Source organism: Humulus lupulus, chromosome 2, assembly GCF_963169125.1.
Source record: "Humulus lupulus chromosome 2, drHumLupu1.1, whole genome shotgun sequence".
Taxonomy (NCBI): Eukaryota; Viridiplantae; Streptophyta; class Magnoliopsida; order Rosales; family Cannabaceae; genus Humulus; species Humulus lupulus.
Genome location: NC_084794.1, coordinates 141,263,914 through 141,336,002, shown reverse-complemented (window position 1 = coordinate 141,336,002; position 72,089 = coordinate 141,263,914). Strand labels below are relative to the sequence as shown.

The following is a 72,089-nucleotide window of genomic DNA, read 5'->3' as shown; positions in this document are numbered from 1 at the left end:
CCTAGACCAAAGCTTAAGTTTCCAAGCTTTCTTAGTGTTCTTGATGGTTGAAAATGGAGAGAAAACTTGAGAGATAATTTTTTAACAATATGAGAGTGATTTGAGAGACGGGGGGTCGGTTTTGGGGAGGTTGGAAGAGCTTAGACAACTCTAAAAAATATCTAAAACACTTAAGTGTTTTTACTTTATGTCACTTTGGGTCATTAACATTATTTTGATGTGATTAAAGCTTAAATCACTTTTCTATAACATTTTTCACTCTTATAAATTTTTTAAAAAACAAACTTAACACATAATAATTAAATTAAATGACTCTCATATTTAATTTAATTAATCACACAATACAATTTAACTTTGACCACTTGATGCCATTAACCCTAATTTAAATGGGGATTTAAAAGTAAAACAATTTGGTCCACCCAATTAATATCCTTCACATGGTCGGCCACTATTTCTTTTATTTATGTTATTATATATTTTTTTATTTTTTTATAATGGTTAATAAATATTTCCTAAGAAGAAAAATCCAAAACGACTTTCTATACCATTTTTCACTCATATAAAGTTTTTTTTTTAAAATAAAACTTAACACATAATAATTAAATTAAATGTTTCTCACATTTAATTTAATTAATCACACAATAAAATTTAACCTAAGGGCCATTCATGGAATAAAATTCTCCAATTCGGTAAAATTAAGCATTTTAACACAAAATGCCCTGAAATTTCCATTTCCTCTTTCGTTTATTATTTTTGACCAAACATTAATTTTTATGAATATATTTTATGCCCAAAATATATTTTCCATAGTTTTTCATTTTATTTTCTGAGATTTTTACCCGATTAGGGTTTTTGTGTCGATCCAAGACCGAAAGTCTTATCTTGAATTTTAATCATAAAATTCATAATTTGGCTAGAAATAACTCATGGAAATAAATTCCAAACAAATATAATATTATATAAAATAATATTCTTAACTTGAGGAAAAAATCCTGACCGGAGTCGTTTAAAGGTACCCGAAACGCAAGGCGTTACAATTATAATGTTGCAATGTATTATTTACGGATTAAGCCCAATAGTTTAGGCCCATGATTTAAATGTAAGCTTAAACTCCTCACTATAAATAGGAGGAGATAGGACAGAAATAGGGGGAGGCAATTCATAATGTCGAAACTCCATTATTGTATATCAAGTTTTTTATGTAATATCAAAGTGAAGGAGGACTGTAGAATAACCGACAACGTATGTTCGCCGGAAACTATGGTTCTTCAAGCTTGAATATCAAAAAAAGTGACTAAGTGGATGTAGGTCATCTTTTTGGGGCCAAACCACTATAAAATATAGTGTTATTTATTTTATCATATCTCTATTCTTGACTCCATGCTCTTATGTTCTTGTAAAACTATCAGAAAATCTGACTTGTGACTTATCAAACTTCTTTTTTGACTTCTCTCTAGGCACGCCTTTTATAGACTCAATTAGGCCATTTAATTTAATTAAAAAATCAATAAAATAAAAGCCATTTTGAAGCCCTAGGTCGAAATTATCATGGGTTATAGGCCCGTGAAATTTCCCATTTGGTTATAAGCTCATTGGACTTAAAATCAAGGCCTGTATTATTTTCTATTGATTTAATTAATTAAATAATTATTTAAATCTTTTATCTAATTAATTATTTATAATTTGAACCTTGATTTAAATTTATTTATTAATTTAGATACCAATTTATCTTAATTAATAAATTTGCCATAATTTCTCTTTTCTTCTCAAAATTACACAACTCTGTGAAACTATCCAAAATTAACCTGGTCAACTTTGATAATTCTAATTGATGATTAAATCAATTAATTGAGACTATCTAGATGATTTTATCCAAGGTACAATGGGGACCATGGGCCTATGAAATCAAGCTCCAATAAGTTATCATAAATCTAACAAATAAATTTACTAACTTATTAATTCCTCGTGACTCCACTATAGACTCGGAATTGCACTCTTGAATTCATAGAACGCTCTATAACAAATATAGATACGCTATTAATTATCCATTGTTACAACCATAATTTTCACTCAATCCTCTATAGACGGTCTACAATGAGATAGGACTAAAATACCGTTTTACCCCTCATTGTATTTTATCCTTAAAACACTTAGTTCCTTGTAAATGATATTTCAGTAAACTAATTTAATTACTGAAATGAGATCTCTATCATTTAACACCTTGAACCAAACTAAAAGGAAACCATCGTTTCACTTCTTCATCAGAAGCTATAGATGTTCATATCTATGATTAACACTCCCACTCAATTATACTACCGAGTTCCCAAGATGTAAGTATGGGCTAGTCCGTAGGGTAAGCTGGTAAGGAACAAGTCAAAGAACTCAAATAATATAATCAATTAGAATACTAACCACTCAGAATTGAGATTGAATTGACCTATGGTTAACTATATGATATGACTAGAATAGATAATAACAGTATGTTTACTTATCTTATTAACTGTCAATATCTGTCCAGTCCGATGTAACAAATACATCCGATCTTATCTACTTTTCTAATGTTCTGGAAAGAACATAACACTGTAATGTGTAAGTAGATCATATCGTAGATTGGCATGTCAGTGTAAATCCTATGCACTGACTGATCTTAGGACTAACTTATTTTGAACATATAATCATATTTATATTCCACTGTGATTACGTCACTATAAATAAGATTAGCTATATGCTTGGGATTTAATAGAAGTTTATATTAAACAAATAATCATGAAAATAAAACATGTGAGCAAAGTGATTAACCAAGTCAAAAAATGATTTCTATTCTTTTATTGATAATAAAATGAGATTACAAAGAATTTGAGTTTTAATTAGGGCATAAAACCCCAACACGCCTATGTGTATACACTAGGGGAGAACATAATCAAAACAATGGTCAAGTATAACCTTGTCACTCACGTATGCCTACAAGGAATGACCAGGATTCAAAATGAAGAAAATTAGCAAGAATCGACTTGTTTCAATGTTGTTTCAAGTTCTCACCCCAAGAGGAAACATGTTTGCTCATCTAGGCACATATAGTATGAACAAGAGTCATGTTGGCCCAGTGAAAAAAATGAATAGCTCAAAGGAACTCATGCAATTATGAGCTAACTTATACAAGTCGTCAAGGACATCAACTTGCAAGATTCATTACACCTAAGCTCAAATTCAAGCTCTCATAGCAAAGAGAGTCAATTTGTTTGTTTATGTGTCTTTAAAACAAGCAGGAATGAACAGAGCTTCAAACAATAAAGGATCTTGTTCACTCACATGTCTTTACAAAGGAGGAACAAGGATCGAGATTGTACTAGCAGGATTAAATGGAGCTTCATATAATATGGAACAAACAGCTCGCAATCATTGGTGACAATTCCAAGCAAATAAGAATCGCATGAGCAGTTTCTGGTATCCATACCCAAGCTGATCGCCACTCTATGCAAGTCATCCGAGCAGTATTTGGTATCCACACCCAAGCTGGTTGCCACTTTAGATGAGAATAACATCTTTGGTATCCATTCTTGAGTTGATCATCATAATTTATGAGTCATCTGAGCCATATCCAAAATTCATCTCCAAGTTGACCCATACATTTATATCTGAGTTGGATTCAAAGTTTGTCTCTGAGCTCGGCACAGTTGCTTGAGCCAAAAGCTTATGAATACAAGGAAGGATCTGCTCGTTTTTTCTTTGGATGAAACATGTTTGCCCATGCATTCATACATTGGGCGAACAGGACTAAATGAACACAACTCAAAAGATTTTCCTACTCGTTTGACCTTTGGATGAAGCCTGTTTGCCCATTCTTACATACATGGGGCAAATAGGACTAAATGAAGGCAGTTGGAAAGATTTGTCACGCTCAAGTTTCATTGATAAAGTTTCAAGCTGATCGAAACTCATTATACGTGCTAACCTACACTAGCCATCGAAGTTGTCAATATCTCATCTTCAAATTGATACTTGTCACCCGAGCTGACTTGAACAAGTCATTTTTGAACTGACTTACACTTGTCACCTAAGCTAACTTGAAACAGTCATCTCCAGACTAACTTGCACTTGTTACTTGAGCTGAATTGAACAAGTAATCTTCGAACTGACTTATGTTACCCATCTGAACCAAACTCTAGTGATGAATATGGCCAAGCAAAATTTGAGAAATTGTGATGAGATGGCAAAACAAATTTGTTCTCTCTTGCACTAATGCGTGGAATGAACAGAATGCAAAGAAGGATCAAAGGAGAAATTATTCTCCTATAGTGCATTGTATAAAACAAATAGTAAAATAAAGTATGATTAGAACTCCCCAAAGTTGCTACAAGAATTCTGGTCATCCACAAGCATTCATAGAGGCTAATTCAACTAATTTTCACCTGTTCGCTTACATCTGCACAAAGGAAACGAGTAGAATGAATTTCACTGTTCACCTCAGAGTCAGGATCACACTAACACAAAAACAAGTCTATTCGCTTGACTATATATATCATAAAGGAACAGACACATGGAAGTTAGAAACAAGCTTGTTCGGCCAACAATGTACATATAGAATGAATAGAAACGAAGAATAAGCCTGCTCGCTTATGGCATGAAGACATACTCTGCTTGACAACCATAAAAGAAGTATGTTCACTCGTATACCTTAGCAAGGAACTAACGGAATCAATCCAAGACTCTGTTCACTTACCCATGCAAACACGATGCTAGCAGGCTAATGGGGCAAGAGCAATAAAGGATCTGCTCACCTAAGGTTGCTTTGAACGTGCAAATAAGGATCAAAAGTGTCAAAGTATGTAAAGTCTCTTGAAAAACTCTATTAGTGTTATTTGTTCATCCTTTCATCTCCAATCTAACACCCTTCTCCAGCTCTAGATTCACCGAGCTAATCGCCTATCATGGGAACAAGGGAAGAGACGACCCCAAATTGGAAGGAGAATGAATGTAGATGTTCCTCTGAGATTAACTTAGGAGCTGAACCCCAAAGACAGGTCTTAAGGGGATGTTCTGGTTGCCAAAGGACATGCCCAGTATGATCAAACCTGATAGGGGTATAAACAAAGATCGCTTCACAGAGGGATCATTATTAAAGACTGCTTCATAAAGAGATCACGATCAGAAAAGAAGATAATCTCGAATTCTGAACTTAATTAGGAAAGAGGACAACTTCAAATTCTGAACATTATTTGAAAAGAAGATAACCTCAAATATTGGTATTAATTAGGAAGAGGACAACTTCAAATTCTGGTCATTATCAGAAAAGAAGATAACTCGAATTCTGATCTTAATTAGGAAAGGACAACTTTGAATTCTGATTGTTGTCAGAAAAGAAGATAACCTCAAATTCTTATTATAATCAAGAAAGAGGACAACTTCGAATTCTACATTATAAAACTAGCTTCAACTCGAACTAAAAATAGCCCAAGATTTATAACTTGGTTACTCAGGGGCATATAGGTGTCGGATATAACCATACCATAAGCTCGGCAAAAATCTACACTAACTTTTAAGAAAATTTTGTTTCAAACTTTAGAAAAAAAGTCAAAGTGTGGAGATAACTGAGCATCAAAAGGCACAATATTAATTTTTTTGTGCAACAAAATTTTAAGTAATATTTTAAGCCTACCATGCTTCTATAAATAAATGAGTGTGAGTTGCGAGCAGTTATAAGCTCATCATACTTATATAGTTAAATAAATATGCAAGGTTGTTGTGAGAGTTAATGAAACAAGTAGACATACTTGGAAGTTGAAATAACGCGATCAAACTTTGAAAAAAAATCAAGTTAGTATAAAAGTGAAGTTGGGAAATAAAAACTGAGCTAATGCAATAGCTCGATTATCAATATAATCCCTAATGAAACTTGAGAAACTAACATGAAAAATCAAAGCAATGAAATCCTGGTCCTAACCAGGTACAAGACCTGAATAATAATAGGTAAGCTATTAAACAATAAAAGCATGGTCCTTACTCGGTACACGACCTGAATACTATCATGTAGTTGTTAAGCAAAAAGTTAAACCTGGTTGAACTAGGCATGAATCGAATAGATAAAATCATCTCGAAAGCATCATAAGAAAAGAAGGCCACCTTGAATTTTGATTGAGGATAACTTCGAATTATGCTCGTTATGGGTAATGAAGATAACCTCAAAATTTGATCCCTGTTAAGAAAAGAGGACAACTTCTAAACTCTTATTGATCACCAGAAAAGAAGGAAAACCTTCATTTATGGTCGCCTACGAGTTGAAGGACCAACCTTTAATGGCTTGTTCGCCTATTACATGTGCAATGGTTTGTTCGCCCATAATGGGTATTAATCATGTTTCTGGAAAAAAGACACATGTTCGCCCATAATAGCCAATGTTAGGCGAACAGGAAAACAAAAGCATGCTCAGAGCCCTAAAAGCTGCTATGGGAATCCTTCTTGCTCATGGGCCTTCATGGAAAAGAAGACTCTTTTTGAACCTGTTCGCCAATTTGCATGTAGCTAAAACGAACAAGAAAAGAAGATCGAGAGCTCGGAAACCATGACAAGCAATCTTCTCACTTCTATGCCAAAAGAAGTACAAGAACATGTATCAAAATGGAACATGTTCGCCCATTACAGTCTATACTAGGTGAACAGGAAATGAAAAGTGCTCAAAAGTCCTTTTAAGCTATAATAATTGATCTCTTCGCCCAATAGCATGGAAAATAATTTATGTTAGCTTATTGTGCCTAACGATAAATGAGCAGAACATTTACACGCACCCAAGCACAACGTCAGCTGATCAAGGACCAAGACTCCGCAATCGCTTGGGGGGCATATAGGGTATAAGAAAGAACCCAAAAGAGAGAAATTTTTAAATTTTTCCAAAATGGTGTTTTGTTTGTTCTACCCATGAAGACAAAAAATGTGTCTACTCGCTCATATTAGTCTAGGTTAGGCAATAAGAAAAGAAAAATTATGTTATGTCTATTCGCCTGTGAGTGCATATTTGGTAAGAAGTTGTGCAAAACCAACATTAAATGACTAAATTCCTTATGCTTGAAGCAAGTAGAATTACAAGACAGCAATAGACCCACAATAAGAAGGGATCAATTTATGTATTACTTCGCCCATCTAATGGAGGTTCTCTCTTTATTTATTATGTTCTGTTCGCCCATCACTACAGTTATGGTGAGGATGGGATTAGGCAAATGAAACTTGTTCGGGTGCATCACATGTCATATTGCATGTCTAAGTAAATGAAGTGGATAGAAGTCATATAACAAAATTCCTATGTATTTGCCATCTAAAAGCCCTTACTTTACAGATACGTTGGATCATTAGTGTGTGCATTTACAAAGAAGTAGTGAACAAGGGACAAGGACTCCAAACTATTGGGAATTGGCTGCCATATTAGAAATTAAACTCCTAGATGCAGCAGAAGTCTTGTCCACCAATGCTCCGCCACTTGCTACATCAATCATGCTCTTATCCAATGGAAATAGTCCTTCATAAAAGTATTGGACGAGGAGTTGTTCATTTATTTGGTTGTGGGGGAAGCTAGCACATAGCCTCTTAAATCTCTCCCAATACTCATATAAAGACTCCCCATAATGTTGGCAAATGCCACAGATTTCTTTCCTTATGCTACCAACCTTTGACGCTAGGAAGTAACGCTCCAAGAACAATGTCTTCATTTCATTCCAGGTATTAACAGTTCCAGAAGGAAGATAATAGAGTCATTCCTTTACACCATCCTTCAAAGAAAATGGAAAGGCTCTCAATTTAATCTGCTCTTCAGTTACTAATGATGGCTTCATACTAGAGCAGACTATGTGAAATTCTGTTAGATGCTTATTCGGGTCCTCTCCTGGTAGCCCATGGAAAGAGGGTAGTAAATGTATGAGGCCCGACTTGAGTTCAAAGTTAATGTCCAACACCGGATATTGAACACATAGAGTTTGATGGTCTAGATTTAGCACCGCCAACTCTTTCAGCATTCTTCCCTGAGCCATCTGAGACTTAGCTGATGAGTCAGATTCAGAATCTTCATCATATGGTAATGGTATTTGTATTGGATTGATTTTCTTTGAAGGTTGAAAGAGTTGATTGTCAATGATAGTCCTTGAAGAGCGGGACGAAGATGTCTCAAGATATTGCTTTATGGCTTGTAGTCTTTCTTGAGTATTGTCGCCAGACATATACACCTGCAATCAAAAGTTTAAACTAGTTAGTATGTAGTTAATTAAATTGAATAATAAAAAGGTTTACAATAGTCCATGGCACCAGCGCCAAAAATTTGATGTGTGTCGTATGCGGTATCAAATTTAAATATTTATTTTATTAATCACTTATACCAGCTACTTCAGTATAGCAGTAAATAAAGGTCGAACCCACGAGGACTACGATCAAATTTTTATTCAAAATAAGAACTAAAAAGAAATTAGATAGGAGTTTTAGTTTTAAAACTGAAAACAAAATGAAATAATGATCAAAGATTAAATAACTAAGGATAAAACGATATTAAAGAAACAGTCAAGAATTACTCTCCACCTTTGACAATCATTCTATCAGCAATGACAACTAATATTCCCTATTCCCAATTAAACTATTAACCCCGCAGAAAACACTTAAGGAGTCAATTATCCAAGTTTCTCTATTATAATTAATTAAAGCTAAGTGCTCTTAATTAATCATTTTTACCAAGCAATAAACCCATTAGGCATGTGATCCATTTAACCTAGTAAAAGCATGACACTCTATGGAAATAGGTTAATCTAGATAACAAATTCATTAAGTATGCAATTCATTTAACCTAGGTTCTATTTTTCATCACAATCAAGATACTCGTCATAATTCCCTAATTGCAATTAATCACTCTACTTAGAATCCTAAACTATTAGGTTAATAGAAATCCTAAGATGATAGTAGAATAATGCAAAACCATAATTAGTTGGCCACCTAACAAGATCTCACAATATTCATAGCATTAAATTAGAAAAATGGAAACAATTTAATATAAGGTAATAGAAGGAATAAAATTTATGATTGCATTCAAGATCTCATGTATAGGGTTTTTAAATAACCCTCAACTATAACGAAAACTACTCCATAATCATATTCATATTCACAAACATAAATATTAAATGAAAATAAAGGAGTTTTGAGAGGAAAGAAAAACTAGATTGGAGAATGTAGATAATGATGTATTTTCTCCTCCACTCTTGCTCTAGCCTCTAAAATTTGCAATTCAAAGTTATATTAAAAGTTAACCCTAAGCCATTTTATAGCCCTTTCAAAAGTACATTTAAAATTCAAAAATTAAGGAAAAATCAACCGTCGACTGCGACTAGTGTTTCTTGGCAGTCGTGGTCGATGTAACATATATTTTCTAGAAAATCGGGCTCTGGCCGCGGAAGACTCAGTTGCCTAAAGTGATGGGACATTTCTGGTCGTAGCCACTGTGTTCTATCCCCCAGGCCGCAGCCTGGAATAAGGCTAGTCATGGGCGTAGCAATTTTTCTGTTTTTTCGATTTTCTTCAACTGCAACCATAGACGGTATTTTCACCATAACTTCCTCAATATAACCTGGAATTGGACGTTTTAAAAAGATATGGAAAGCTAGGAAAAATATCTAAAACTTGTATTTCTTAAAAGATTTGCAAAAGATGATTGAAAAGTTATCAAAATCAAGTATGAAGTTTCAAACTTGTAATTCCGAGCTTAACCATTGCTTGTAAAACATCTCAAATTCATTATTTATCACCCAAATCTCTTGGAAGTCCTAAAAACACAAAATTAAATTATTATAAATATATAAAAAAATAAAAAGTGCATAATCATAGAATAATAATGAATTAAAAATAAATAAATTCTATATTTATCACATAGGCTTCTATATGGTGTGAATGAGGACCAAAACAAGAATAATGTATTAAAAACATGGGATGACTCAAGGCCTTAAGACAAACAAAGGGCCCGATTACACATATATGCATCGAACAGAGTCTGATGAATGAAACTCATGTTTCTTGCTATGAGGTCAGGTCACATGATTAAGAGAAAAAGGGTTCTTATCGCATTTATATATATATGACAATTTTTCTATAGGGGCTTCATTTTAAGCCCTACCGGTAAGGCTCTCAGTGTTTCTTGACCTGTGAATAGTTTTCGACGCGATTTTTTTTTTATAACCGTGTATATTGTAGTTGTTTAGAGCATCCTGCAAACTTTCAGAAAATTCCGAATAGTTTACAGTACCGAAAACTATGTTCAAACATGTTGATTTCCACGCGCATAAAAAAAATTATTCACGCGTGCAACAACATATTTGAACATAGTTTTCAGTACTGTAAACTATTCGAAATTTTCTAAAAATTTGCAGGATGCTCTAAATAGCTACAATATACACGGTCATAAGAAAAAGTTGCGCCGAAAACTATTCGCGGGTCAAGAACACTGAGAGCCCCACCGGTAGGGATTGAAAAATATTCAGGTTTATCAGCATAGTTGTTCGTTGACAAGGCCTTAAAACAAGTGCAGGGCCCAATAACGCATATACACATTAAATGGTATATCCTGTTCGCCCATGCTCATCTATTGGTGCTATGCAAAAATCATGTAAAACTGATATTAATACCATATTCCATATGCTTGCAGCGTATGTAATAATTATATTCCCAAGCATCTAATAAAACTTAAGCGTGTCACCTAGCTAGTTCGTGTATATCAACTGTCGGGCCAAATCTGCATACAAGTCAACACATACATGGAGGGGCTTTGTTCAGGTATATCAACTGAATATATTATGCAGGCGATGGACAGAGTTGATCGCCCATGTGCCTTCATATGAGGCTAACAGATAGGCGAAAAGGCAAAGAATGTCACATTCAAATTCGTGCCAAGTATTATAAGCAGTTGGTTCGTACAAGAAGCAAGCAGGATTGTTTAAGTTTTGTTCGTTCACCAACATTTAAGAGAAGCAAATAGGATTGTATAAATCTTGTTCGCTTACTAGTTCCTTATCATATGCGAACAGGGATGAAGAAGGTGACTGTCAGATTATATTTGCATATAGACCAATAAATATAGGCGACTAGAAGAAGAGTGTGAATATTTTATTATCATACACAGAATCAGATACACTAGTTTAAAAAAGTGCCAAGGCTGTTCACTGCGTTCAACAAGATGGGATATTTTCATCCAAAAACATACTAAAGAATGAACAAAACAAGAACAAGCGGTCCTAATAGCACTTGCTATTCTTGTCAAAATAGTATATTTGCATAACAAAAAAGAATGGGGAAATTGCTCAAATAACTAAGTCAGAATTGTGCAAAGCACAAAAACTGACTTGGGGGCAAATGTTATATCCATTGATGGCATGATGAAGTGTCAAGGAATAACTTTTGAACCTACTAGCTAAATCCTTTGAAAGGAAGATGAACAGAACTTATAGCATGTCTATTCTCACAAATTAGACATGTATGCGCTAACAAGCAAGTTCTTCTACCTTTGTTCGCACAAGGCAAGTCATCACACGCTAACAAGAGGATTCTAGTCACCTAGTAACCCTCTCTAATTCTTGTTCGTTCATGAGTGCCTGATAATTCATTCCTGTTCATTTATGACAGGCTACCAAATACAAACAGAATTATCAACGAATGATAGAGTCGCCATTTATCAAAATACAACTATATTTGTGTTATTATAATGTTGTAATGTATTATTTACGGGTTAAGCCCAATAGTTTAGGCCCATGATTTAAATGTAACCCTAAATGTTAGGATTAATGCCCTAAAAGCATGTCAAGACATTTTATTGATTTAAATAAAAGTATAAATTTATTATATTTGAATGTTATAATTATTGTTTGAATTAATTATATAATAATATCAAGAAATTTTTTTATTCATTCATGAGAATATGATATTGTATTAGTACGAGAGAATTAAAATCATATATAATGAATAAAATAGTCAGTAACATATTAAAGTATGAAATCTTTAATGAATGGTTACTAACGCGATTTACTAAGCATACGAGATGCAAGTGATCTAGATTCCGATTACTGATATGAATATACATCTTAGCAAATGTGTTGTATATAATAGAGATTATATATGACATGACCGATGAGAATTAATTATCTTTATAAATTTTTCGTTTGACATAAAGATTTAATTCTTATCATAATAAATGATCATTTGTAGATCAGTCTAAATCCTAAGTATTCATGAACTCATGTGTGTGTTTATTGGATCTTTTGATTCACTCGTCAAGGTTTCTTAGTATAATGAGACTAATGACTTTTGTTTTGGAGATTCAATATCACGAATGGCTGGGAACATAATTTACAATAATGGAATCCATACTTTCCTAACAGGTCGAATATTGGTTCCCTTAAGGGTTAGTTCTGGAACTAAATAGTTATTGAGCTCAAATCTATAATTTGATTATAGATTAATTATTCACTAGTGAATTAATGGTACTTAAGGATCAAGATATAATTAGAAGGGTATAATGATATTCTTGACTAGCTCTAATTAACGAACTAATAAATGGAGGACACAACTGCATTTATTGATTATATCAATGAACTATAAAAGAAAACTCTATAAATATAATTCGATAAATACTTAGAGTGCAATTCCATATTTATAATTGAGTAATCATGGAATTAATAAATAATATTATTAGATTAAAAATTTTAATTAATAATTTGGTTTATTGGAGCTTCGTGTTAGGAACGAATTTCCTAATACGCAGCGGAATGGTGGTGGGTTGGCCCAGTGTACAACCAAAAGATTTGTAACATATTTAAACTATCTTTAAATATGCGGATCCATTAATTTACATACATTAATCATAAGCAAGATAGGAATAGAAATCATACATCTTGAAGCCTATCAAGTGTCATTGCTATCTTTTCGTAATAAGAACGATCTTCATATCCAAGCTGCTCCCAAGTACTCACACCAAGATCTTCCACAGCGTTCTCTACACTTCAAGAAGTGTGTGGGCACTTAGAGAATAAATGATAGTTAATTTGTGATTCTACTTTATGTACTCAACACATGAGATCAAGATAATAGGCCTGAGAATCGGTTATTTATCTTTTCAGGGAGAGATTGAAAAGTATCGTTCTATTTTTCTGAGAGCAAATGACTTGAGTGTCTTCTTTCTATTTTCTGATAAGTCTTACTTAAAAAAAAAAATTTAAATAAATCTGTAACCAATTTACAATTTATCTTTTAATTAATTAATTATCTTATTAATTAAAATATCCAAAAACTAATTTTTGAATTATCAATTAATTAATTAATTAAATAAATAAAATTGAAAAATCTATCCCTGAAAAATATGCAGTACACGCCACACACAGTCCATAGACTGTGTGTGGTCGTGTACCACCCTAATTTTTAGGGATATTTGATTTTTCTATTTTTATTTAATTATTTATTCAAACTACTTTGTCAAATAAAAATCTAACAATCTCATAACTAATTCAAATTTAAATTAAATATCTTTTTAACTAATTATCAAATATAATTAATTATTTGAATAAATATCAATCTTTTAAATTCAAATCCAATTTGAACTTATCAGATTATTATCTCCCACTCAAATAAAGATATTTAATTAATTCTACTGATTAATTAAAACCAATATAAATTTCGAAATTAAATATTTAAATTATTATAATTTTGAAAATTATAATTAATTATTTATTTAAGATAATTTTGAAATTAATTTAATTATTTAATATAATTTCAAAAATTATATTATAATTAAATATTAATTAATCATGTTAATTACAACTAATTTGTAATTAATTAATTAATCACTATTATCATATAATTGCATATTTGGCCCGAAGAATAAATTTCTTCTTAAATATGTCTTTCAACTATTTTTCTCTTTATAACAACTCTTACCTTGAATAGTGTTGATAGAGCCGTTGTGGGGACCTATGGACCTATAATTCCAAGCTCCAATAAATTTGAGATTATTAATTAAACTCTTTAATTAAATAATCTTAATTTATTAATCTCATGATTACTCCACTATAAATATGAGACTGCACTCTTGTAATAATAGACATTTCATTTACTGAGTACTTTATAATGATAAAGTGTCCATTGATATAATCATTGCATACAAATTAACCCTCTAATAATTGTTCATAATTAATCGAGAATAAAATTAATGTTTTATCCTTTTAATTATCTCTTGTTTCCTTAAGTGTCATTGACTTTACTAGTGAAGGTTAATTCATAACTGAATTATGAATTTGAGCTTAATAACCTTTCAGTCCCAAAATTCAACACTTAAGAGAACCATTATTCAATCTCTTGCAAGAAGGCATAGATTCCATATCTGTATACTATGTCCCCAGCCATTTATATTAATGAGTTCCCAAAACAAAAGTTTATAGCCTGATCATTCTGTAAGACCCTAACGAGTGAATCAAAGAACTCATATAACATAAACAGGAGTTCATAGTAACTTCATGATTAAGATATATTTATATATGATCATTAGTTGATATATTTAATTAATACTTCGAAACGATATTTAACTAAGTATTAATAAACATATCTGGTCCAGTTCTATGTATTCTCTAATATATAAAGTACCTCCACTAAAGTGTCCTACTACACTAGTGATCCGGATCTAGATCACATGTATTCATAATACTAGTGGATCGTACTTGCAGCAATTAATCTAAAGATTCCATAACTTTATTTTACTGCGAACTATTCAAGTTCATTTATCTCAAACACAATCCTCCCGTACGAATACGTGTTTGAGATCACATATATGAACTTAAGAATTTTTCTGATATTTACATAATATTATCACATAATAATATAGTCCATAAAATATATGCATAACAAATTCAATTTATTTATTTATTTCATAAAACAATGTCTACTACATATGCTTTCAGGGCACAATTCCCAACACTTCGTATTTGTTTACCCAAAAATGGCTCCTGATGACGTGGCAATATTTTCTTCTGTGTGGCTGGCGCGTGGCAGTTTCCAGTTGTAACGACCCAAATTTACTAATAAGGCTTAAGGGCCTTGATTAGTATGTCGGGAGGGCATAATTGGATTATATGTGATTTAATGACTTAAAAGCATGTTATATGACTAATTGAATATTTGTGATGCATGACTATGTGTATTAGTATGCATGTAGGCCCTGATTAGGTTAGAAGGGCATAATCGTAATTTTGGCCCGTTGAGGGCATAACTGCATATATTTGTGATAAATTGATGAGACCACATTATTATGTGGATATATTTATAATCAGTGACTCAAGGCGATCCTAGTGAGCGGTTTAGCGAAAAAGTCACAGCGGGGATTTATACCCGGCTCGAGGCGAGCTTGGGGGTATTTCTAGGAATTTAGAGAATATATTGGGGTCAACTTTGACATTGAGGAATATAATTGGTGATTAGTTAGGTGTCAGGAAGTAAGTGGTAAATATTAGAGACATTCAAGGAATTAGCGGGAATTGGGTGAAATGACCAAAATGCCCCTAGGTTGATTTAAAGGCTTAGGGATAAAGGGGAGGGCAAATTGGTCATTTGACTTATAAGGGATAAGTATTATCAGGCTTTATGCTTTAGTGGATTGTGTAGAAAGAAAAGAAGGAAAAAGGAGAAATAGGAAGTCTATCTTTCTCTCTCTCTCGGTTTAGGCTTTTCTCCAACAGTTCTTGAGGTCTTTTGGGATAGAAACTCAGGGAGAGTCAGAGTAGAAGCTTGAGGTGAAGGTCCTTAGTTTGGTCTGAAGAATTAGCAAGGATTTAGCAAGGGCAATCCATTCATTTGAGGTAAGGTTCAGGGTAGTATTCAGTTCCTAGTATTGATGTTGAGCTGGTTTTCCTAAGCAAAATTCTATGGGAATTCTAGGGAGTTGAGGCTGAAGATTTGAGGAGGATAAGGCTAAGCAAGAGTGGGACACAACCTAGGCTAAGCTCATCCATCAAAGGTAAGGAACTCAAGCTTAAGCTTTGTGATTTCTGTGGATTTTACTGAGTTTCTGAGTTTTGGGTCCAGCCATGGTGAATTCTATGTTTAGGGATGCCTATGATTGGGTTATGTGTATTTGGGATGCTTGGGATGAGTGGAGGATGTTGGTAGGCTTGTTTTTGTGTTTGGTTGAAGTTTGGAAGAGTTTTGGTAAGGTTTGGTTCGGGGAAAACCGAAGGAGGAGAAATGTAGGAGTTGTTGTTCTGTGACTAGTGCTTCAGCGCTAGCCTTTGGGCGCTGTAGCGCCCTCCAAAGAGCGCTGTAGTGCTACCCTGTTTCCAGAAAAGGGCTTTTGGGTTATTTTCAAGGGTTTTTGCCCGGGGGTTCGGGGTTTGATTCCACCACCCCGTTTGGTGGAATTAGAGCTTCCCGAGGGCTCGGGATTGGTCCCGAGGCTAGGTTTTGGACTTAAGGTTTGGTGATGATTTTGATTTATGGTTGTGACTAGGTGTGCGCTAGGGCTCGAGAGGGATCGTGCTTGAGGATCAATCGATCAAAGCCAGCAAATCTAAAGGTAAGAAAACTACACCCGGTTATGTGTTTGTGATGCGACTAAGTGCTCCCGATATCTGAATAGTGTCATAGATGGTATTACACCATGGGACATGTGATAAACGTCCTAAGGGTGCTATAAATAATACTTGCACACAGGGCGCGACTCGGCCACTGGTAGCCGAGGACAGCTTAACATTCATTGAGCTCGGTTTAAGCGGGCCGGAGTCAGTAGGATAAATAGAGGGTGCGGCCTAAGGGCATTAAACCTAGTTATCATATATGGATTGATTGTTGATATGAAGTGATATAATTGGTATGATGAATACTTGATCATCATGAATGCCTAAACTGTTGAATACGTGCTTATGCGATATGAGTTATCTGATTGTCTATTGATTGATTATGCTTTGTTATTGTGTTTCCTTGCTGGGTCTTGGCTCACGGGTGCTTCGTGGTGCAGTTAAAGGCAAGGGCAAGTTGGACCAATCCTGAGATGGAGAGCTGCGGGGCTGAATGTATATATTCAGTTGTTCGGCCGCCACAGCCAAGGAGTGGAACATGACAGGAAATGTTTAACTACCTGTTTTGCCTTAGAGTGGCTAATCGTTGTATTAAAATCTAAATTCTTTGTAAACAGCCTTTAATCTATTAATTTTGAGATCCCATGTAAAAAGAAAATGATTATTTATAAGAGATGCAGCTTTTGAGACCAAAATCTTTTAACCCTAGTTCAACTATAGTTTCCGTAACAAGTTTTGAATTAAATGACTTGTTTAGCAAGTCTTGCACATTTATAAACACACAGTGTAACGGTCTTGGCTATCCAGGGCATTACACCAGTGGATGGACTCTGTTCGATCATCGACAAGATAATTATTGATAAGTCAAATCTCGCGATTAGGTGTGACCAATCTGGTCGCCTACTTTCATTTACTTCCTCTTGAATATGTTATCTCGTAATAATTACATTTATTATATTTTCTTTTATTTACTTGATATGCTGATCTTAATTGTAATTAAGGCCCATTGGCCCATGTAACCCCCTTGAGCCTATAAATAAGAATTAAAGAGCTTAAGGAAGGGACTTTTGCATTTTTTATCTGGGTATTCAGAGAAAAGAGCATAGTGTGATTATCCACCGAGATTATAATCCTCTCAAGAATTGTGAAACTCCTGAACCCTAGTTCATTGATCACAATATTGGGATTCAATATCAATAAGAACACTAAGTGGACGTAGGTCATTACCATCTAGTTGGGGCCGAACCACTATAAATTGTTTGTGTTATTTGCTTTCCATTTGATTCTCTTCTTGTTTTCCTTTTGTTCTTTATCGTTTATTTGACTTCGTGTCGTTGGCCAAATCGAGGGTCAACATTTTGGTGCTTTCATTGAGAGAATTATTTCGAGACTTCAAAAAGATCAAATGGCTAAGACATCCAAGAAAACTGGGCAGACTGCTGGCACTGCATCCACTCAGCCTCCTCCCCCAAATGTGGTTGAAAATGAGCCACACTTGGATTTCGAGGGGGAAGAAATAGATTTTGAAACGCTGAGGACAACACTAAGTGTGTTGCAAGACGAATTGGCCAATCTGAGGGCCAATCAAGAGAATGCGGCAAAGACCTTGGCGCTACAGCAGAGGGAAATCGAGCGTCAGCATCAGGAACTGAATGAGCGGCAGGCAGACATGGAACGCCGGCAGAGAGATGCCACAGCTGCCTTAGAAGCAGTCATTCAGTTGGCTCAGGGACAAGCTGCATCGGCTTCTCAACCGGATCAGTCACCAAACGCACCACCAAACCGGGCCCCAAACCCGAGTCCTCCACTTCAGCCGGCAAGCCCTCAAAGGCCGAAGCAACCGCCTGCTACTCAACAGGATATCCCAATTCAGGATCCTAAGCAGCAGCCACCTTCTCAAGCTGGTCGAGGCAATCCTCGGCGCCAGAGGCAGAATAGGGCTGGGCAGCCTCCCCGAAGCCCTAGACGCCCAGTGGTCGATGAGCCAAATCCACCGAGCAGGGGGCAATGTCTTCTGCTAACAGAAGGCACACTGAGTCAGGCTCTGTGGTCAGGGGACCCCCACAGCATAATAATGCACGGGACCCACCGACCAACTCAGGCCTCCCCCTGACACTCGTGAGATGCCAGCTAGAGGAGGAAACAACATGACCAGCCGGTCGCGCTATAGTCTGTTGCAGTTTAGGGACGACCATGATTATAATGAGGCCGGATCTGGCAGGAGAAATGCTGGTCGAGGTCATGAAGGAAGAGGCGGAGATAGGAACCCCCCACCAAGAGAAAATAGGCCTACGAGCCAGAACGTCATGGGGCAGCCTAGACAGCATAACGCCTTTGATCAGTTGGGCGCTAGTGAGCAAAGGTGCAGAGATGATGACCTGAGGGACGTGCTCAAAGACAAGCGCGAGAGGCACGATGAGCACACTCCTTCGGCACCAATCGCCCCAGCAATCCCAGACGTTGTGCAGGCCCAAATTGATGCACTAAATCAGGCTGTCCATCAGCTAGTGGGAAGCTGGACATCCCACATCGAGTATGATCGGAGGAGAGGTACTCTGTTTGTACAGAGGATTGCTGTAGCGGAAACCCCCAGCAAGTTCAAGATGCCAATACTGCTGAACTTCGATGGGTATGGGGACCCAGTATCTCATGTAAACAAGTTTGAGACACAGATGGACATCCAGAAGGTATCGGACGATGTCCGTTGCAGGATTTTCTCAGCCACCCTATCTGACACTGCGCAGGAGTGGTTCTTTAAATTCCCTCCTGCTAGTATTGTATTATGGGAAATGTTCGTGAGGGAATTCTACGGACAATTCTACGCTGGTCGTGTGCATCCAACTAAAGCCAATCAGCTGGTCGAGATTTGACAAAAGGAGGAGGAACCCTTAAAAGAATACGTCCAACGTTTCATGCAAGCCACTGCTGGGGCAAAACTGTTGGAGATGAAGGGAAAATGATGGCCCAAACTGCTGGGGTAAGGCGTCATTCTCCCGTCTGGAACAACTTAAGAAAGAATGGGGTGAAGAATACCCAGGAGTTTCTTGATCGAGCAAATCAGTATATCAAGCTCGAGGATGCGATAGCCAACGAAGGGAAATCGCCTGCAAAAGACAAGGGACCAAAGGAAGACCCCTCTAAAGCCACCAGCGGGTCGGATAAACCCAATGGCAATGGCAAAGGCAACGGGAACTGGAATGGTAAAAACGGTGGAAAAAGGACGAACAATGAGTCGTCAATGTCCGAAAATAAATGCCCCAAAGGCAATAGGTATGAGCAAAGATTCACCAACTATACGCCCCTTGTCGAGATTAGAGCAGAGGTCTACTAGGCGACCACCTTTAATGTCCCTTATAAGCGACCATCACCTATAAGGAAGGATATCTCCAAGAGAGATACAACAAAATTTTGTCGTTTTCACAACAACTACGGACATGACACTAATGAGTGTAACCAGTTGAAGGACAAGATTGAGTTCCTTATCAGACAAGGATGGCTAAGGAGATAAGTGCAAGCCACAGGAGGTTCTCAACGAGAGGCGCAAGGAGGCATCGAGCAGGCGCCTGCACGCCAACACTCGCCACCTTTACAGCTAGCTCCTATGGCAGGTACGTTACTCACCATATGTGGCAGCCCACACCTTGCCGGAGATAGTGGGAAGGCAAGGGAGCGATATGCTCATACCTTCGCCACGACCAGGACATCGAGATGATGGGTGTGGAGGATCGAGCGCCTAAAAAAGCTCGAACATAGGAAGAGTTAATAACTTTCTCTGAGGACGATGCTCAACATGTCCGATTCCCACACTCGAACCCACTGGTCGTGGACGTCCAAATTGCCAACATGATGGTTAAGAGGGTGTTGGTTGACACAGGGAGCTTAATCAACATCTTGTACAAATCTTCGTTAGAAAGGATGAAGTTGTCCGTGAAGGACTTGGAGCCATGTAACCAGACCATTTATGGTTTTTCCGACGAAGGGCTCGCACCAACGGGGTCAATTAGACTTCCAGTTACCACAGGAACTGCGCCCTCTAACAGGACATTACTCACTAATTTTATAGTAGTTGATTGTCCTTCCGCGTACAATGCAGTAATTGGAAGACCTATTCTGGTCGACCTGCGAGCTGTGACCTCAGTTTGGCACCTTGCCATGAAATTCCCAATTGACGCAGGGATAGGATGCGTATTGGGAAACCAACGAGAAGCGAGGGAATGCTATGTTAGGAACGAGTTTCCTAATACGCAGCGGAATGGTGGTGGGGTTGGCCCAATGTACAACAAAAATTTTGTAACATATTTAAACTACCTTTAAATATGCGGATCCATTAATATACATACATTAATCATAAGCAAGTTAAGGATAGAATTCATACATCTTGAAGCCTATCAAGTGTCCTTGCTATCTTTTCGTATTTAGAACGATCTTCCTATCCAAGCTGCTCCCACGTACTCACACCAAGATCTTCCAAAGCGTTCTCTACACCTCAAGAAGTGTGTGGGCACTTAGAGAATGAATGATAGTTTATTTGTGATTCTACTTGATGTACTCAACACATGAGATCAAGAGAATATGCCTAAGAATTGGTTCTTCATTTTCAGGGAGAGAAAACTATCGTTCTATTTTTTTCACAGAGCGAATAGATTGAGTTGTCTCACTTATCTGAATATTTTTCTGATTAGTCATACTTAAAAGAAAATATTCAAATTTTAAAAAATAAATTTGTAACCATTTTATAATTTACTTTTTAATTAATTAATTAATTGTTCTATTAATGAAAAAATCAAAAAACTAATTTTTGAATTATCCATTAATTAATTAATTAAATAAATAAAAATAAAAATCATATCCCTGAAAATTGCCCTACACGCCCTGTGTGTGCACGTGTAGCCTCCCTAATTTTAGGGATGTTGGTTTTTCAATTTTTATTTAATTATTTATTCAAACTACTTTGTCAGATAAGATCTAATAACCTAATAACTAATTCAAATTTGAATTCAAATTTAAATTAATTATCTTTTTAATTAATTATCAAATATAATTAATTATTTGAATAAATATTAATCTTTTAAATTCAAATCCAATTTGAACTTATCATATTATTATCTCCCACTCAAATAAAGATATTTAATTAATTCTATCAATTAATTAAATCCAATATTTTTCGAAAATAAATATTTAATTTATTATAATTTCAAAAATTATAATTAATTAATTATTTAATTAAATTTTGAAATTAATTTAATTATTCAATATAATTTCAAAAAATTATACAATAATTAAATATTAATTAATTTTGTTAACTACAACTAATTTTTAATTAATTAATTAATCACTATTATCATATAATTGCATATTTGGCGTGAAGAACAATTTCTTCTTAAATATGTCTTTAAACTATTTTTCCCTTCATATTAACTCTTACCTTGAACAGTGTTGATATAGTCGCTATAGGGACCTATGGACCTATAATTCCAAGCTCCAATAAATTTGAGATTATTAATTAAACTCTTTAAGTAAATAATCTTAATTTATTAATCTCATGATTATTCCACTATAAATATGAGACTGCACACTTATAATTATAGACATTTCATTTACTGAGTACTTTACAATCATAAAGTGTCCATTGATATAATCATTGCATACAACTTAACCCTCTAATAATGGTTCATAATTAATCGGGAATAAAATTACCATTTTACCCTTTTAATTATCTCTTGTTTCCTTAAGTACCATTGACTTTACTAGTGAAGGTTAATTCATAACTAAATTATGAATTTGAGCTCAATAACCTTTCAGTCCCAAAAGTCAACCCTTAAGAGAACCATTATTCAATCTCTTGGGAGAAGGCATAGATTCCATATCTGTATACTATGTCCCGAGCCATCTATATTAATGAGTTCCCAAAACAAAAGTTTCTAGCCTGATCATTCTGACAAACCATAACAAGTGAATCAAAGAACTCATATAACATAAACAGGAGTTCATAGTAACTTCAGGATTAAGATCTATTTGTATATGATCATTAGTTGATATATTTAATTAATACTTCGAAACGGTATTTAACTAAGTATTAATAAACATATCTGGTCCAGTTCTATATATTCTCTAATATATAAAGCACCCCCACTAAAGTGTCCTACCACACTAGTGATCCGAATCTAGATCACATGTATTCATAATACTAGTGGACCGTACTTGCAGTAATTAATCTAAAGATTCCATAACTTTATTTTACTGCGAACTATTCAAGTTCATTTATCTCAAACACAATCCTCCCATACCAATACGTGTTTGAAATCACATATATGAACTTAGGAATTTTCCTGATATATACATAATATTATCACAGAATAATATAGTCCATAAAATATATGCATAACAAATTCAATTTATTTATTTATTTCATTAAAACAATGTCTACTACATATGCTTTCAGGGAACATTTCCAACATGCTACAACTCCTCGATATCTAAGGCAAAGAAAGGTGGATCAAGGGAAGCCGCCGGAAAAGAGTTGCAAACAGCCAATGAAGTACAAGCCCAATCAGGTGATTGTGTCACCAAATAGGGTGTTGCTCAAAGTGAGGATATGGACTTGGATCCTCGCTTTGGGGATTTTGATGAAGAAGTGGGACCAATCAAGGACCTCGAGGAGGTCCAACTCGATGAAGCAGTTCCGACCAGGGTTGTGAAAGTCAGTAAAAACTTAGAGACAACAGCAAAACAAAAGCTGGTGGAATTTTTGAAGAAAAATCAGGGAGTTTTTGTCTGGTCGCATAAAGACATGGTTGGGATTAACCCAACAGTTATCAGTCATGTCCTAAATATAGATAAAAGCTTTCCACAAGTGAAACAAAAGAGAAGGCTCCTCGACAAAGACAGATCAATGGCTCTGAAGGAAGAAGTTGATAAGCTAAAGGAGAATGGATTCATCAGGGTAGCATTTTATCCATCGTGGGTCTCTAATCCCGTACTAGTACCCAAGTCGAATGGCAAGTGGAGAACATACGTGGATTTCACAAACCTTAATAAAGCCTGCCCTAAAGATTGTTTCCCACTCCCTAGAATTGACTAGCTGGTCGATGCCACTGCAGGACATGAGATCCTGTCATTCATGGATGCATAATCTGGGTACAATCAGATCAATATGCATCCACCTGATGATAATCACACTAGCTTTTGGACCGATACAGGGCTTTATTGTTACAAAGTAATGCCCTTCGGTTTGAAAAATGCTGGTGTAACTTACCAGCGATTGGTCAATCAAATGTTTAAAGAGCTGATCAGTACAAACATGGAAGTGTATGTAGATGACATGCTGGTTAAGTCGAAAAAGGCAGAAGGACACATTGAGGATTGGCAAGAATGCTTCAATGTCTTGAACAAGTACCAAATGAAACTGAATCCCCTCAAGTTTTCCTTCGGAGTTGGATTAGGGAAATTTTTGGGATTTATAGCAAACTCACGAGGAATTGAAGTTAATCCCAAAAAGATCAAGGCCCTGATCGATATGAAATCGCCAACAAAGATCAAAGATGTTCAAAGTTTAACCGGAAGAATCACTGCTCTAAGTAGATTTATCTCCAAATCGACAAATAAGTGCATCCCGTTTTTTAATCTACTTAGAGGCAATAAGAAATTTGAATGGAGGGAGGAGTGCGAACAGGCTTTCCAGGCTTTGAAGTCTCATATGTCGCAGCCACCGATTCTATCTAAACCGGTTGAAAAGGAAACTTTGTTCATCTATTTGGCGGTCACAGAATATGCTGCAAGTGCTGTCTTGGTAAGGGAGGAAGAAAATGTGCAGAAGGCCGTATATTATGTAAGTAAAAGGCTAATAGGAGCAGAGCTGCGGTATCCTCCAATCGAAAAATTAGCCTACTGCTTGATTTTAGCCTCCAGAAATTTGCGGCCATACTTTCAAGCTCACCCCATCACTGTACTAACCGACCAGCCCCTACGGCAAGTTTTGCAGAAGCCAGAAGCCGCTGGTTTTTTGTTGAAATGGGCAGTTGAACTTGGACAGTTTGAAATTTCTTACTTGCCACGAACAGTGATAAAAGGACAAGCTCTGGCCAATTTTTTCGCATAGCTCATTGGGCTTCAAGATGATGAATAGATAGAAGAGCATGAGCCTCACAACCAAACTCCCTCTTGGAAGTTATTTACAGACGATTCTTCTAATGAACATCACGCTGGAGCCGGAGTGATTTTGATAACGCCTGAAGGACATCGATTCCACTGCACGATTAGATTCGACTTCACGACATCCAACAACGAAGCCGAGTATGAAGCACTGCTCGTAGGTTTACGGTTAGCCAAGGACATGAACATAAAGTCACTTGAAATCTATAATGACTCCCAGTTGGTGGTTAATCAGATTATTGGAGAGTACCAAGCCCAAGGGCTGAAGATGGTTGCTTACTTGGACAAAGCAAAGGATATGTTGGCACAGTTTGAAAAGTATACTCTCCTGCAAGTACCTCGTGACCAAAATTCAAACGCTAATGATTTGGCCAAGTTAGCGAGTGCCAAGGATGCTGACACTCTGAATATAGTACCTTGTGAACGGCTGTCCGCACCAAGCATCCAAGTAGAAGAAACCTCTCTGGTGATTTAGGCGGCGGATACATGGATGGCACCTTTCATTGAGTACTTGACGCATGGTGCGTTGCCAATGGACAGAAACAAAGCCAGGATTCTTTAGTGGCAGGCTGCTAGGTTCATCTTGGTCGACAGAATTCTGTACCAAAGAGGATACTCTATGCCACTCCTCAGGTGTATTTCAAAAGAAAAGGCCAAAGAATTAATGAGAGAGGTCCATGAAGGCTTTTGTGGGGACCACGCTGGGACAGAGTTTATCGAAAAAGATCCTAAGGCAAGGATACTTCTGGCCAACAATGAATGAAGACTCGATGGAATTTGTTCGAAAATGCAACAAGTGCTAGAGATTCTCCAAGATTCTGCGGGCATCCCCTAATGAGCTAAAGCAGATGCAAAGTCCGTGCCCATTCGCAGTATGGGGTATAGACCTAATTGGATCTTTGCCCACAGGGAAAGGCAGCGTCAAATACGCCATGGTGGCTATTGATTACATCACAAAGTGGGCCGAAGATGAGCCACTTGCAACCATAACGACCAAGAAAGTATTGGGCTTTGTGGTAAAAAACATAGTGTGTCGCTATGGATTACCAAGAAAAATTGTCTCAAACAACGGCACGCAGCTTGATAATGATATGTTCATGGATTTTTGCGAGCGACATGGAATTATCAAAAGCTTTTCTTTAGTTGCTCACCCGTAGGCAAACGGGCAAGTCGAGGCTGTCAATAAAACACTGAAGGATACTCTGAAGAAAAGACTTGAGGAAGCAAAAGGGGCATGGCCAAAGCCGTTGCCTGAAGTCCTCTGGTCATACAGAACATCTCATCGAACAGCAACGGGCCATACTCCATTTTCCTTAGCTTATGGATATGAGGCTATGTTGCCTATTGAATTAGATCTGCCATCACATCGACAGATAGCATACGATCAAGACAATAATAGCCAGTTATTGATGGAATCTTTGGATTTGATTGATGAAAGGCGCGAGCAAGCCCAACTCCGAGTAGCAGCTTACCAGCAAAAGGTCGCCCGGTATTTCAACTCCAAAGTATGAGAAAGGAAGTTTAATGTGGGAAATCTAGTACTCAGAAGAGTCTTCCTTAACACCCACAATCAAGCTGTTAGAGTACTCGGACTCAACTGGGAAGGACTCTACCAAATCGAAGAAGTCCTCCAACTAGGCACTTACAAACTTGCTCGCTTAAATGGAGATCTCATTCCTCGCTATTGGAATGGAGAACACCTGCGCAAGTACTATCAATAAACAATTCTTCTTAAAGAATTTACTTGTATTAATTTTACTTTTTACAAGTTTACGAACAAGGGTTGGTCATTCTTGTGACTGATCACTTATAAGTGTAAGATCATATTCTTGATCATGTGTACATACACGATTGCCCATTTATTACGAGAAATAAAAAGGACTGTGCGTAGCCAGTCAATCTTGCAAACTATTGTATTTATTACAAGTATTTGCTCATTACGTGTGTTGTTTTGATATATTATCGTTTTAAAATCTATACTACGAGTAGAAATGTTCGAATAGGTTTTGGTCAAGGCAAGTGACCGAGGACCTAAAGCTCCTCAATCACTTGGGGGGCATATAAGGTATCTAGTAAGCAAAATATATCAACAGGTATGTAAACACACGAGCAAAATAAGTGAAAGCATGCTACGGTACTTAGAGTATTTTTCAAAATTTTGTATTTTGTCAAATCAAACCAAAGTGTTATGCTAAGTTCGGTCATGCGAACAGATGTTATAGTAAAATACAAATATTATAATATCAAAAATGAAATCCTTTACCCAGTGAGCAGTTACTACTCGGATGTAATTGTCTATTAAAAGAAAAGATGCCCGTGCAGCAATAAAAATAAAAATTGTCTTGACTACAGGATAAAATTAAAGAAAAACAAGAAAATTATGAAGCATCAGGAGGGTCCTGAGGAGGTGGTTGGTCGACAGAGGCCCCAACTTCCACTTCTACGCCTTCAATGCCCATGGCCAAGGAGATCTCAGGGGAGGCTGGGATTTTTGCTCTCTCCGCTTCCTCTAGGTGAGCGAGGCACTTGTTTATTTGATATTGCCTCAGGCGCTCGGAAAGATAGTTGAAATCAGCCTCGCGGTTGTGCTTCCAAAATGCGTAAAAGCAGTTGAAGGTAGCACCCTTGTATCTCTCCAAATTGCTGGCATTGGTCTCCTCGAGCTCTTTTACGCGTTCCTCTAGCCCCTCAGTCTCCTTTCTACTAATGACCAAATCATCCTCAAGCTTTTTGGCTTCCTGGTAGTTAAGCTTAGAAGACTCCTTATACTTCTCTTTAGTCTCAATGGCTTTGGTTAAAGTTGCCTGGTGTTGTTTGAGATCTTAGGCCAACTTGGCCTTCTGATCGAGCAGTTCAGCGTTAGCCTTCTCGATTGCTTTTAGCTGTTCAGCATGTTTGGCCTTGGTTGCTTCAAGCTGCTCGGTATGATTAGCTTCGGGCGTCTTGAGCTCCTCAATATGTTTAGCCTCAGACGCTTGGAGTTGAGTGATCAAAGCCCCCGAGCGGCGCCAACTGGCGGTCATAGTTAGCATTCCCTGCAATCAGATAAAGAGATAAGGTGATGACAGAAAATGACAAGGTAAATAAATAAAGCTCAGCAAGTGGTGATATCTTACACTGGCTATTTCATTCAGTGCGCAGTTAATAATATGGTCGACTTCCATGGAGTCAGTATTAGTGATAGCCTCTTGGTTGCGACGATGCCTCGATAGTTTAGTCAACCTTTCCTTGGCCGAAGTGAGCACGATGCTTGTCAAGGTGTCTTTTGTTTGGGCAAGAGGCGTCTGGCTAGTTGGTGCCTGAGGAGGTGTCTAATCGGGTGCTGGAGGGGAAGATTGATAGGTTGGAGCTGGAGGAGACGTCTGGTCGAGGGGTGACGGAGGGGGTGTTGTTTCCTTTGAAGGAACCTCTACTGGAGGATCCCCAATCCGAGCCTTTTTCGTCGGAGGAGCCTTGCTGCTCTCTGTGCGGTGTTGCTTGCTCTCCTTCTTCTTGCTCGAAGGTGCAGCAGATACGTTGTAAAGCTCGAACAGATCTTCAAATGACATGGCTGCAAAATAGAAATGAACAGTCAGATAATGTGGATGGAGGTGTCTACTAAATCAAGGAAATAAGTTCAAGGAAATCATAAGTAAAAAATACCCGAGCTACAACTACTAGTCGCTACATTATTAACTGTACTACCGCTACACTCACTCACTGCCTGGAAGAAATCTAAATTTAAATTGGGTGTGTATTTAAAGTTGTCGTCCCCGTCAAATAAATGACAAGGAATGGACAAACTGTCTAAGAGTGAGATGTCAGTACCGTTCTCATCTGAAGATTCATCAATGGGCGCAAGGTGTTCAGAAACTTTCTTTTTGCCCTTTCCCAATGGAGTAGGGGGAGCAGCTGCTCGCGGGGTGCTGGAGGGTTCCCTGATTGTCACCATAGTTGTCCTCCTCCTCGGAGGTTGTGACACGTCCTGGTGCTGCTCGGGAACTTCTCCACCAGTAGCACTCCCCGCCGTTGATTCCCTCACATCCTGGTGAGGTGCCAGAAGACCAACTAGCCTTAGATTGGCTTCCGTGACCAGCTCTTTGCACTTTTTTCTATGTCCTTCATGCTGGCTAGGGAAGCTTCTCGTATCTCCATTTCTGGAGTAGGAGCTGGTCGGCGCCATGGACCTGAAGGGCACTATAATTCTAAGGAATGCATAGAAAAACTATAAGAATTTAAGCGACCAGTGAATAAAGAATTTACCTCCTTCAGTGAAGGCCAAGTTGTTGGCAACCAGGTTTGTGGTTAAAAAGTACTCCTGGAAGTACTTTCCTACATTAGACTTGTAGGTAGTCTCACTGAGGAAAGTGCGAGCAAATTCCTGATGACAGAAATGAAAAAACCCAGTGTTGTTTTGGTTGGGGTTGGACTTGAGATCGAACAGGTAGTTGATCTCATGCGGTGTAGGCACAAGCCACTTCTTGTGGCTGTATAAGATATAGAGAGCAGAGAGCATTCTATATCCATTTGGGGTAATTTGAAAGGGGGCGACCTCAAAATAGTTGGCCACCCCCTGGAAGAATGGACGAAGAGGCAAGGTTGCCCCTACCACACTATGGAATCTCGACCAGGCGCTGAAGGTGCCCCCAGGAAAGTTCACCCGCTGGTCGATGGAAGGTTTAGTTAGGGTTATCCCAGAAAGTCCGTACTTTTTGAGATAGTTCCCTACCATCCTAACAGTAATGTTGCTAGGAGGTACCACGTACCATTCGACCTCTGGTCGAAGGATGTCCCGAAGTTGGGCTTTTGCTTGGGTTCCTGGCTGGGATGTGTTTTCGGGTGGAGGGCTAGTCGAAGGATTTTCAACCTGAGGAGCAGGCTATTTGGCAGAAGAAGGGGTTGTTTTCTTTTTCTTGTGAGTGGTATGTTTTACTCGACCCATGTTTTGTGGGCTGGTTGAGGGATTATCTGAAGGGTTGCGAGAGAAAGGAATTTCCCGGATTAGCAACGACGGTTGTTCCTTATCCTCGAGCAGTTGGGCAAGCAGGTCGTCGTCAATTGGCCTCTCACCTCCCCACGGGTCGTGCATGAAAATCTGCGAGCAGAGAAAGGGAGATGAGAATCTACGACCAAAAGACCAAGAAGTGTGAAAGTTGGAATAACGTCGCTCGTGTATAAAAGTTAAGCTTTTATACGACCAGCAACTTTCTAACAAAAATACTAGGTTCTATGCGAATAGTTTGGAAAATGGATCAAAAATCAAAAGTGAAAAGTTTTTCAGGAAAATCTTTTTCGATTCTGAAGGGGCGGGAAAAAACCCAGTTTTTCTACAAGCTTAAAAATCAATTTTTACTTCAATTTTACGTCCTAAATTAATAATCCAAACTACCAAACCGACTCCTAACCCCTGCAAAGTGTTATTTTCCTATCATATTGGGTTCGGATTAACATATCCATTTACCCCAAACACAATTTCTTCAAAGATGTTCAAGAGCTCAAAATATAAATGGAGGAAAAACAGATATTGCATGGCATCTCAACGACTGAAAGGTTTGAGAAACTTACTTGGATAGAAGTTGGAGTAAATTTCTGAGACGCTAAGTCGATTTGGCTGGGCAGGAACTTCAAGGATCGTCAAAGACCGTCTGAGTTTCTGAGTTTTTACACCTTGTTCTTCGGTGTTCTTGAGGATAAGGTTAAACGTAAAAAGTGAAAAAGGATTCTAAGGGGTTATTTATATTAATCGAGGAGCAGTTACCAATGTAATCATATGGGGTAACTTTCCAAGGCGTGGGTAAGTGCAATAGCCGTCAGACCACTTTTGGGAAACCGAAAAAAGATGATTAGTTGCTTTTTTTTACAAGGCATGGACAACTCTAACAGATTTGATGGGGCATACGAAAGGTCGGTCACTTAAGTTTACTTTATGCTGGTCGCAGTAAAATAATCTTGGGGGACAAATGTTTACCCAAAAATGGCTCTTGATGACGTGGCAAGAATTTCTTCTGCGTGGCTGGCGCGTGGCAGTTTCTAGTGGATGGACTCTGTTCAATCATCGACCAGATAATTATTGATAAGTCAAATCTCGCGATTAAGTGCGACCAATCTGGTCGCATACTTTCATTTACTTCCTGTTGTATATGCTATCTCGTAATAATTACATTTATTATATTTCCTTTTATTTACTTGATACGCTGATCTTAATTGTAATTAAGGCCCGTTGGCCCCATGTAACCCCCTTGAGCCTATTAATAAGAATTAAAGAGCTTAAGGAAGAGACTTTTGAATTTTTGATCTGGGTATTTAGAGAAAAGAGCATAGTGTGATTATCCACCGAGATTGTAATCCTCTCAAGAATTGTGAAACTCCTGAACCCTAGTTCATTGATCACAATATTGGGATTCAATATCAATAAGAACACTAAGTGGACGTAGGTCATTACCATCTAGTTGGGGCCGAACCACTATAAATCGTTTGTGTTCTTTGCTTTCCATTTGATTCTCTTCTTGTTTTCCTTTTGTTCTTTATCGTTTATTTGACTCCGTGTCATTGGTCAAATCGAGAGTCAACAATATTATAGGTCTATGGTCCCCATATCACCTCTGTCCTATACTGTCAATAGTAAGGATGTCAAAAGAAAGATTTGTAGAGAGAAAAATCTAATTGCAAATGAATTAATTTTTTAAGGCAAGGAAATAATTATGTGATAATTATGAACAATTGATTAATTATGAATTAATGAATTATTTTACTATATAATTTTTATTTTGAAAAACTATAGATTAAAAGAAATATTAATCATGTTTGGATTAATATAAAAAGATAGATTACTAATTATCTTATTTAGAATAAGATATTTATTTATTTATTTTAAAATGATATATTTATTTTGGGATAAACATATTATCTTAAATATTGATTAAACAAACAAATGAGAAAATTATGGATAACCTTAATAGTGTGGTGAGACGCACTCAATGAATAGTGAGTGTGGTGCCACACACATGGATTTTCTATCTATGGGATTTGAATTTTGAATTTCAAAATTAATTATTTAATTATTCTTTTCAAATATGATTTAAAATTAAATAATTAAATATGTTATAACTGATCAGTTTTATTTTAATAAAATAAATATTAATTAATTAAGTTAATTATCTTTATAAAACTGAAAAAGCGATACTTTCAAGAATAAGTTGTTTTAAACAATTAAAAAGTTTAGACGGTCAAACTCTCTATTTGAAAAGAAAGCGATAGTTTTTCTAAACCTGAAAAACTATTCAACATATCTTCTCTCAATCAAACATTTCAATATCTCATGTGTTGAGTACATCTAGAGAGTTCTAAATCAACATTTTGAATGCTACGTGTCCACACACATCCTTGTGTGTTTGAATATTAGTTTGGAAGATCGTTGATTTATACAAAAAAATTCATAGATACTTGATAGGCTTCAAGAAGTAATCTCTAATCTATTTGTATGTGATTTAATATATCTATATATGTATGATCGTGATTGGTATTAATAATTTTTTTTTAAAAATCTCATTCTGCTGCGTATCTTTGATTTACACTTTTAATATCAATACTAAATTCCTCTATAAATAAGAGGAGATGAGATAAAAATAAGGGGAGACAATTCATAATGCCAAAAATCCATTATTATATAGACAAGTCCTTGTGTAATATCAATGTGAAGGAGGATTGTAGAATAACTGACAACATAGGTTTGCCGAAAACTATGGTTCTTCAAGCTTGAATATCAATAAAAGTGACTAAGTGGACGTAACGAGAGACGAACCACTATAAAATATGGTATTATTTATTTTATTATATCTCTATTTTTGAATCCATGATTTTATGTTCTTGAGTTAACGAAAAACAGTGTCTAACACTTATTTTTTTTAAGTTTTTGTACTTTAACATAATTTTGATAATTTTTTACAAAATTGCATCTATCTAAAATTTTTAATTATCTAAATTTTTTTGACTAGGGGAGTGCTGGAGGCGATTATGCAAAGTTCAAAATGATTTAAAAAAAAAATAGGCCATTTTGCATGTCACTAAAATTTCATTTTCCCACAAAAGAAAAAAAAAAATTTCAGAAATAAATTTTCATTTTGGCGTGCTATTGGTGCACCCTCTCGTACACCTTATCATTATCCCCATGTCTCACTAAGTCACTAACCTGAACTGAATAAATAAGAAACCCTTTTGTAAAAAACAAAAAGAGGTTAATAAAAAAGACTATACTCTTTCTGTTATCTTTATAAACGAGAAACCATTGTTCTGGGTCTTGAGTCGGATTCCATTATCAACGAGCAGAGGCATCACCGTTATGTTTCACTGGTCAAATGCTTTCGTGGACTTGTTTTTCACAGTGATCAACATTTGATTTCTGTTTGTGTACTTCATTTTGTTACACAGGTTTGATTTCAAATGCTTTGTTTCTAAGTTAGTTTCTTTGTCTAACTAATGGGTCTTTTATTTCGTTCAAGAGATGGGCCTCTTATTCATTATTATTATTTTATTTATTTTCTCAGGTGGGATTTTCAAGATGGAGATGGGTTCAGCAAGGTAGGTCTTTTTGATGTTTACTGAATACATAGCTTAGTTGTTTTTTCCTCATAGTAAATATTTTCAACACAAGCTATGATGTGGTTTGACATTTAGGTTATTTGTTGGTGTGAATTGATGTATTATGCTTTGTCTATGATACTTTATTAGTTTTTGGTTCAAGAATTTTAAGAATCACTTGATTCGACATTGTTTCGGTTCGGCTTATCGTACTTTCTTGTTTCGTAATTGGTGTAGGTGCTGTCTTGTAAAACAAGTACCATGTTTGTCCTGGTATACAGGAACATTTTGTAAGAAAAATGTTCACCAATTTCCACATTATATGGCATCTTTGAATTTGAAGATGGGCCATCAGAGATTGAATCAGTGTCAAGCTTCTATTGGGAGGGATCATATGAATTATGCGTGTCAGAGGATGTATTGTATGCCTATTAACGTGGAGGAGTCTTCATCTCTAGAATCAGAAATCAGTTCTGACAATGGAGAGTCAGCATCTAAGGATTCACCAGAGGAGCTTCTTGCTCAACCATTTAGCAGTAACGAGGTATGCACATTGTCACCGCATGAACCTGATTGAAACTTATGTATCATTAGATTCGATAAATCTTATCAATGTAATAGTCACCACTACCACTAATTTGTCTGTTCTTTAGTTCCTAATGTAATAGTTAATCTGTGTTGAAACTTATCACAGCTGAAGGCTCTGCTGGCCGACTCTGAAAGGGCAAACCTTCTTAGAAAATTAAGTGAAGCCAATCAACAAAACAGGTTCCTCAAGCGGCAGGTACAATTCATGCAGTAGTTCCGTTTCACCAGCTCACGTTGTCTTTTGTCTTCTACTATTATGCACATGGATTTGGTTGGATGCTGTTCGTACTTAATATGATCACATGATAGTGGAAAATGTGTGATTATTAGTAACCCAATAATAAGTTTTGAAGTTGTCATTTGTATGTAGGTTTTGTTTGTTTAGCATGTTTCTTGGTTGTGAAGAAACTATAGCTTGAAGGCCTGGATGTAAAATTTGAAATGGAGAGTGAAAGAGAAGATGGATTAACCCAAGAGGGATAGCTCAAATGGTTAGGCATGTGGTTTGCTTCCACAAGGTCTGAGGTTCAATTCTCTCCTAGGTACCTACACAACAATTGTTATAGTTTCTTGGTCCACAAATATTGTAGGGTTAGGCAGGGAGGCTAGGTTTTGAAAAAAAAAATTAACAGAAAAATGGATGGGTTAATGGTATAAAAATAAACATAATATGCTTACACTTTTTACTTTTTGAAGCTATTGAAATGGTGAGCTTGAGAGAGAAAGGAAGAACATAGACCTTAATATCCTATACTCCATATTTTGTACATGCTTGAAAATTTTGGCACTTGAATAGCCCAATTTTTTATATAAACTAAATCTACTAAGGAAATTTTGAGATGAATACTGTTATCCATATTTTCACCTTGAACACGTGACATTGTCAAGTGGGCCTCTTAGGCCCTCAAGAGAGATCAAGGCCTATCAAATACTGAGCAACTAGAGGCCCTGGAGGCCCAGACCCGTCTTAGCTTCAACGACTGGTGAATAATCTTATAGTAAAGGGCTCAGACCTGAGACATAGGCCTGAACCAACTTCATGGACTCACCCAATCTCCACCCTCTGGGGTTTAGATCATTGTGGTAGACAGTCCATCCCAAGGGACGGATCCCACCATGTGGGATCCGGATGAAGTCTCCGGTTTCATCCTCTCGATCCAACTCACTACCAGGATCTTTCCTTCGATCCGTCATCGTTAGCTGATGACCATCCTAGTAGAAGAACCCGAACCTTGGTAAACGAACCTGAACCTTGGTAAATGAGCCCGGACCATGTGTCTGGGTAGATCAAGGCCAGTTCTTCATGCAGCTGATGTGTCCCCGAGAAATCCGGCAGTTGGTCTCTCTAACTAACTTGTCGAAAGGGATACGCACGGAATGTAGGATGTTTCTAGGGAACGGTACTGCCAATACTCTGACAGATCTTGTCCCCAGAATCCCCCTGGTAGCCCACGCGGATCAGTCCGTACCAACATACAAATGGCAGCTGTAAAACTCTACTACGCTTAAGTTGGCCCATTGGGCCTAGATTAACATGTAATCATGTTACACTCGTGTATTATAGTTATGTTAGAGAGCACTTATGATTATATCCATATTGAGCTCGGATTAGTCTGGCCCAAACTACATGACCACCTATAAATAAGGTTATTTGTGCACTGTAGCAGGGATCTGATTTTCTCTTGTATGCATAAATGCTGCTGAACTTTTAGAAAACCTCCATTATTAAACTCTCTAAAACTCAATACTAGTGACTCGTGAACTAAGGCTCATTAACGGTCCAATCACGTAAAAACTTTGATCTTGTTCCTTTCTTTGCATTTCTTTCTAGCTCTTATTTCTAAATATATTTATAGTTTCCAAAAAACTCGGTAAACAATTACTTTTTGTTCTCAGTAACTTATGTCACAATCAATTTATGTACTATCATGTATTCCTGATTTGAAAGTAATATGCTCCTGGGAGAAAATATAGTGAAAAGATAAGGATGCTATTATTTGAGTCCATAAGACACTCTCCTGTCTTGAATTTGATATATATGATAGGCCTCCTTTTAGGTTTACTTATGCTAGGAGAAAGAAATATGTTTAAAAGTATGTGTGGGACAAGAATATAGAGGGAATGTGAGGCTTTTAGGGTAGTGGGGTGGAATTGGCAAATTGGATAGATAGAATAATATCTAGCAGAGTCATTTGAGGAGAGTGGAGTGCGTGAGGCTACTGGGACCATCAGATCATTCTAGAGTTGTACAACAGCTCTTCCTCATTGGGAAAGTCTAGGTCTCTCGAATACTTCATTAGCTTTGTCCTTTTCTTTTTGCATGCAATGAAGTCTTTCTATTCCATTTGCTATCTTTCTCTTTTTGGTTACTACCTTAACAGGGCAGGGCATATCAATCGGTATCAAGCAAGAAATATGAAGTATGTCAGCAAAATAAACACTTAGCAATGTCATCCGCTTAGCTTTTACAGCCTGTACAGTTACCAAAGCTTGTTTGGGAAGATTGACATTGGATTTCATGGTTGGGTTGCCCAAGTAAGATGGGGTTGACACTATTTTTGTTGTCATCGTTTGATTAAGTGTGCTTATTTTATTCAGCTCAAACACCCAAACACTCATACACCCATACAACGCTAGATCAGTGGATGAAGATTTATAGAAGAATGTTGTCAACTTACATGGCATACCGCATGTTATTATTATATTTGATATCTGATAGAGACAAGGTTTTATTGAGCCATGCTTGGGCAAAATTATTCAGGTTGCTAGGAACTAAATTGCATCACAACATGACCTATCACCCACAAATGACTGACGGATGACTGAGATAGTAAACAGGTACTTGGAAACCTGTTTGAGCTGTTTTGTTTCGGAGCAGCCTAGAAAGTGGGGTAAGTGGTTGGGGGCATGACCCTCCCTCATTTTCATGCTACACTTCCAATTCTACCTCTGTTTTCACGGTAGAATGAATGCTCGAGGAACATGATGGTTGCCTGGACGACTTGGAAATGCACCTTTCTAGAGCTTAGCAGAGAATGAAAATTCCAGGTTCATAAGAAACCAAGGGATCTCTCATTTAAAGTAGGAGAGATGGTGTTTGTAAAGCTCAGGCCTTATATGCAGAAGTCATTAGCAGCCAGCCATGCGTAATGAGAAGCTAGCTGCAAGGTATTATGGGCCATTTTAGGTGCTGTCTAAAGTTGGCGAGGTTGCTTATAAGCTGGAATATTTAGCTTCTTCAGCTGTGCATCCCATTTTTCCATGTTTCGCAGCTTTGCAAGACTGCTGGGTTTCAGACGTTTCAGACTCTTCTCCTATGCTGCCACTGCAATAAAATGCTGATTTGGAATTAGTTGTTGAACCTGCTGCAGTTCTTGGAGTGCGTCCAGCAGGATATCATACTTCCAGTGTTCCTCAAGTGCTTATTCAGTGAAAGGATCTGCAATCTTTTGATGCAACTTGGGAGAGCTTTGATGCTATATGTTCACGGTTTCCAGATTTCCACCTTGAGGGCAAGTGAAGGATTGGTTGGGGGTAATGAAAGGGCTCCTGTAAGGTTTATGACAAAGAAATATGTTTAGAAGTATGCATGGGGCAAGGTTATATAGTGGGAAAGTGAGGCTTTTTGGGTGGTGTGGTGGATTTGGCAAATTGGATAAATAGTTAGTTATTTTTTTGAAAGGATAAATAGTTACTTAGAATATTGTCTAGCAGGGGGGTATTGGAGGAGAGTGGAGTGAAGCTACTGGGGACCATCTGATTATTTTAGAAGTGTACAAGCTCTTTCTTATTCGGAGAGTCCAGGTCTTATCTATTTTGCATGCAATAAAGACTATCCATTCCATTTTCTATCCTTTTCTTTTTGGTTACTAAGCAGGGCATTTTTAATTTACCAGCAACAAAATCCTGTAAACCTTAATCTTCTATCTGTTATCTTTGCAGTTGCACATAAAGGAGGAAGCCTTGGTGGAATTCAAAAGTGAACTTGCTGTAATTGAACTTGAAATTCAGGTACCACCACAATCTTCTCTTATCTCTTCCTTTTCTGCATGAATATTTTGTTCTCACCAGAGCAATTCCAAGGTCAATGTTATTATTCACATTTGGGTGTTCCGTCTGGATTGCACAGCATAGAGGAGTTGAAATTTAAGCATACTTTATATAGATTGTTTTTATGCCCATAATTACCACATATGTCTGCATCAAATGTCCTATTGCTCAAAACCAGTACTAAAAAATTTCACACTAAATAACAATGAATGCCCGCTCCCATCAGATCATTTACATTTTCATTTTGTCCAAAACTGCCACCTTTTGAGGCCTACCTTTTCAGCCATTATTTGATTGTGTGCCCCATAATTTATGAATCAGTAGTAAATAGTTGGGTTTAGAGTTGCTAGTAATTAATAATTATGCTGTAAAACTCTAGATAGCACATTTTGGACTGGTTGGATACTGTTGTGAAAAGGTGCAGACATAGAGTAATTGTAATGTTCTCTTTATCCACATCATCAACTTTAGGAAGACTTACTTATCTCGTCTCCCAGGCATGTTGTACTCTTCATTTTGACTAGGTCAATATATGCCCTAGACACATCATTTAGTGTTGAGGACATCCCAACATCTTTTTTAAGACACCTTCGAAAAGGACGTCAAATTAAGCATCTTGATTCTACATTACTTAGACATAGAGAAATTATTTTGCTGTATGTTTTTGAATTTTTGAAACTTAAATGTTTGCCAAGCACATGGTGACCAAATGGATCTCTTGAAGAAATTGATTATTTAATATAAATATAAATCCATTGGACTTCTGTCATCATGCATTACATTGTTAATAGATCTTTTTAAGGCTACACTTTGTGAAATAATGTTCGATCATTTTTAATATCGTGAGTTGTTTGAACAGGCATTAGTCAAACTTGCAGAAGAAATAGCCAAATCTGGCATTCCAGAGGGCTCAAGAAAGATCAATGGAAAATATATTCAATCTCACTTACTTTCCCGACTTGAAGGTATAGTCATGTTGGATATTTTTAATGATTGTTTAGAATTATGTCCTCATGTTCTACTGTTATTATGTGATAGTAATGATCTCGATATATCTGACTGGGAAAAATATTTACACAGAATGTTTTTGGTACAAAGAAAATTGCATATTTGTTAACATGTGCTTATGATTTGTAACTTCAGGATCTGATTTGATGTGTTAGGTTTCTGTCCCCATTTGGTGGAGTAGCTCTTAAAATTCTAAAGTCGCTAGAAATTTTATTAAATATTTGTTTGTGTCTTTATTGCAATTTGAAGCTGTAATTGAGAAGTTGGAGGAGCAGATCAAGGATGTTGGTGCTGCACGGTCCAAGGAGGTTCCCTTATTTTGGTATGGCATGGCAGAGGTGAGTTGGTACTTGTTTTCTCTTGTGAAAGTACATTGTGCATTGTAATATAGTGAAAGCATATTCTTGTTTTTGGTATATTAGAGTGTCCAAGTGATGGGCAGCTTTGATGGGTGGAACCAAGGAGAATATTTGTCTTCAGAATATACTGGTTCTTACACTAAGTTCTCAACCACATTGATGCTAAGACCTGGAAAGTATGAAATCAAGTTCTTGGTAGATGGAGAGTGGCAGCTCTCTCCAGAATATCCAATCATTGGCGAAGGATTAATGATAAATAACTTGTTAATTGTCCGGTGAAATTCCGTGACCTATGAGTCTTTGTATAATTTGTAACTAGAATTAGATATACCCAACCATTTTACATCTGACATTTCTTCTAATGTGCATCATTTCAGTTTGCACTGGTGAGGCTTTTGTGATAATAATGGTCCTTTTAGATTTAATGGATTTTGCGTATTTAGTGCATCTACTATTATTTTCAGTTCATTCGAAAAAATCATATCGCCAAGAAAATGCATACTGTGTATTATTTTGTTGTGTTGAAATGTTTCATTTATTTTTACCAACATAAAAATAGGAGTCCTAATTGAATGAACGAGTATTAGGAATATTTTTTTTTTACTAGCTTTAGGAAATTAAAAAAAAAATACGGGATTGTGGTTTTTAGATCGGGCATGAACTTTGTGGTTTTTCTTAACAAATGGGATGGTTAAACTCACTTGAAATTTGTGGTCTTTTGAAATTTACCCTTTGTTTAGTAGGAAGGATTTGTGGATTTGTAAGGAAAGGAGAGGTATGGAAAGAGAGTTAGATTCCGTTGTTATTATTATTATTATTGAATAAAATGCAATACTTCATTGATAATCAAGGCTGAAGTTCAGCCATTACAAGTTCATGACCACTAAACTTTTGGTCCTTCCAAAGATAAAGCTAGTTTTACCAACGAGTGTGCAACAGAATTTGCATTTCTAGGACAGAGTACAACACTCATAGCAGGCATGGAACTACAAACTTTGAAAAAATCCTGCATAATTTTACCAAAAACAAATAAGTCCTAATGGTTTGCAGCTGCATGGACAACCCTTTTGCAATCTGATTCAATAATGATTGAAAAGTATCCCAATCGTGTACACAATAAAGCACCCTGAAGGAGAGCCAATGCCTGTGCAATGGAGGATCAAAACTAGCAACCATGGGGGTTGCCGAAGCACTAAGGACTGCACCACAAGTATCACGCATTATAACCCCCAAGCCTACTTTGCAATTGCTGCTATCAAGACCAGCATCTACATTTATTTTTACAAGCCTACTTGGTGGACGCTGCCATCGTGGTAGAGAAGCAGGTGGACCCGTTGACACTGGGCTCCTTATAGGAGCTGGTGTTTGACAACTTTCAAAGAAGTTCAGTCCAGCGAAGGACACCCCAGTAAGGCATGATGGGTAGTTTCCATACAACAATGACATAGAGAACATTCAATATCTATACCCATTCCATGTCTCTTAAGATTGGCCTTGGAAGGTATCCAGTTGAGAGATGCTCTCCAAACAAAAAGCTTCACCGGTGGCACTAAATTGAGAGCCCAAAAGTATTGCCACCAACGTGAATGGTCATCTGAAGGAGACGCTTGGCCAAATTTAGACGTACGCATTAATGCCCAATAACCACTCTCAACTTTATAGTGTCCTGATTCCTCATAGTGCCAAATAAGTTGATCGTGTCTAGTATGGCGTGCTGCCCTCTTGCACACCTACATGGGGCCATTTATAGTATGAGCACGCCTTGGTGCTCGATTATTAGTCTTGTATGTACCAAGCAATCTCATGGGTAGGTAGTGATACTCTTGAAATTATATATATGTTTCTTAGGCAAAAATCATATATGTTTCTGGAGAGACATTTATACTTAGGAATGCTCCTCAGGGGAGGTGACTTGGTGACTTAGGAAAGCATCATGACCACCAGCAGACAGAGACTTAAGTTGTGTACTTCTTTGCTCTATCAATGTCATAATAAAACGATGTTTATCCATACTTGTTCGTGTATGCTTTCTCATTGTCTGTGTTGCTTGTTTGTTGCCATCGTTGGATCATCGCATGTCACTTGCCTTTGTTGTATGATTATGTGTTGTGTGGACATATCTATGGGATCACTTGCTTTGTGCTTGCTCATACTTCGTTATTGCTCGTCACATGTATGGTACGTGTTCATGGCTAACCAATGAGTTTGTTTGCATGCAAGCATGAGTTTTAGACTTGTTAGCTTGCAGTGTCATCAAGTGTCACATGTTCCGACTACTTGGAGAGCCAAATAGCTGGCCCGTGACATCTAGCGTGTAAAGACAAGGGAGCTGACAGAATATCCCTTGCTTCACTTTCGCAAAAAGACTATCTAATAAGTTGTTCATTCTACCTACCCGTCATCTCCATGAACGAACTAACATGGGTATCTACATCAAAAACACGGGCAGAATGGGATAGGGAGGCATCTTTCTTCAACATTTATTTGTCAGCGTAATTGGATATATCACACCATGACCTACATGCCAGCGTGCACTATGTAAGAATAATTCCATCCCCCAAAAGATGCTTCTCCAAAGATACGAATCACTAGAAGTTTGTTTAATTGTCATAAAGGATGACTGAGGAAAGTAAATCCTTTCAGCACACACGCCTCAGGTTGGAGATTATTTGAGAAATACTCGGTTTTATTAGTAGTGTAACCAATATTCCACGTGCTTTAATATATTTTACATAAGTACCTATTTTTATAAATGAAGTACCGAAAATAGCCTCATAAATAAAACAAAAGTAGGAAAACAAATAATATAGGATGGGGATACAAGAGACATTTCACATTTAAAAGTGGCTATCGATCCTTTACAATATAATATGCATGTGTAATTAAAACTTAACTCCTTAAACTGGGTAGTCAGTCTAATTTCTACCTCAGGTTGGGTTATTACAAGCTCTCCAAGCTTGCTTCACGAAGAGGGCCTTGTTAAAAAGCCAAAGGTCTCTAAATCCAACCCACCATTGCTCTTATGACAACAAAGGCTTTCCTACTTGCACTAGTGAACCTTTTTCTTAACATCACAGTCACCCCACCAAAATCTTGCACTCATGCGATGCAACTCATTGATTAAGAGACAAGAAGCTTAAATAAGCTCATTAAATAAGTCTGAATGGCTTAAATTACACCTTTAATAAGTACTTACAACTTCCCATAGAGAATAATCCGGACTTCCATCCAAATAGCATATTCCAAACTCTATCACAAACGGATTCTCTCCAAATTCACAAATTCTAATCCTTCCATATGTGGAAGGATGAGAGGAAGAGAGAGAAAGAAACTACATTAAAATTAAAAATTTAAAACTTTAATATAATGGGTGATATAGTATTTTTATAATTAAATCACTTTCTATCCCTCCAATTATCCTTAAATACCAAACAACATGGATAATTGTCTTCTCTCCTTCTAACTTACTGTAATGCCCCGAATTCTCTGTTGTGTTTAACGGCGTGAACAGTAGGCCGAGAGGGCCATACTTGCTTAATTGTGCTATTAATTGTTAAATGCATGTATATGCTGATTATATTATGATATGATGTGAAATGCATGCATGTGAGTCCATATTTCTTATTACAGGGGTGTGATGGTAATTTGGCCCGTTGAGGGTAAATTGATTATTTGTTCGCATGTTGGTGATATAATTTGAGACCACATTATGATGTGGGTTTGTTCGAGCTATTTGGCATGAGACGATCAAGGAATGTTAAACATCGGTTTGGTCATAACAGGCTTAAGCTCGGGGCTCGGGGCGAGTCTCGGGGTGTTTTAATGATTAGAGTGTTACCGGGCATTAAAGGGTAACGAGAGGTGAATTATTGGTGTTTGAGAATTTTGAGATTAGCGGGAATTGGGAAGCGTTAATTATGATTAACGGTGTAGGTGGAAAGTGTCAAAATTACCCTTGAGTTGGCTTTAGAAACTTTTAAAGACCGAGGGGTATAATGGTCTTTTGGCTTGGATATATATGAAGCTTGGAAGGCTGTAGAGTAAACAGAACAGAAAGAAAACAGAGTGAGAGCTTCTCCCTTCCCGTACGTTCTTATCCCTTGTTTCTCTTCTTTGGAATTTTGAGCTCAAGTGTGGAACTAAGCTAGGAAATCAAGAGGCTAAGGTTGTGGATTTAGTTCAGCCATTGGAGAGGGTTCAATACCAAGTTTGAGGTAAGCTTTGACCATTATATTTCTGGTTTTTCCCTGTTTTAAAAATAGTTTTCAACTTGTGTTTTATGGAGGGTTGTTGGAATTGATGGAGGTTTTAGTTGGGGTTTGTCTTGGGTTTTGCTACGGGTGTGATATAGAACAAGTTTAGGGATTGTATTGGAGGTTTGAATGGTGTTTAAAATGGGTTTGATGGGTTGGTTCCAAGATAAGTCGTAAGGGAAGAAAAACAGGGGTTTTGGCTGAACTGGAGGTTGCGCTGCGGCATGGCCAAGGAGAGCCGCGACCCTTGGTGAAATCTGAGTTTGGGCGCCTCTGTTTGAGGGGCGGGCCGCGGCATGGCCAAGGAGGGCCGCGGCCCTTAGTGGCTTTTTGGCCAGAATTGGCTTTTTGGCTTGGGGATTCAAACCTAAGGCCTCGGGATTGAACCTACTACCCGGTTGAGTAGTGTTTGAGGTCCCGGAGGTTAGGTTTTGGTTTGGGAACCTTTTATTATTCATTTTATTGATGGAATCCCATAATTTGGTTATGACCAGGTAACCGCTAAAGGACCAAAAGGTCGATCGTTCTCAGGGTCACTCTTTTATTCGTTCTAGCTCAGACCCGAGGTAAGAAAACTGCACCCCTAATGTGACATGCATGGATATTTGTAAGGCATGTTGATTGTGTAATATGGACATGGATTGAACATGGAATGCTTAGCATATGTTGTTCACTTGTGCATAGCACTGACTAATTAGTCAGGTTTGGCAAAGGTGCTAGTATCAACTGTGAAGCTGTGACTGATTAGTCAGGTTCGGCAGTGGTACTGGGCACTGGTCACGTTGCACCGACTCTTCAGACAGAATTGGCAAAGGTGTTAGTATCAGCTGTGAAGCTGTGACTGATTAGTCAAGTTCGACAGTGATACTGGACACTGGTCACCCAGAATTGGCAAAGGTGTTAGTATCAGCTGTGAAGCTGTGACTTACCAGTCAAGCTCGGCAGTGATACTGGACACTGGTCACATAGCGCTGACTGATTAGTCATAATGGTCTTAGCGTGGTTCACGCAAGCCAACGGAGATTAGATCTAATCGACCATTAGCATTGAATGGCTCAAAGAGCATTAATGCCCAACCGACCTCGAGGGTCGATGAATGAAATAAGCACTTGGAGGCTAGTGGCTTACCTAGCAGTCACTCTCCCTCTTGAATCATGTGATGTTCACTCATTTGTTTGAAATCTTTATGCTTAATGTGATTATAATGATAATCATTTGATAATGTTATTGAAAAGTGTTATGTTTTTTTGCTGGGCCTTGGCTCATGGGTGCTATGTGGTGCAGGTAAAGGGAAAGAAAAGCTCACATAGCCTTGAGTGGAGAGCTGATGTGGTGTTGTGTACATATGCGGCCGCTTGACCACCACGGCCAAGGAGTTCTCAGAGGAACTAGGGGGTTTACCCTATTTTTGCCGCTTAGGTCGGCGGGATTGTAACTTTACAACTGTAGTGACCATTTTGTACTGAGAACAACTTGTAAACGTTTTGTTTAGCTCTTTAGAGCAGTTTGTAATGAAAATCTCCATTTCCTTTTTATTGGTTTTATACCTTAACCTATTAATTACACTTAGAGCACGTTTTTGACCAAAGGACTCGGGTAGCGGGTCAAATTTCTGGTCCACCGTTCACCGTAACTGTTCTGGGTAGCCAGGGCGTTACACTTACCAAAACAACATAATTGATTGTCACTCTCTTCTCTATTTTTAGGTTTTTATTAATTAATTGAAATAAGACAAAATTGGTGTAAAAAAATAGTTTTTGCAACCAAAAAACTATTTAGTAATTTAAGTGTAACTTTTTAGACTACTTACTGATTTTTATTACAAAAAAATTACTTAGTAACTTAAGTTCAAATTTTTAGACTATATATTGATTTTTGCCACAACATTAACTTATTTGAATAAAGGTAACTCATTTGAAACTTAATACATTAGTATTAGTTTTTTTTTCTTTAGAAATGTTGGTTACTTTTTTGCATCCGAAATTTGTCACGAGTCAGTAAAATGCAACTGAAAATGACTGATAGTATTACAAAGTGATTATTCTTTTAAAAGAGAACTGTTTCAAAATTAGCTATATATTACTGAATCAAAACCCATTGGTTAACTTCCACCTCAGATTTACTTCTTAGAACACTCCCAACGGATGCTCTACTCCATTCTTTAAAATACATTCCTAAAACACTTTTTTTTTTTAATTTACCTCTAAGTTTTACATTATACCATACATCAGTTTTTTTTTTATATATTTCTGTACATTATTTAATTATTATATCTTTAAACATATTTTATTAATTAAAGTAAAATAAAATAATTGAAAAAGAAAAAAGAAATAATAAATATATATACTAAATAATAAATATATATACTAAATGGGAGAGAGAAAACTTATAAAGAAAAATAATAATATTAAAATATTATATAAAATGATATGTAAATGTAGATATGAATTAATTAGACTTTGTGCATAGCTATTATAAATATATGTATAAATGAGTTGATGGAAGTTGTTTTTGTGAGTTTTAACTAAATATTATAGAGAAAGTATATTACAAAATACACCACCAAAACATATTTTTTTTTATAATTTACCTCAAACTTTTACATTATACCATACATCAGCTTCTTTATTTTTTTCTCTACATCATTTAAATATTATATTTTTTAAAAATATTTTATTTATTTTAAAAAATAAAATAATTAAATATATATTTAATGTTATAGTAGTAGATTATAAGAAAGAAAAATAAATAAATAAACCCCAAATCATTATTTTTGAGGTGAGTAAGCATAGTTGATTTATTGTACGAACGTATGACAAGAATGGAGTCTTATCTAGTACCTACAGCAAAGGCACGGCAAGTCATCTTGAAATAGAATAATGTTTGGAATTTTTCATAAATATGACATTTATGCTATTATTGTGCAAAAATATAAGAGTTATATATTTTTTAATTTATATAAGAAAATTTATTAAAGAAAAAAAATAAAATATTAGAAACACAATTGTTAACTAACTAAATATTAGAAATTTGATTAAGAGTAAAACTATGACATAAACTAACTTTTATACAAAAATACGAGAAACTAAATACATAAAAGTGAGAATTCTTAGAAAAAGCTATAGAATTTTTTTTTTTTGAAAAAAAACCATATTTTTACAAACTTTATTAAAAAACTCATATAAAATATAATTTCCTCATAATGATATAAACATTAAAATTATATATCAAAATATTACACTAACTAATGTGACTATTTTTTTTTTTTTAAATAGTGAGTCAAATAAATGTGATTGGTTAAAATAAATTATTTTGTTAGTTGATATAATATTTTGATACATAATTTTGGTGCACATATCATTACTCATTTAAATATAAAGAGAAATAATTTGAATAACTATGTTTAGTATGCACCTATATTAGAAAAATATACCTTGTTAAGTCACAAATTATAAAAGTATGTTTCAAAAACATATCCTGGACAAAATAAGTATTGAATTATCTAAAATTATTATTATTTTATGAATATGCACTTGAATATTTAAACATATATTTTGATTAGATTATTTTATGTGTTTAGGAATTCTAAGACATTTGGGTAAAAATTATTAAGTTGAGGATGTTTTACATATGACATTTAATCTTAGTAGCACAAGTTTGAAACTTAAAGCTTAATTTCGACATTGGTTCAACCACTATTTTGGAAAACTCAAAATATAAAAGTTGTAGATCTTTATCTTAGCTTACACAACATTTTGAGTAATTTAATCTTGAGTTATTTCCATAGAGTTACAACAATAATATTGTCACTAGGCACTACAAGATCATTTGAAGAGATTATATAAGATGTTGAAGCTTTTGGGGGCTACGGTGCTGCTTCTGCGATTTCAATTTTACATTTGCATTTAAAAGATAGTTTTGACCTAATTTGAGTTTGGGGTATAAATAGAGGATCATAGGTACAACTTTAGTAGACTTTTGGAGGCTAGAGAGTAGATTCTAAAGAGATTCTGAAAGAGAGAGACAGAGAAAGCATAATTCAATTTTATTATTTTTCTTTCTTCTTCTACTCTTTCTTAAATTGCTCTATTGAATTATTGTATTTACTTCTCAATTATGTCTGACTAGATTTTATTTATGTAAAGGGTGATTCAATGCCGGAGACATAATTTCTTGAATTTTATAATATTATTGTTTTTCTATTTCCATAAATCAAATTACTTATGTTATTCTTGTTAATAATATAAGTTTTATTATTATGTAAGGGTAGTTTAGTCTTTTAGCCTCTCATTGTTTTGGCTATATATTTTGTTGCTCTTGTACTCTTATTTTCATCTCTTTTGACATAATGAAAACCTAGCCTCCATTTTGATTCTCTCTCAAATCTCCTTTGTCCATTTTGCAAAATTATCATGGTATCAGAGCAATGTTCTTCAGTATCCTTGATTTGGTTGGCTTTGATTTTGAGGTTTTCGCACCAATCTTGGGGATTTCGCATTTTGTTCTATTTATTTGGATTTCGATTGTTCGACATGGCTGGCGCAAAAGATGATTCACTTCAGTCCATCAATGTGCAATTGAATGGGCAGCATTATTCGTATTGACATTATGTTATGAAAAATTTTCTGAAAGGGAAACATATGTGGGGTTATGTTTCTGGAACTTCCACGAAACCGAAGAACGATAAGGATGAGAGCTTTGCAGAACAGTTGGATCTTTGGGATACCAACAATTCGAAAATCATCACTTGGATCAACAACTCGGTTCAACAATTAATCGATATCCAATTGGCGAAATATGAGACGGCGAAGGAAGTTTGGGAGCACTTGGAAAGACTATATACACAGTCTAATTTCGCAAAGCAGTATCAGTTGGAGATTGACATTCAGGCCCTTCAACAGAATAGCATGAACATTTAAGAATTTTATTATGCTATGTCTAATTTGTGGGATCAGCTTGCTTTGACTGAATTAGCGGAGTTACGGGCATTTGCCCCTTACATTGCTCGGCGAGACGCACAACATCTAGTTCAGTTTTTTATGGCTCTTCGAGATGAGTTTGAAGGTCTTCGTGGCACAATCTTGCATCGCAGTCCTCTTCCGTCGGTTGATTCAGTGGTTAATGAGTTGTTAGCAGAAGAGATTCGCTTGAAGTCTCTTGTTGATAAAGGGGGGCGGAAAAAGGGATTCTTCCTTCTCCGAATCCCTTTGTCTTTGCAGTTCCTCATCGGCCAGCCTCCAACAATCAACACAAGACTCAAGCCAAGGTTGGCTACGATGAATGCAGTTTTTGCAAGCAAAAGGGGCACTGGAAGGCTCAATGTCCCAAATTGTTGAACAGGGCGCAATCACCGAATCAGTCTCCTCACTGGAAATCTGGCAACCAACCTCATTGACCTCTTCACTCTATGTCTTCGAACATGGCAGCTATTGTTCCACCTGCAGATTCTGGAAGCACTCCTAGTACCTCTATTGCTACACTCACAGAGCAGTTTCAAAAGTTCATTGCCTCGCAGCCACACGCCATGTCAGCCTCCTCACACATAGGTTTGCCTTCTAGTAGTACACCAGGTATATCTTCCTCTATATGGGTCCTTGATTCTGGAGCTTCACATCATATTTCACCTAATTCCAATTCCTTCTTGTCCATTAAATCAGCACCCTCTGTATCTGTCATGACCGCTGATAGCACTCCCATGCCATTAGCAGGGATTGGCTCGATTTGCACTCCAAAAATGTCATTCTCTGATGTATATCATATTCCAAATCTTACTTTGAATCTTGTCTCTGTTGGTCAATTATGTGACTCTGGTTTCTCAGTTATTTTCTCTAATTCTTGTTGTTATGTGCAGGATCCTCATTCCAAGAAGCTGATTGGGACAGGCCGTAGGCAGGGGGGCTTTACATTTTAGATGAGCTGAGAGTTCCTGATGTTGCAGCTTCTAGTGTCAATTTGTCTTCATTTCATTTAAGTTCGTCTTCGTCTAGTTTTTATTTATGGCATTCTCGTCTTGGACATGTATCTAGTTCACGTTTAAAGTACTTAGCTTCCACAGGAGCATTAGGAAAGTTACAAACCCATGATATTTCAGATTGTTGTGGTTGCAAATTGGCAAAATTTTCTGCTTTACCTTTTTATAAGAGTGTTTATGTTTCTCTTGCACCTTTTGATTTAATTCACTCTGATGTGTGGGGGCCATCACCCGTTCTAACAAAAGGTGGATCACGTTACTATGCCTCTTTTATTGATGATTATACTCGTTTTTGTTGGGTCTATCTTATGAAACATCATTCTGATTTCCTCGCGATTTATCATATGTTTCATGCTTTTGTTAAAACTCAACATAATGTTGTTATCAAATGTTTTCGATGTGATCTGGGTGGTGAATATACCTCCAATCGTTTCTCTGAATTGCTTGCTTTAGATGGTACCTTACATCAAACCTCTTGTACCGATACACCAGAGCAAAATGGGGTTGCCGAAAGAAAACACAGACACATTGTTGAAACTGCTCGTTCTCTCTTATTTTCTGCTTATGTTCCTAGTGAGTTCTGGAGGGAAGCCATTCTGACTGCAGTTCATTCAATCAATAGAATTCCGTCATCTGTCACTTCAGGTCTGTCTCCCTTTGAAAAACTTTATGGTCACGCTCCTGATTATTCTTCATTGAGAGTCTTTGGTTCCACATGTTTTGTTCTCCGTCCTCATGTTGAACGTAGTAAGCTTACTTCTCGTTCCACTCTTTGTGTATTTCTTAGTTATGGTGAAGGTAAAAAAAGATATCGATGTTATGATCCTGTTAGTCAAAAACTCTATGTTTCTCGTCATGTTGTGTTTCTTGAGCATATACCTTTCTACTCTATTCCATCAGACACCCCCAATCTACACAAATCTGATCTCACTAGTATTGATCCATTTGATTCTTGTACTGTTGATACTCTTAACTCTGCAGATGTCGGTTCTCAGCCTGTCGAAGTCCCTTCTGTCCCTACTACTGCCCAAGATGCTTCTGAGATTGTGGATCTTGCTCCTCCTCCTCGCTACCCTCAAAGAATTCGTAAGTCCACACAGTTACCTGATTTTGTCTACTCCACTTATTCTGATTCTTTCTCTTCTTTTTTGACTTCTATTCACCAACTCTCTGAGCCCTCTTCCTATAAAGAGGCTATTCTTGACCCTCTTTGGCAGCAGGCAATGGCTGAAGAACTCTCTGCGTTGTACAAGATAGGTACTTGGGATATTGTTCCTCTTCCTGTGGGGAAGCGTGCTATTGGTTCCCGTTGGGTTTACAAGATCAAGACTAAGTCTGATGGGTCAGTAGAGCGGTACAAAGCTCGTTTGGTTGCTAAGGCTTTGCTCAGGAGTACGGGATGGATTATGAGGAAACTTTCGCTCCAGTTTCCAAACATACCACTATTCATACTCTCATTGCTGTTGCGTCAGCTCGACAGTGGTCCATTTCTCAAATGGACGTTAAAAACGCCTTCTTGAACGAGACTCTTCAAGAAGAAGTTTACATGGTTCCTTCACCAGGTGTTCCTCATAATTCAGGAGAAGTTTGCAGATTGAAGAAGGCTCTTTATGGGCTTAAACAAGCTCCCCGAGCCTGGTTTGAAAAATTTTCCATCGTGATTACTTTTGTAATGCCCTGGCTACCCCAGAACAGTTACGGTGAACGGTGGACCGGAAATTTGACTCATTGCCTGAGTCCTTTGGTCAAAAACGTGCTCTAAGTGTAATTAACGGGTTAAGGCATAAAACCAATGAAAAGGAAATGGAGATTTTATTACAACTGCTCTGCAGAGCTAAACAAAACATTAACAAGTTGTTCTCAGTACAAAATGGTCTCTACTGTTTTAAATTTACAAACCTGCCGACCTAAGCGGCAAAAAAAAAGGGTAAACCCCCTAGTTCCTCTGAGAACATCTTGACCGTGGTGGTCAAGCGGCCGCATATGTACACACCACCACATCAGCTCTCCACTCAAGGCTAGGTGAGCTTTTCTTTCCCTTTACCTGCACCACATAGCACCCATGAGCCAAGGCCCAGCAAGAAAACATAACATTTCTCAATAACATTATCAAATGATTATCATTATAATCATACTGAACATAAAGCTTTCAACAAGCAAATGAATCATCACATGATTTTAGCGGGAGAGTGGCTGTTGAGTAAGCCACTAGCCTCCAAGCTCTCTTTGTTCATCGACCCTCAGGGTCGGTCAGGCATTAATGCTCCTTGAGTCATTCAATGCTAATAATCGATTAGATCCAATCTTACTGACTTGCGTGACACACGCCCAAGCCGTCCTGACTAATAAGTCAGCTCATCATGACCAATGCCCAATACCACTGCCGAACCTGACTAATAAGTCACAGCTTCACAGTGATACTAGCACCCTTGTCAAACCTGACTAATAAGTCAGTGCCATGCACAAATGAGAAACATATGCTAAGCATTCCATATATAATCCATGTCCATATTCTCACATTCAACATGCCTCAGGAATATCCATGCATGTCACACTTGGGGTGCAGTTTTCTTACCTCTGGTCCGAGCTAGAACAGATAAAAGAATGACCCTGAGAACGATCGACCTTTTGGTCCTTTAGCGGTTACCTGGTCATAACCAAATTAAGGGATTCCATCAATAAAATGAATAATAAAAGGTTCCCAAACCAAAACCTAACCTCCGGGACCTCAAACACTACTCAACCGGGTAGTAGGTTCAATCCCGAGGCCTTAGGCTTGCATCCCCGAGCCAAAAAGCTCTCTTTGGCCAAAAATGCCTTAAGGGCCGCGGCCCTCCTTGGCCATGCTGCGGCCCGCCCCTCAAACAGAGGCGCCTAAACCCAGCCTTCACCAAGGGCCGCGGCACACCCTGGCCATGCCGCGGCGCAACACCCATTTCAGCCAAAACCCCTGTTTTTCTTCCTCTACGATTTCACTTAGAACCAACCCTTCAAACCCAACTTAAACACCACCCAAACCTCTCTCAAACACCCATTAACACCCCTAAACAACACTCAAAACTCTCCCTCATCATAACCCAAGGCAACCCCTTAAAACCTCCATCAATTCCAACAATCCTCCATAAAACACAAACTGAAACTTATACTTAAAACAGGGCAAAACCAGAAAAGTTATGATCAAAGCTTACCTCAAACTTAGTATTGAACCCTCTCCAATGGCTGAACCAAAACCACAACCTTAGCCCCTTGATTTTCCTAGCTTAGCTCCACACTTGAGCTCAAAATTCCAAAGAAGAGAACTATGGAGATGAATGTACAGGAAGGAGAAGATGAAGCAAACTCTGTTTTGGGTTCTATTTCACAGCCATCCATACATCATATATATCCACATACCAAAAGACCATTATACCCCTAGGCATAATAAAGCTTCTAAAACCTCTCAAGGGCAATTTTGACATTTTCCACCTACACCGTTAATCATAATTAACGCTTCCCAATTCCCACTAATCTCAAAATCCTCAAACATCAATATTTCACATCCCGTTACCCTTTAATACCCGGTAACACCCTAATCATTAAAACACCCCGAGACTCACCCCGAGCCCCGAGCTTAAGCCTGTTATGACCAAACCGACATTTTAACATTTCCTTGATCGTCTCATGCCAAATGGCTCGAACAAACCCACATCATAATGTGGTCTCAATTTATATCAGCAACATGCATTCAAATAACCAATTTACCCTCAACGGGCCAAATTACCATCACACCCCTGTATAAAGAAATATGGACTCACATGCATGCATTTCACATCATATCATAATATAATCAACACATACATGCATTTTATCATTTAATAACATAATTAAACAAGTATGGCCCTCCCGGCCTACTGTTCACATCGTTAAACACAACGGAGAATTCAGGGCACTACAACTTCTCTTGGCTTCCACCCCAGTGCACATGATTCAGCTCTCTTTGTTAGGTGTACTTCTTCTGGCCGCACTTTACTCTCTTTATATGTTGATGATATGATTATCACCGGTGATGATGCGAATGGGATAACGGAGTTGAAAATGCACTTGACTCGTGAATTTGAGATGAAAGATTTGGGTTCCCTACGGTAATTTTTAGGGATAGAAGTAGCTTACTCTTCTCGTGGCTATCTTCTTTCTCAATCTAAGTACATTGCTGATATTCTCGATCAGGCTCGTCTCTCTGATGCTCGCACTGTTGATACCCCTCTTGAGCTTAATGCTAGGTATTCTTCATCTGATGGTGTTGCCTTGGCAGATCCCTCTCTATATCGCACTCTGGTTGGTAGCTTAGTGTACCTTACTATCACCAGGCCAGACATCGCTTATGCAGTTCACATTTTCAGTCAGTTTGTTGCATCTCCCATTACTGTTCATTGGGCAGCTGTGCTTCGTATTCTTCGATATCTTCGGGGAACTCAATTTCAGAGTCTACTTTTTCCATCTACGTCTACTTTAGAGTTACGTGCCTACTCAGATGCAGATTGGGGTGGTGATTGTACTGATCACAAATCTACCACTGGTTTTTGTATATTTTTGGGAGATTCTCTTATTTCTTGGAAGAGTAAAAAACAGACTGTTGTCTCTCGATCGTCTACAGAAGCAGAATATCGTGCCATGGCCTCCACTACCGCTGAAATTGTTTGGTTGCGTTGGTTACTTGCTGATATGGGTGTTATTCTCTCAGATCCCACTTCGATGCATTGTGACAATGTTAGTGCTATTCAGATTACTCGCAACTCCGTTTTTCATGAGCGCACGAAACATATTGAGATAGATTGTCATCTTACTCGTCACCACTATCAAAATGGGACCATCACTTTACCATTTGTCACTTCCGCTATGCAGATTGCCGACTTGTTTATGAAGGCTCATACTATTTCTCGTTTTCGTTTCTTAGTTAGCAAACTCTCGATGCTTCCCACAAATGCATTGTGAGTTTGAGGGGGGATGTTAATAATATAAGTTTTATTATTATGTAAGGGTAGTTTAGTCTTTTAGCCTCTCATTGTTTTGGCTATATATTTTGTTGCTCTTGTACTCTTATTTTCATCTCTTTTGACATAATGAAAACCTAGCCTCCATTTTGATTCTCTCTCAAATCTCCTTTGTCTATTTTGCGAAATTATCAATTCTATGCTTATTTCATGATTATTATTTTTATATTGTTTAGAGGCCCCTAAATAGGATTTTATTATAGTCTATCAACATTTTTGGATTATTCTTCACCTAATAGTTTAGGATACTATGAATTTGTGGTAAATTATTGTTGTGATTTCAACAAGAAGATTCAATCTGCACAACACAATAACTCCTAGAAAACAATATCACAAGCACTTGGTAGTCATAAAAATCAAAGACAAGAAATGTAAGAACATAAAAACTAAAGGAACATCACAAATTATACTGGTTCAGAACAAGATCTAAGATGATCTTGAACCTATAACCAGTTTTAGAAAATCAACACAAGAGTCTTATTAACCAGAGAACAAAGGAAATACACCCTCCCCAGTTAAGAACTTTGACTGTCTCACAGTACAAAGATGAACACTCAATCCCAAGTACCCTAGTACACCCGAGCTACACTTTCTCACAGTGGTGCTTAGCTCAATAACCTCTCACAGAACAAATCTCTCTTTTCTTGGTGTTTATGTTTCTTACTTCTCTATCTAACTCCTTTATTTCTCTCTCTAAGAAATGCGAGTGTACCCCAAAAATGAATGTGATCCCACCTTTTATTTAGAAAAGTCTTTCCTTGAAAAATAAAGATCTTTGACCGACTAAGACCAGCTGTAAAAATAGGAAGGACACGTGTTTGAGTATTAGGGAATTGATCTAACAAACTCCACATTAATTCTCTAATACTCAACAGCGGGATCATGAGCCTTGTGATGAATTTCTGAGCATTCTATTCTTCTCCAATGTTCAGTAAGCTACGACAGTGATCTTTGACTGAATGGTAAGGCTTTTGTGCCTAAGTCAGTTGAATTATCTTCAGTTGGTACTTTCCTAACTCCAAAACTTTGTCTTCAATCTTCTCCCGTATCCAATATAGACGTATGTATATATGTTTGTTGTTCTCATGGTAGACCGGGTTCTTGCATAGATGGATCAAAGATTGGCTATTCGAATAGATTGTTCCTTTTTCTTCTAACAACCTCAATTCTTGGAGAATTCCATGTAGCCATATAACTTCCTTAAAAGCCTCTGTTGTAGCCACGGACTCAGCCTCTGTTTTAGATAATGCAACCACCTGTTGCAGTTGTGACTTCCAACAAATACAATTATGATTTAGTTGAAACACATAGGTTGTAGTTGACCTCCTGGTATCCTTGTTTGATGCAAAGTCAGCATCTACATAGCCATTTAGGACCATTTTTGCAATTGCCTTCTTATAGATTAGTACAAACTTTGAAGTTCCTATAAGATATCTTAGCAGCCATTTTAGTGGATTCCAATGCTCACTTCTAGGGTTAGACATGTAACGACTTAGAACACATAGAGTGTGGGCTATATCGAGTCGTGTACTCACCATGATGTACATCAAACTGCAACAACATATGAAACTGAATCTATTTCCTTTCTTTCTTGCTCACTTTTAGGGCATTGGTATGCTGAAAGGTTAAAATGAGAAGCTAAGGGTACAACAATAGCTTTAGCATTTTCCATGTTGAATCTCTTCACAACCTTACTGATGTAGTTACTTTGGTGAAGTTGCATCACTCCTTTATGTCTTTGTCTCAAAACTTCAATGCCCAAGATCTTCTTAACGGGTCTTAGATCCTTCATTTCAAACTCAATTTTCAGCTTCTTCTATATATCTTCAATAATGATCAAATCCTTCCCAAGTATTAACATGTCGTTGATATACAGTATTAGAAAAATTGTATATGAGGTGTTGATGTCCTTGAAATAGAGACATGAGTCATAACTTGATCTTGAGAACCTAATATCTTTAACAAAATTGTTGAACTTTTGTTCCATTGTCTTGGTGCTTGTTTCAATTCGTATAGTGACCTTTTCAGCAAGCACACCTTCTTTGTTTCACTTGTTTCCACCTGAAATCCAGGTGACTGCTCCATATAGATGACTTCTTCTAAGAATTCACTGAGGAAAGTTGTTTTACATTGAGTTGCTCAACCTCCAAATTTTATTGTGTGGCTATGGCTAACATCATTAAGATTGTTTTGTGCTTGACAACCGGAGAGAATACATCTACATAGTCAATGCCTTCCACCTGAGTAAATCCCTTTGCCACAAGTCTTGCTTTAAATCTGACTTGTTCATCTGATGAACTTCCTTCCTTGATCTTTAAAATCCATGTACAAGCAATTACTTTCTGTTTTTTTCTAGTTTGCCTACCAACTCCCATGTCTTGTTTTAGAGCAATGAAGCCATTTCTTCTTGCATGGTATCTTTCCACTCTTTATCGTGTTTACTTGCTATGGTTTCTTCATAGGATGTTGGCTCTTGAATCGCTTCACGTTGTATTGCTGCTAGTGCATAGGTCATTAAATCTGCTTCTCCAAACATAGAAGGAGGTTTGATAGTTCTTCTAGTTCGATCCCAAGCCAATTGATAATCACTCAAATCTGACTGTTGTTCAACTTCGGTTTGTGCTTCTTGTAAATTTCTGTCTGTTTTGAGAGCACATGAGTTGTTGTCCTCTTTCTAATCTTTCCTTAGCTCAAAATCAAACTCAGTCACATCAGCCATGTCTACATGTGAGCATGCACAATCTGAAACACTACCCTTCTCAACATTCAAGTGAGGAGACTCAAGTTCATTGAAAACAACATTGATAACTCTTGAATAAAGAGTTATTTTGATGATTTTAAACTTATAAATATAAAATTAGGAAGAGTGGTGAGAGATTTTTGTTGTTATTTTTAGTTAATTTCTTGTCCTTTTTGTGTTGTGAGTTTATTGTGTCTTTTTAGTTTTTAAGAGCTGAAAGTAGAAAAAAATGAATTTATGCATGGATTATCCAAGGAAAAAGATTAAAATTAAATTGGTTACTAAGTTGTTTTGTTTGTGCTTAAATTTTAGGTTTTGCTGGAGCAAAGAAAATTTTGTTGGAGTATTTCAATTAGAATTCAAGTGGGGAATTTTAGCAAATGAAGAAGAGACACTTGACATGTCATTAATTGAGTTGGCAAGGAGTGATGAGGTGGCAAAAATCAGAGACAATGAGCTTGTTGACGCGGTTCTTCGCCAACAGGTAATTAAGAAAAGAAGATAAATGGATTAGTGCTAATGTTGAACCGAAACAGATATATGATCTTAGAGATGAAAAGGTGACTCAAGACACGTTTTTTAAGTGGTTCAAAGGTTAAAATCCTTCTACTCCACTATTTAGTATTATTGATATATACTGGATATTTGATTACAAGGTATTTCTTACAATAGAGAATCCAACCTCTATTTACTCCCAGGGTCTCCATATTTATAGGAGAAGGCACCTGGGAGTTGGTAAGAAGGTCATCCCGTGACCTTCTTACCTATCGTATCAACTCTGTGACAGGCATGATTAATTCCTAAACCTAACACATAAGTGTGGTCAAATCAATAAGTAAGGAGATAATGGGCCGCACGGCCCAACCCAGTCGTGGGTGTCTGAATACGCACGTTCCTGCTGCGTGTTCGAGAAGTCAGGGGCATATCAGACACGTGATGTCTAATATATACACGTTTACCTTGCGTGTGTTGACTTTACAAAGGGTCATAGCCTCCAGATCCAGCTCGTACCACGAGCTGGATACTTAACTCAACCTTCGGCCTTCAGAGTCCGGACTCAGTTCTTAGGCAAGCTTGGCGAACCCTTGGGTTACCTCGAGCTAAGGAGGTACGACCTTATGACGGCAGCTCCGGTTTTGGGGATGTCCACGAGATAATCATGATTAGGCCGCAGCTCAGCTCGCTAATAAGCCCGTGGGAAAATCAGGGCGTACATCTGCCCCCCAAGCCCCTGCTCGTGGTATACTACGTCGTATAAAGCCACAGTAGGGGCTTTTAGGCTTCTCCATGAACTCTTCACATTCCACATCTTATGCAGGCACCTGATACATGGAACATCATGGTTGGTGATGGTACGTCTTACGAGAACCGCATTTAATGGCCTAGCCTATGCCTAGCCGTCGTTTCGTATTTCGAGTGGAGGGCCTTGGATCCCACATCAGGGCCATCCAATGGCCCTCTATACGTGACCCTTCACGTATATAAAAGGGGTGGCCACCCTACGCATGGGCCACCCTTTCATTTGAAATTTCCCAGAACTTCTTTCCTTCTTCTCTCTTCGTCTCAGAAGAAAAAGAAACCCTCTTCTTCGCGACCGCCATTCTCAGTTGTTCAAGAAGCTCAGGCGTAAGGACTTCTTCAAAGCTTTGAAAGCAAACACTCCGACGAAGCTCCCACCTAGGCGACACCTTCATCCACCTCCCAGCCAAACACTGTAAGTCTCCTGACCATGTGTGTTTTGAAAATATTTTTCACTGTAGCTTAGGTAAATATTTACTGTAGCCACATGCAAGGGTTTACTGGTTTTTTGTGGGTATGAAGGGTGAAAGCCTTTTAGGTTAGGGTATTTTTGCTGTAGGAAAACGTTTGGGAGTATGGTTTACAGGATGCATTTTCTGGGGAAAATTTCTGGGTAGAAGTTTTGGTATTTTGGGTGCAAAACAAGGTAGCTTAGGGGACACGCTTCATAGGCGGTTTTGCCTTCTTTGCCAACTGAAACTTTCCCCCCAAGGCAAATTCTATCCTGGCGCTCCTGACACACGAATTCCGAGTAATCTGGGATCTGTTGGGAGCACAGACGCGTGTTCATAGAACCGCGTGGTCTCACTCTCCACGGGCTGGGCTTACCTCAGCTCGTGCAAATAACACTTTGATTCTTCCTCATGCTTAGGTCGCCTTTTCTAAAATCTTTTCTTTTGTTCGCTAGGCGACCAGATGGCACCAAAGAGGAATGCCCCACAGAAGACTGTCGGCAGCTCGGCCTCCCAGCAAGACAAAGGAAAGGCGGTGATGCCAGACTCCCCGATCCCCCGCTTTGGGCCGGCAGTGGAGAAGGAGCTCGAGGTGGCTCCTGATGCATTTTTCGAGGCAGAGAGGATCGTCTCAAAGATTATTGACTAGACGAAGATTAACAAACTATTCCTCTCCCACAACATCAGGCTGGGGAGAGCATCAGTGATTGCCCGACCTCCCGCGGAGGGCGAGCGGAGCTGCGCGCCGCTCGACGAATCGTTCGCGGCCTGGAGCGGCGAGCATTTTAAGGCAGGGGCCTTCCTCCCGTTGGATCAGTATTTTGCTGACTTCCTGAATTACGTGAGGTTGGCCCCATTTCAGCTCCCCCCCAACTCTTATCGGTTGTTGGCGGGGTTGAGATATTTATTTTTGAAGCACGAGTGGGAGGTCCCCACTCCAGCGGACATTTTGTACTTCTTCTGCCTCAAGGCCAACCCGGATCAGCGGGGGCGAGGCGACGGGTTTTACTACTTAACCCGATTTCCCAATACGGCTGCAGTCATCGAGCTGCCCAGCCACCTCAACAACTTCAAGGATCAATTCTTCATGTCGACGGGGTTCAGAAACTGTGAGCTCCATTACTTCAATCGTCCTTGTAATTGTTTTTTATCCTTAGCTCGTAAGTTAAGTGTCATTTTAGCTCCTCCCGTATCCTTTTCTTACTTAGACTAATCCTGCAGCCATCTTCGCGAGGACAGAGAAATCTGTGACCCTCGGGGCCCAATACGAGACACTGGCGGGCTTGCCCCCCAGTGAGAAAGATTACCGCGTGCTCATAACGGACAAGACGATGGTGGCCTGCAAGCTGATTTTCCCAAATCAGACTTTGAACCTAAAGAGGCCCCGGGGGCTTCCCCCAGCTCGCGACACCAGACCCACCATCGTGGAGGAGGTCGCGGGGGATGAAGATGAGGAGGAATAGGACGACGAAGTTCCCCTCGTGAGGAACAAGAAGCGGGCTTTGGAGGTCGCCCAAAGGACGGGGGAGGAGAGGATCCAATCCGGAGCAGCCGCGGGTCCCTCTGGCCAAGGTAACCCTTACATGTTTAGGAATCTAGATAGGGCCACAGTAGACCCCCGGCTGGCTAGGTTCAATCCTAGGCAGCTCGTCCATCGTCACCGAAGTGATCCGGACCTGAACACAACCCTGCTCCATTGTGTCGACCGGCTTGTGCTGGACTACCAAGACAGCCGGCCTAGGGGTACCGTAGTAGTAGATAACACCCTAGCTTTTAGGTCGATCCTATTCGAGGAGTATGGGACCAACCTTCGGTCATGGCCATCACTCCGGAGGGGTGCCGTAGCTTCGGGGCTTAGGAAATATGTAGAGGAATCTAGCCCTGAGTCAGGCTCGGACCCAGAACTTGCTCCAGCTCGGGAAGTAATCAACTTAGATTCTTCTTCTAGCTCGGGGGGTAGGATTCTCTTAGTATTCATATACTCGAATTTCTCTCTTTACCCCTTTGTTTCTGTTTCTGCATGATTGCTAACTCTCGTACTAACCATGTTTTTGTTTTGACAGAAGAGATGTCTCAGTCCGAGGAGAGCCTGCTAGGTGCATTCTTCGGGGGGAACCCCCCAGCAGGGGCCATCGGGCCAAGAATGAAGAGGCTCCGGACGTCCAAGCACGCCGCCGGGACCCCCGCCAAATCTCCTACAAAGGAGAAGGAGCAAGCCCCAGCCGCCCAGGTCGTGGGAGCGGTTCCTTCTGCTGCAGGGGGAAGCAACATGCCTCCACCCCCTCTGCGAGCTCCGGCCACCACCCGGGACACAGAAATGGAGCTCGGGACTTCGGCGATTGTACCCTCTGAGGTACGCATCCCAGTCAATCCCTAGGACCTGGGGAAGATCCCCGAGGCCTTCTGGGGAACGGTGTATGAGTCGGCGAATTACGCTGTTAGCCATATATACAAGTTCACCGAGAAGGAGCTCCGGGCCATCGAGACAATGAGCCCGGTGGGCGTGCTGGAGTCTTCACTGGGCATGGCCATGACGGTAAGCTAACTAACCTTTTTGTGGTTTTTATCATTACATTTTGCCCTGTTTTTTCTTTCTCTTTTTTCTAAGGCAATTATCTTTTCACCTTCGCAGAGCGCCGTTGCCCTTCACCGAAGCATTGCCAGGACCAAAACTCAGCTCGAGGACATGAGGAGCGAGCACCAGACGACCCTGCAGGCGGCTAAGGATGCCTTGGCGGCCTCGCAGGTCGAGTTGGAAAAAACCCGCTCGAAGGTCCAAGAGCTCGAGACCTCCCTCGCCACCTCGCGGACAGACCTAGATGCCGCGAAGGCTGAGGCTCAGACCGCCTGGGCCGCCCTAGAGGCCGAGCAGACAACTTCGGAAAAGTCCCTGGAAGACCTGTTCTACCATTGCTGGGCCTACAATCCAGACGCTGACTTCTCCTTCCTGTCAACGAGCCTCTGGGAGCGCTTGCTGGTGAAGTTCCAAGCTCGCCTTGATAAAGAAGCGCCCTTCGAGGCCGGGGAAGGCTCTGGCGCAGCTGAGCAAGGTGAGACAGCGACCTCCAAGGGGCCACCTGGTGGAGCTTAGGGCATTTCTTCTCTTGTGCCCTTCACTATTTTTTAATACTTTTTGTGTAACCTTTGCATGAGGTGCTTCCACCTCGAGACAATTTGATTCAACGCTTTTAATTGATCCTCTTTCTTGCCCTTACGCATTTTGGTTACAATTTTTTTGAAAAACTTAGTTCGCGTTAACTTTTATCCATATCTCGAGCTCTTTAGGAAGAACAACGATCAATAGATTTAAATCAACTTCTAAGTTTTATGACCCGGTTATGACCAGGAACTTATTTTGAAAACTTAGTTCGCGTTAACTTTTATCCATATCTCGAGCTCTTTAGGAAGAACAACGATCAATAGATTTAAATCAACTTCTAAGTTTTATGACCCGGTTATGACCAGGAACTTATTTTGAAAACTTAGTTCACGTTAACTTTTATCCATATCTCAAGCTCTTTAGGAAGAACAACGATCAATAGATTTAAATCAACTTCTAAGTTTTATGACCCGGTTATGACCAGGAACTTATTTTGAAAACTTAGTTCACGTTAACTTTTATCCATATCTCGAGCTCTTTAGGAAGAACAACGATCAATAGATTTAAATCAACTTCTAAGTTTTATGACCCGGTTATGACCAGGATAGGACTTAGTTAGCGTTAATCCTTATCAATATCTCGCGTTTTTTAAGAAAAACAACGGTCAATCGATATGAATCAACTTCTAAGTCATTAAGGAGACCTGGTTATATCCAGGTACCATATGCCCCCCAAGTAACTGGGAAAGGGTCTTTCGTGGTTACTTTAGATTACACTTGCAAACATGTACAAAAAGCTGATTCTCATTAATACATAAAAAATGGCCCTCCTAGGCCTTACATGTGAATCATTGATAATATTTCTTTAAATGGATGGCGTTCCAAGTCCGCAGGACTGCTCCTCCATCAAGCCGAGCTAACTTATAAGTTCCCTCCTTAATGATTTCGATGACCTGGTACGGTCCTTCCCAATTTGGTCCCAAGACTCCCTCTTTGGGATCTTTCCCGGCCAGGAAAACTCTCCTTTGGACCAAGTCGCCGACGCTAAAGGCGCGCTTTTTGACTTTGGAGTTGAAATAGCGAGTGATTTTCCGCTGATAATGGGCGAGCTGGAGTTGCGAATCTTCTCGCCTTTCATCAACTAGGTCAAGGGAATTGCACAGTAGCTCGTGGTTGCGGTCCTGGTTGTAAGATTGGACCCTATGCGAAAGCACCTTAATTTCCACGGGGAGGACTGCCTCACTCCCAAAGGTTAGGGAAAAAGGAGTATGACCCGTAGGAGTCCGATGCGAGGTCCGGTATGCCCATAGGACCTGGGGGAGCTGTTCCGGCCAAACCCCCTTCGCTTCATCTAATCTCTTCTTGAGGCTCGCCTTTAGAGTCTTGTTGACAGCTTCGACCTGGCCATTCGCCTGAGGATAGGCCACGGAGGAGAAACTTTTCACAATTCCGTGCCTTTCACAAAACTCGGTGAACAGGTCGCTGTCGAACTGAGTGCCATTATCAGAAACGATCTTCTTGGGTAGGCCGAATTGATAGATAATGCTTTTAACCATGAAGTCAAGCACTTTTTTGGACGTTATCGTTGCCAAAGGTTCTACCTCAGCCCACTTCGTAAAGTAGTCGATGGCTACCACGGCGTAACGGACCCTGCCCTTTCCAGTGGGGAGGGCGCCAACCAAGTCTATCCCCCAAACGGCAAACGGCCATGGGGACGAGATCATCTTTAGCTCGACTGGAGGAGCTTGGGCAACTGCGGCAAACCGCTGGCACTTGTCGCACTTCTTCACGTATGAAATCGAGTCCTTGGACAGAGTTGGCCAGTAATACCCTTGCCTTAGGACCTTTAAGGCCAAGATTTGCCCCCCCAGTGTGGTCACCGCAAAATCCCTCGTGCACCTCCTGCAGGATGGCCTTTGCTTCACCCGGAAGAACACATCGTAGGAGAGGCAGGGAGTGCCCACGCCGGTATAACACTCCATCTACTATAGTATACCTGGGAGCTTGATAGAGTACTTGTCGTGCATCATTACGCCCTTCAGGCAGCTTTCCCTCGACGAGATACTCAAGGATGGGGGTCATCCAGGTCGGCCTGGCATCGATCATCTCGACCTCCGTCCTGACATCCACTATGCTTGGTTTCTCCAAGAACTCTATTGGCACTAGCCCCAAGGTCTCCGTTTCCCCAGAGGTGGCGAGCTTGGCAAGAGCGTCTGCGTTAGCGTTCTGCTCCCGAGGTATCTGTTCGATCGAGCCTCGCTCAAACGCGGACAGCTCAGCTTTTACCTTTGCCAGATAGGCGGCCATCTTGGGTCCCCGTGCTTGATATTCGCCCAGAACCTGGTTTACCACGAGCTGGGAGTCACTGAAGCACTGGACGGAGCTCGCCTTTAACTCCTGGGCTATCCTCAGCCCAGCCAGCAAAGCTTCGTATTCGGCCTCGTTGTTGGAGGCCTTGAATCCGAATTTCAGTGCCGAGTGGAATCTATGTCCCTCGGGGGATATCAAAATGATTCCAGCTCCGGAGCCGTTCTCGTTGGATGAACCATCCACAAAGATCCTCCACGACGCCCGGGGCGAGCTGACTTGGGGTGAGTCTCTTGCGGGACCCTCCTGGAATCCCGTGCACTCTGCCATAAAATCGGCCAGGGCCTGACTTTTTATAGCAGTTCGCAGAGTGTACAAAATCTCGAACTAACTGAGTTCGATCGCCCATTTTAACAAACGTCCCGATGCCTCAGGTTTTTGCAAAACCTGCCTTAAAGGTTGATCGGTCATGACGTGTATCGAGTGGGACTGGAAGTACGGCCTTAGCTTTCGTGAGGCCGTGATAAGGCAGAATGCCAATTTCTCCATCAATGGGTACCGGGATTCAGCCCCGAGAAGTCTCTTGCTGATGTAGTAGACTGGTTTCTAAACTCGGTCTTCTTCTCGTACCAATACGGCACTAGCTGCATCCTCAGTGACAGCCAGGTAGAGAAAAAGAGGCTCTCCTGCTTTGGGTTTGGATAGTACGGGCGGCTCAGCCAGATGTGCCTTCAGGTCGAGGAATGCGCTTTCGCACTCCTCTGTCCATTCGAACTTCTTGTTTCCTCGGAGTAGGTTATAGAATGGAAAACACTTATCGGTGGACTTGGAAATAAACCGGTTGAGGGCTGCCACTCTTCCTGTGAGGCCTTGGACATCTTTTCGCGACCTGGGCGAGGGAAGCTCGAGCAGTGTTATGATCTTGTCGGGGTTTGCTTCGATTCCTCGGGTATTGACTATGAAGCCCAGGAACTTCCCGAACACGACTCCAAAAGTGCACTTCTGTGGATTAAGCCTCATGCCATACTCCCGTAGTATCTTAAAACATTCTTCCAGGTCGAAAACATGGTTATCGGCAGTCTTTGACTTGACTAGCATGTCATCAACGTAAACTTCCATGTTTTTCCCGATCTGGCTTGCGAACATTCTGTTTACTAACCTTTGGTAGGTAGCTCCGGCGTTCTTTTGCCCAAACGGCATGACCTTGTAACAATAAACGTTAGTCGGGGTCATGAAGCTGGTGTGTTCCTGGTCCGCCGGATTCATGGCGATCTGATTGTAGCCTGAATACGCGTCCATAAAGGACATGAGCTCGTGCCCCGCCGTGGCATCTACCAGCTGGTCAATCCTTGGCAGTGGAAAACAATCCTTGGGGCAGGCTTTATTCAGGTCGGAGAAGTCTATGCAGGTCCGCCATTTTTCGTTGGGCTTCGGGACCAGCACGGGGTTGGCGACCCATATTGGAAACTTGGCTTCACGGATAAAGCCGCATTTCTTAAGCCGGGCCACCTCTTCCTCCAAGGCTTCAGCTCGAGCTGTTCGTAGGCGTCTTTGCTTCTGGGACTTGGCGAGAATGCTTTTATCTAGATGAAGTGTATGCATGATGACACTCGGGCTGATTCCCACCATGTCCTCATGGGACCATGCAAACACGTCCAGGTTATCCCACAGAAACTTAGTCAGCTCCGCCTTCCTCTTGCTACAAAGGTTTTTCCCGAGCTTGACCATCCGTGATGGATTCTGCGGATCAATGTTCACTTCCTCGAGCTCCTCAATCGCCTGGAGCTCGGATCTGTCCTCGCCTATTCGGGGGTCAATATCCTCACTTAAGACAACATTTTCCCCTTCTACGCTTTGAGGTTTTTCAATCTCAGGATCAGCTAAGGGTTCCTGAGATTCCTCTTCACCATCTTGAATGGCCATTGCCAGCTGCTCAGGTTTAGATTTTCCCTTCATGGAAATGCTGTAGCATTCCCTGGCAGCGAGCTGATCACCATGGACAGTGCAGATTCCCGTGGAAGTAGGGAATTTCATCGCGAGGTGGCGAATGGAAGTGACGGCCTCAAAAGCTATGAGCGTAGGTCGTCCCAAAATGGCATTGTAGGCAGCGGAGCAGTCAATGACCACGAACTCGAGAAGTTTGGAGACTGTCCGAGATCCTTCTCCTAGGGTGATCACCAGCTCGATCGTCCCTATTGCTGCTGATCCTTCTCCCAAAAAACCATACAACATCATGGAGGTCACCTTCAGCTCGGCGACGTTCAAACCCATCTTCTCTAAGGTGGACCGGAATAGGAGGTTCACCGAGCTCCCGTTGTCAATCAGCACCCTCCTCACCCTCTGATTGGCGAGCTGAACTGCCACGACCAAAGGGTCATTGTGAGGGAACTGGACATGGCCCGCATCTTCCTCCGTAAAAATGATCGGTTGCCTCTCCAATCGCTGCTGCTTTGACTGACGCTGCTCCGGGATGAACTCTACTCCGTTATGAGCCTTTAGTTCATTCACGTTTCTCTTCTAGGCGCCTCTGCTCGTGCCGGCCATATGCGGACCTCCAGAGATGGTGGATATCTCTCCTCCAACCACGGGAGGAGGGACGTCCTGATCTACCCGAGGCCCGGGCTGACTGGCCGGGACTTCTGGAGCAGGTCGACTTGCTGGAACCCTGTTTCGTGCGTATTGAGCCAAGGGGCCGGCTCGGATGAGAGTCTCGATCTCATCTTTTAAATGCCTACAATCGTCGGTATTGTGGCCAACATCGTTATGAAAACGGCAAAACTTGGAGGTGTCTCTCTTCCCTTGTGGTGCTTTAATGGCTCCGGCCTCTTCCAGGGGACTCGAGTAGAGTTAGCTAGGAAGATATTCTCCCTAGACTGGGTGAGCTCTGTATAAGTCGCGAAGACGGGCTTGACTTTGTCTACGGACTTATTCTTCTGTTGGCTGTGCTGACTGTTTTCGCCATTTCTCTTTCTTTTGCCTCCACCGGGCTGGTTGTTCTGTGTGACATTTTGGGTCGCGGCCACGACCTCCGTCCCCACTCCAGCGGGCTGTTCGGAGACCTGGCTGGTTCCCGCAGCTGAGGCTTCGGCCTCCTCCAAGTTAATCCATTCTTGGGCCCTGTTAAGGAATTTGTTAACCGAGCTAACTCCCTTCCTTTGTATATCCTTCCAGAGATCTCCTCCAATGAGGATTCCATTTCTCATGGCCATGAGCTTGGAGCTATCATCCGCGTCTCTGGCTCGAGCGGCGACGTTCGCAAATCTGCTCAGGTAGGCCTTCAGAGTCTCACTGGGCTGCTGCCTCACGTTAGCCAGGGAGTCGGCCTGAACACGGGCAGCCTGGGAGGCTCTGAATGCCCTTTTGGAGTCTGCCAAGAAAGTCTTCCAGGAGCTTATTGACTGTCTTTTACTTTGCTTGAACCACTGCCTGGCAGGTCCAGTCAGTGTGGAAGGGAAGATTAAACATCTCAGCTCGGGGCCAATGTTGTGGGCCATCATTAGGGTGTTGAACATCCCTAGATGGTCCGATGGGTCTCCGTCCCCATTGAAATTTGACAGGTGCGACATACGGAAACCAGATGGGTACGTCGTTGCTGCTATGCTGGGGGCGAAGAGTTCCATCTCGTCCCCTGAATCATATTCATCTTTTTCTTTTTCTGACAAGAGTTTCCTCATCAGCTCTTCCATCTGAACCAGGTGCTCGAGGGTTTGGTCCTGATGTCAGTGGTTATTCCGGGGCTGTTCAACAGCTCCGGACCCATTGTACATATTTGGTGGGTTATTGCCCCTCCTATCTTGAGATAGGTTATTTGGGGCATTCCCTCCGTTACGTACTTCGGACAGGGCCCCCCCTGAGCGAGCGTGGCCATCTCCTCCTGCTGGTTCCCCCCTATGAGAGTTAAGGCGATCTCGCAGGTCGCCTCCCTGGGTGGTTTGATGACTTTGTGCCGAACTCAAACGCTGACGCAAGTCTCCCCCAGAGAGATCACTCTGGCGACTGTCGCTCCAGTGGCTCCTGCTAGATAGGCTTGGAGTCCGCCTTTGGTGGTGAGGATCTGGGCTTTCCCTTGGCGCCCTGCTACACCGGGAAGGTCCAGCTGATGGCGGGTTTCTCCTACTACTCCCATAGGCTGGGATATCTCGGACGGGCCGATGAGGAGATGGATATCTGATTGAAGACGGAGGCTAGAGAGGCGATCCTAGTTCCGTCGGGACAGATCAAATTTGGTGGGGGCCTTTCGGCCCTGCCAACCTGCTGGTCCTGCGCCTGGCAATCTGGACGAGGCGCAAGACGGTTGTTGGGGACGGGCTGATGCTGCGAGCCCTCCCCGGATCTCTTTCGGGAATTTCCTCGAGCTCCCCTTGGCGCTCTCGAGGATGGTTGGGAGCTAGGAGTTAACGTTCTGACCGAGCGGCTATATTGCTGTTGCCTGGCTCTAGGCATTTCTTCGAAGTTTGCCTCTCGATGGTGTGATGAAGGAGTGGAGTTGGGCGTCGGAAGCCTGTCTGAATGGCTACGCCTGGACCGATTACCCTGGCGAGACTTAGGAGCCTCACCTTGCCTCTCTCCGACGTTAGCGTCGGTTGTGAGAGGGGGTAGTCGGGCCAACACATCCTTGATCTGCTGGTTAGCCATTGCTAGCTGGCTCCTCAACTGAGCGTTCTCCATCTCCACCGCCGTGTAATAACACAGGTTTGGATTAGGTGGCCGGGGGGCCGAACTTTCGGTGTCATCTTGGCCCACCGGCTGCTTTCCTGGCCGCTGCTGGGCCTCCGGAACTGGTTCACCAGGGGTGGCAGTATGATGAGCCTCCTGCCCATCATGATGTTCTGTCTCGTTACCGTGCCTGGATCGAGTAGTCACCATAGTTGGATGTTTGCGACAGCACTAACCAAACTTGCTCTCAATGAAAGCACCAAACTGTTGACGCGGTTCTTCGCCAACAGGTAATTAAGAAAAGAAGAGAAAGGGATTGGTGCTAATGTTGAACCGAAACAGATATATGATCTTAGAGATGAAAAGGTGACTCAAGACACGTTTTTTAAGTGGTTTAAAGGTTAAAATCCTTCTACTCCACTAGTCAGTATTATTGATATATACTGGATATTTGATTACAGGGTATTTCTTACAATAGAGAATCCAACCTCTATTTACTCCCAGGGTCTCCATATTTATAGGAGAAGGCACCTGGGAGTTGGTAAGAAGGTCAACCCGTGACCTTCTTACCTATCGTATCAACTCTGTGACAGGCATGATTAATTCCTAAACCTGACACATAAGTGTGGTCAAATCAATAGGTAAGGAGATAATGGGCCGCACGGCCCAACCCAGTCGTGGGTGTCTGAATACGCACGTTCCTGCTGCGTGTTCGAGAAGTCAGGGGCATATCAGACACGTGATGTCTGATATATACACGTTTACCTTGCGTGTGTTGACTTTACAAAGGGTCATAGCCTCCAGATCCAGCTCGTACCACGAGCTGGATACTTAACTCGACCTTCGGCCTTCAGAGTCTGGACTCAGTTCTTAGGCAAGCTTGGCGAACCCTTGGGTTACCTCGAGCTAAGGAGGTACGACCTTATGACGGCAGATCCGGTTTTGGGGATGTCCACGAGAAAATCATGATTAGGCTGCAGCTCAGCTCACTAATCAACCCGTGGGAAAATCAGGGCGTACAGAGCTAATTTTGGGGAATTTTCAAGAGAAAAGAAAGGAGAGTCACGTGAGTGGAGAGTTGGGGGGGGGGGGCATTTTGTACTTGGGAAAATAGGGTTTTGTACCTTAGCTGAAAGAGAAGGAAAGGGAAACCTCCATTCTAGTACATTCAACCATTTTTAGTTAGATAAACACCAAGTACAGAGAGAAACCAAGCAATACAAAGAAGGAAAAGAAGAAAGAAGAAGATGAGATGAAGAATACACTCATTTCATCATCATTTTGTCTTCTCTTCTCTTTTGTTTGTTATTTTTTTTCTTAATTTTATCCAGTATTTGTGTGTTGATTACTCATGGACAAATTTGAATTTGTATTTGTGTTTCTTAATTTAGCGATGAACTAGATATTTTGAGGCTTGGATTATTAATGCACCATATCTCTTAGTTTTTAATTTCTAGGACTTTATTTTAGCAAAAATACTCATTGTTCATTCAAGTGTGCTGAATGATGAATTCTTGTTGTTGTTTGTCCATCAATGGCAAGGTGGTTAGTTATATTTGTGCTGGGAAGTTTGAATATAATGGATGAACTTGAATAACACAAGTAGATAATCTTGTTAGATTATGTTTTGTGAATAGCATAGGAATTTGTTATTTGCTTTTTGTACAATTGTGAATTGAAGCTTAAAATTGAATTCTTAAACTTGATTTGCATAGGAATCTGTTTAATTAGGTAAAATAATTAATTCCATAGGATTTAGGAAAGTTTTATGAACTTATTTTGAATTCTTGTTAACTCTGAGAATTTTGCTGCAGCAAACTGTTCAGGTCACTTGACATAGAGGAATTTAATAGTTCCAGCCCATTTCACCAAATTGATTCTCTCTCACTTTTAGATTGGTATCTTAGTTTATTTTAAGCATTTTTAATTTATCTCAAGAAGTTTTATTTTTGCAAGAATAAAAAAAATTGGTTACTATTGAAATTGTTTGGTAATTAATTTGCGCATTTAGTTTTGATTTGCAATCCATGTGGAGACGAACTTGATACTTATCACTTTATTACTAGTTTTGTGACTGTGTACACTTGCACATAATTGATCAAATTATACCACAACAAATTTTTGGCGTCGTTGCCAATGATTGAAATTAGAATTTTGTGTATTATTAATTACTTTGCAATTTATTTTTCTTATTTTGCACTAATATTGTTTGCTTGACTTTGAGCTTGTTGGATTGGTGCCCTTTAAAGAATATATTTTAAACAATGTTTTATGAAATAAATAATTAAAATGAATTTTGGCATATATTGTTTGGTATTATTATTATTAGAATAATATTATATGAATATCAGAAAATTCTAAAATTTGTTATTGTGACTGCATTCTTGTATTGGGACGGTAGAATTAAGATTGTAGGGAATAAATTTAAACAGTTCGTAGTAAAACAAAGTTATATGGAATCTTTGGATTAAATACTGTAAGTACGATTCACTAGTATTATGAATACATGTAATCTAGATCCGGATTACTGATGTAGTAGAACATCTTAGTGGCGGTACTTTGTATAAAGTGGTTATAGATGAACGGGACCCGATATGTTATTAATACTTAATAATATCGTTTACTTTATAAGTATTAATTTAACATATCAATAAGCCAATCATATAAAAATTTATCTTAATCCTGAAGTTATTATGAACTCTTGTTTATGTCATATGAATTCTTTGATTCACTCGTTAAGGTTTTTCAGAATGATCAAGCTGAAAACTTTTGTTTTGGGAACTCATTGATGTAGATGGTTGGAGACATAATATACAGATATGGAATCTATACCTTTCTGGGATGAATTAAATAATGGTTTTCTTAAGGGTTGAGTTTTGGAACTGAAAGGTTATTGATCTCAAATTCATAAATCAGTTTATGACCTCCACTAGTAAAGTTAATGGTACTTAAGGAAACAAGATATAATTAAAGAGGTTCAACGATGATTAATTCCTACTTTAATTATG

The 72,089-nt window shown here is 39.2% G+C and overlaps 1 protein-coding gene across 2 annotated transcripts; it reads left to right on the top strand.

Annotated features, from left to right (window-relative positions):
- Positions 1-32,886: 32,886 nt before the first annotated feature.
- LOC133818582 (protein PTST, chloroplastic) lies at positions 32,887-39,721 on the top strand. Of its 2 annotated transcripts, none has more exons than XM_062251543.1 (8): positions 32,887-33,119; positions 33,236-33,269; positions 33,507-33,813; positions 33,964-34,053; positions 37,800-37,868; positions 38,767-38,872; positions 39,165-39,237; positions 39,338-39,385. In XM_062251543.1, coding segments are annotated over exons 2-8 (666 nt in total). In that variant the 5' UTR covers positions 32,887-33,119; positions 33,236-33,249; the 3' UTR covers positions 39,339-39,385. The 2 variants fall into 2 exon arrangements, with proteins under 2 accessions (XP_062107527.1, XP_062107526.1); XM_062251542.1 differs by having other exon boundaries at positions 32,892-33,119; positions 39,165-39,253; positions 39,338-39,721.
- The last annotated feature ends 32,368 nt before the right edge of the window (positions 39,722-72,089 follow it).

Coding starts and splice junctions, on each gene's coding strand:
- LOC133818582 (XM_062251542.1), top strand. CDS start 33,250: ATGGAGATGGGTTCAGCAAG. Junction 33,814..33,963: donor AACCATTTAGCAGTAACGAG/GTATGCACATTG, acceptor AACTTATCACAG/CTGAAGGCTCTGCTGGCCGA. Junction 39,254..39,337: donor TTTGGTATGGCATGGCAGAG/GTGAGTTGGTAC, acceptor TTGGTATATTAG/AGTGTCCAAGTGATGGGCAG.